The following is a 55,061-nucleotide window of genomic DNA, read 5'->3' as shown; positions in this document are numbered from 1 at the left end:
AGGAAGTTTTTCATGCTGGCAAGAACAGAAACTCTTCCCAGCCCTATGTGTGCTCTAAGATTTGTCCTCCTTAATCCATTTGGGTGGTTCTTTCCCTGGCCTCAGATAATTTCCTCACATGCACTTATCAGTACTCAGATAAAAAACACAAGGAGGGCCCTCTGCAGGTCTATGAAGTTCTCTCTGTGCAACTCCCTCCCTGTACCCTCCCTGAAAACTCAATTACCTCTCTTGACCCCCAAGTCTCAATTTGGGACGGCCGGGCTCCACCTGGGCCACCCACGGGGGGCCATGGCCTGAAAACCCTCTCCAGGCAGTAAGCTGGAGTATTTGAAGGGCTCATCCATCAGTTTTCCATCCCTCAGGGATCACTATTTTCATTGCTTAAAGTCCAATCTTTGAAAACCATTGTTTTACCTATTCTGTCCATTTTTCACTTCTTTCAGGTGAGAAAGTAAATCCAGTCCCTTTTGCTCCCTTGTGGCTAGAAGCAAGTCTAGACTTTTCACTCTGTGTAAATAAATACTCTTTTTTGTCTTTATGTATGTATGTCTTTATTTCTATTGACTTGGTAGAGATGGGGTCCCACTATATTTCCCACACTGGTCTCAAACTCCTGGGCTCAAGTGATCTTTTGCTTCAGCCTCCCAAAGTGCTTGGATTACAGGCATGAGCCACCACATCTGTCTAAAATACTTTTTTGTATTTAAGCCACATTAATTTAGATTTTCTGTCATGTGTAATTTAAAAAAAAACCTGATAAATACAGCCATCCAATCTGAACTATTTCATTTCACTTTATTAAAGTGTCATAAATTATGTCAATTAAACGTGAATATAGGGGTGCCAAGAATCTTTCTTAAATGCCAATATTTCCATAGGAAATAGGAGCAAAGTGCTATCAATAGTTTCACCTACTCAGATGAATTTGTTTCTTGTTGCTTTCCTCATCATAGCTAGCTGAGATCGACCAAACTAAAAATGATAAGTTTAGCTGAGGGGAAAAAAAGAAAAAGTCAAAAATTGGGGGAGGAGGTAGAGTAAGCTTTGGTAGAATCATATACTTGGGTGGGAAGTGGGAAGAGCTGTGTTCCAAGTGAGACTATTAGTGAGAGACATTTCAGCAAAGATCCAGGAAGATGCCAGATCATCAGGATCGAACATGGGAAACCGCCATGCTGTAGCCTGAATATTGGCATTCCCCCCAAAATTCATCTGTTGAAATCCCGACCCCCAAGATGATGGTATCAGGAGGTGGGGTGTTTAGGAGGCGAGTAGGTCATAAGGGTGGAGCTGTCACGAATGGAATTAGTGCCCTCATGAAAGGGACCCCACAGAGCTGCCTCACTCTGCCACCACCTGAGGACATAGCAAGAAGGCATCATCTATGAAGCAGGAAGTGGCCCCTCCCCAGACACTGAATCTGCTAGTGCCTTGTTCTTGAACTTCCCAGCCTCTAGAACTACGAGAAATAAATTTATGTTGCTTATAAGCCACCCAGTTTAATGGTACTTATACCATTAAATTTATAGTAGCTCAGAGAGACTAAGACATGCTATTTTATAGATCAAAATATTAAAATATTGGTAATTTCATATAGTTTCATGAAATGCTGTTTTCACCATTTTGCAATGAGCTGGCCAACCCACTCAAAGCACCTTGCTTCCGGGGTGTACAACACTGGCTGGTATGCACCAGCCATCCTGTGAGTGGATTTGTTTATTCAACCATGATCCTGACATTAGGGATAAGGCAGTCAACAAGCCCGAAGGACTCTAGTGGAGTCCATGGCAATACTAAAGGGAGGGTGGCCAGTAAAGGGCATCTGAACAGAGAGCCGAACATTTAGCAGGAACCAGCCACTCAAAAACCTGGAGCAAAACCCTTCTAGGCAGATGGATTAAAAAATGTTAAGATCCCAAGAAGGGTATGAGCCGGGCATATTTAAGAAATAGAATGGGCCGGGTGTGGTGGCTCACACCTGTAATCCCAGTGCTTTGGGAGGCCGAGGTGGGTGGATCACGAGGTCAGGAGATGGAGACCATCCTGGCCAACACGGTAAAACCCCGTCTCTACTAAAAATACAAAAAATTAGCCAGGCGTGGTGGAGGGTGCCTGTAGTCACAGCTACTCAGGAAGCTGAGGCAGGAGAATCGCTTGAACCCGGGAGGCGAAGGTTGCAGTGAGCCAAGATCGTGCCGCTGCACTCCAGCCTGGGTGACAGAACGAGACTCCGTCTCAAAAAAAAAAAAAAAAAGGTAGACAGAATGAGGATGTGGCTGGAGCAATGTGGAGTCTGACAGGAAGAATCTGAAATGTTGAGATGGGTTTCTGTTTTATTCTAAGTGCTCTCAGATGCCATTAGGAGTGAAGAAGTGACATGATTTGGCCTACCTCTTTAAAAACTAACTCTACCCCCTGCTTCAATAATATATTCATGGACTCATCTAGGAACTTAATCCCCTACTTTTCACTTTCCTATTTAAACACACCCTTACATTTTAGGTTGTCTTAGGCCAGGCCTGGTGGCTCATGCTTGTAATCCTGGCACTTTAGAAGGCCCAGGCAGAAGGATTACTTGAAGTCGGGAGGTCTTTTTTAAAATATATATATATTTAATATATTTTTAAGACTAGTCAAGTGCAGTAGTGCGAAGGAGGGAAGGGAAGAACAAGGACTTTGATCTGTAACTGACCTTGAAAAATCAATTGCGATAACGCACTACTTTTGGACCAACCGAGGCCAGCAATTCAAGAGCAGCTTGGGCAACATAGTGAGACCCTGTCTCTACCAAAAATTAATTTTTAAAAAATTAGCTAGGTCCAGTGGCCTGCACCTGTAGTCCCAGCTACTCAGGAGGCTGAGGCAGGAGGATTGTTTGAGCCCAGGAAGTTGAGGCTACAGTGAGCCAAGATCATGCCACTGCACTCCAGCCTGGGTGACAGAGTGAGATCCTGTCTCAAAAAAAAAAAAGGAAAAAAAAAACTGTCTTAGTGTGAGACATTTTCAAAGCACAACTATGCTCCCAAGGAGTTTCTCTTTCTTCTCTTTCTTCACTAAAGAAAGAAATTTCTGGCATAAATTGTTATTTAACAACCCATCATTAAAAGGCCCACATTGAGAATGGGGTTTTCAAAGATGAGAGATATGGTGTGTCCAACGTTTTTGCGGAGAAGCTGAGAGCTTCAGAGAGGAACATGCAGCTATGTTATCACATTGAACCCTCACGCTCCTTGCTGACTTTTTCCGAGAGAAGGAAACAGCATTATTTTTCCTCCCCAACAAACTTCAGAACCTTGGAGATTGCCCATCTGCTTAGAGAACGTCAAAGACCAGACACTGATGACTTTTCTTCTGTGGGAACACTCAGTACAGACCTTTCTTTCCCATCATCTGCTGTTCTCATCATTTCAAGCCCACTTGATACAAATAGTTTATGCCTCAGGTACAAGGTTGAAGTCAGTAGATAAATTCCTTAATTCCAGACTATAGAAAATACAGAATACAGACAGATCCTCATTTACTTTTTTTTTTTTTTGAGACAGTCTCGCTCTGTTGCCCAGGCTGGAGTGCAGTGACGCCATCTCAGCTCACTGCAACCTCTGTCTCCCGGGTTCAAGTGATTCTCCTGCCTCAGCCTCCTGAGTAACTGGGATTACAGGCCTGCACCACCACATCTGGCTAATTTTTGTATTTTTAGTAGAGACGGGGTATCACCATGTTGGCCAGGCAGCTCTCAAACTCCTGACCTCAGGTAATCTGCCCACCTCGGCCTCCCACTGTGCCGGGCCCTCATTTCCTTTTAAAATGACAGGGCCACCAGGCCTGGTGACTCACACCTGTAATCTCAGCACTGTGGGAGGCCAAAGCAGGTGGATCGCTTGAGTCCAGGAGTTTGAGACTAACCTGGGCAACAAAGTGAGACCCCATCTGTATTTTTGAAAACAGAAAAATTAGCCAGGCATGGTGGCACACGCCTGTGGCCCCAGCTACTCAGGAGGCTGAGGTGGAGGATCCCTTGAGCCCCTGAGTTCAAGTCTGCAATGAGCTATGATCACGCCACTGCACTCCAGCCTGGGCAACAGAGCAAGACCCTGTCTCACACACACACACAAAAGGGCAAATTTTTCTAACATGTACTAGTGTTCTACACACCAAACAGTCTTCTAACTTCCTTAATCCTCACAGAAGTCATGTGGAGGAAATGTTACCATATTCTCATTTTACAGACAAAACAATCAAAGGAAGAGAGCAAGTGTCCGGGGTACACAGCTGGTAAGAGGCAGGGGGTGGGCTGAACCCAAGCGGCCGGCCCCCAGAGCCCGTGTGGATCAGCCCGTGCCCAGGCGGCCGGCTCCCAGAGCCCGTGTGGATCAGCCCGTGCCCAGGCGGCCGGCTCCCAGAGCCCGTGTGGATCAGCCCGTGCCCAGGCGGCCGGCTCCCAGAGCCCGTGTGGTTCAGCCCGTGCCCAGGCGGCCGGCTCCCAAAGCCTCTGTGGCTCAGCCTGTGTGATGCCACCACGCCTGGGCTTTACACCAGAACCTGACAATGGTCATTGAAAACCAGAAAAGTGTGGATCAATCGCCCATAGAAATACAGGCACAAAAATGAACAAAGAGAACAGAAATAAATCAGATAAACACTGTGACCAAGCATGAAACTGAAGCAGGGCTTTTTCTCAGAAATTCAAGAATGACTGATGTTCAGGAATCTGTCAACATTTAAAAGTTACATCAAATAACTAAGGAAGGGAGAACAAATTTCATAGGAAGAGATGCTGAAAAGGCAGTTGATAAAGTTGAGTAACTATTTCTAACAAAGTCTTTCTAAATAAATTTCTTAAAGGTTAAAAATTACCTGTCAAACCCCAAGAATACAGATCATTTAAAACAGCGAATACTGGCCAGGCACAGTGGCTCACATCTGTAATCCCAGCAGTTCGGGAAGCTGGGGCAGGAGGATCGTTTGAGCCTAGGAGTTTGACCCCAGCCTGGGCAACATAGTGAGACCCTATCTCTATCAAATAATTTTTTTAAAAAACAGTAAATACTAATACCTTTTCATTTATTATCAATTAGCAATTTCAGCATACTTAAGAATATGCGAAAATAAAATAATCAGTATAAACATTAGAAATGTGATAATATAATCTCTTTTGCTGTCTATGATTACATACCTTGAAAAAGCAAAATACCTGAAAAATAAACTAATGAACAAAAGAAACAAGAGTATATGAAGGCACTTGGATTAAAGATAAATACAGTCTTTAAATTTTTTCCTGTAAATTAGCAATAACCAGATAACACTTAAAAATGAAGAAAAATTGGCCAGGCACGGTGGCTCATGCCTGTAATCTCAGCACTTCGGGAGGCCGAGGCAGGCAGATCACGAGGTCACGAGATCGAGACCAGCCTGACCAACATGGTGAAACCTCGTCTCTACTAAAAATATGGAAAAATTAGCTGGGCGTGGTGGCATGCACCTGTAGTCCCAGCTACTCGGGAGGCTGAGGCAGAAGAATTGCTTGAGCCCGGGAAGAGGAGGTTGCAGTGAGCCGAGATCGCGCCACTGCACTCCAGCCTGGTAACGAAGTGAGGCTCTGTCTCAAAAAAAAAAAAAAAAAAAAAAAGTTTCACTTGTCAAAATACAGTTTTTTAAGTTAAAATAACAGAATAAGATGAATTTTAAAACATAGTATCTTATTGGAGTATTGGAGGATGTGAAACAAGATCTACACAAATGGAAAAAGATACTGTATCCCTGGATGAGAAAACTAACTGTAGAAGACTGACTCTCCTCTCATTATTCTAAATATTTTTTAAGATTGTAATTGAATCACATTTTCAATTGGATAAAATGGTTTTAATACATACAGTATAAGAAATGTTCCACAGGTGCGGTGGCTTATGCCTGTAATCCCAGAACTTTGGGAGGCCGAGGCAGGTGGATCACTTGAAGTCAGGAGTTTGAGACCAGCCTGGTCAACATGGTGAAACCCTGTCTCTACTAAAAATACGGAAAATGTTGGCCGGGCATGGTGGTGGTGCATGCCTGTAGTCCCAGCTACTTGAGTGGCTGTGGCAGGAGAATCTCTTGACCCTGGAGGTAGAGGCTGCAGTGAGCCAAGACCACACCTCTGCACTCCAGCCTGAGCAACAGAGCAAGACTTGTCTAAAAAAAAAAAAAAAAAAAAAAAAAAAAAAAATTTCAAGAATAGCCAAGGAAATGGTGGGAAATAAAGGGGGATTACACACCAGAGAGGACAACAGAGTCAAAATCCACTCAGAATCCTGGGGATCTAGGGCTGGAGAAATTGATGGTAGCACAGACGCTCAGAATGGAGCCCTGCTGCCTGAGGATTAGCACAGGGCACGGGTGTCACTGCCACAGGGAGAGGTGGGTGGAGGGGCTACTTAATAAATGCTGCTGCAGCAAACATGTCATCAGTATGGGAGAAGGAAAGACAAACCGGACCTGGATCTCTAGACACAGAATAATTTCCAGAAAGAGTAACACTTTCATGCAAACAAATAAAATTAAAATGCCAAAATCATTGACAAGACTATCCATACAACTTAGATTAGAGGAACCTATTCAGGACCAACAGAAATCCAGAAGCCGTGATAAAAAGATAAAAAATATTCAGCCATAATTGTAATTGCACGACAAAAAAAAATGTCAAAAATATCAGTAGACAAATGAAAAATTAAGAAAATATTAGACCAGGTGCAATGGCTCATGCCTGTAATCCCAGCACTTTGGGAGGCTGAGGCGGGTGGATCACCTGAGGTCAGGAGTTCGAGACCAGCCTGGCCAACATGGCGAAACCCCACCTCTACTAAAAAATACAAAAATTAGCTGGGCGTGGTGGTGGGTGCCTGTAATCCCAGCTACTCGGGTGGCTGAGGCAGGAGAATCGCTTGAACCCAGGAGGTGGAGGTTGCAGTGAGCTGAGATCATGCCACTGCACTCCAGCCTGGGTGACAGAACAAGATTCCGTCTCAAAAAAAAAAAAAAAGAAGAAAGAAAGAAAGAAAATATTTGCACAGCATACGAAATGCCAAACATTATCTTACAAATCAATACCAAATAATGACCAAAAGACAAACAACCTAATTTTTTTTTCTTTTTTCTTCTTTCAATTTTAGAGACGGGGTTTCGCCATGTTGCCCAGACTGGTCTCAAACTCCTGGGCTCAAGCTATCCTCCAACCTCAGCCTTCCAAAGTGCTGGGATTATAGGCATGAGCCACCATGCCCGGCCAAAAACCTACTTTTTTAAAGAATCAAAAAATACAAAGAAGAAACATACAAAGTAAAATGGTCTTTATACAAATGAAGGATGCTCCCACTTCCTTGGAGTCAAGGAAGTGCAAATTCAAATAATAATGAAATATCATTTTATACCCAGTAAATCTTCAAAATGTAAAAGAGTGATATTAGCTGGAAGGATGCAAGGAAGAAAGAAGGTGTTCTTAAACAAGCCTAGAAATGTGAGTTATCCATTTGGGAGAGCAACCTGGCAATATCTATTAAATTATTTCCATTCCATCTGGGAATCTATCTTACAGAAATAAAAGCATCAACACATAAGTAAGAATATATATTGCAGAAATATTTGTAGTTAGGAGGAAAGACTAGAAATGGAGTAACTATCAGTTTAACAAACTGTAGTATTTTATAAAGGGCAAATATTATGCTCCCATTACAAAGAATGGGTTTATGGAAATAGAAAGGAATAGATAGATATAGATAGAAAGATAGGTAGATAGATAGATAGACAGACAGACAGACAGACAGACAGACAGATAGGGCCAGGCACGGTGGCTCACATCTGTAATCCCAGCACTTTGGGAGGCCAAGGTGGGTGAATCACCTGAGGTCAAGAGTTGAAGACCAGCCTGGCCAACATGGTGAAACCCTGTCTCTACTAAAAATACAAAAATTAGCCCAACATAGTGGCGGGTGCCTGTAATCCCAGCTACTTGGGAGGCTGAGGCAGGAGAATCACTTGAACCAGGGAGGCAGAGGTTGCAATGAGCAGAGACTGTGCCAGCCTGGGCAACAAGAATGAAACTCTGTCTCAAAAAAAAAAAAAAGATAGACAGACAGACAGACAGATAGATGAGTGACAAAACAAGCATAGTAAAATGTGAATGGTAGGTTCTAGGTGGTGGGTATATGAGAGTTGGGGGGAATTTGTTGACTTGAACAAATTGAAGGTAGTTCTACTATGTATTGCTAAGTAAAAAAAGTTCAGTGTGGGTAAGTAGATCAGTCCCATTTTTTGTAAAACAAACAATGGAAAGACACTACAAAGGCAAATTTAATGAACTTTCATGTATACAAAGAAGTATCGCTTAAAAGGTATAAGAAAAAATGACTCTATATACTTAAAAAAGCATCCCACCAAAAAAAATTTAAAATACCTCAAAATAAGCTTAAGAACGCTGCAAGAACTGAGTGAAGAAAACCCTTCATGTATTAATTTTTTAGTATGAAGAAATAGAAAGAAATATTATATTCTTGGAGAGAGGACTGTATTAGTTAGCTAGGACTGCCATAATAAAGTTCCCCAGACCTTTTGCCTTAAACAACAAAATGTGTAAAATGTATTCTCTCACAGTTCCGGAGCTTGCAGGTTCAAGGCCAAGGAGTCAGCAGGGCGAGTTTCTCCTGGGGGCTCTCCCCTTGGCTTGCAGACGGCCGCCTTCTTGCCTGTGTCCTCATATGGTTTTTTTCTCGGTGTTCGTCCATCCCTGGTATCTCCTTGCATGTCTGACTCTCCTCTCCTTACAAGGACATAAGTCAGATTAGAACAGGATCCACCCTAAGGGCCTCGTTTTAATTTAATCACCTTTTTAAAGACTATCTCCAAACACAATCACATTCTGAGGACCAGGGGTTAAGGCTTCAACACATGAGTTTCAGGGTGTGAAGGCACATAATTCAGCCCTGAACAAGGACTCAATATAATAAAAGTGTCCTTGTCTCTATGTTAATTTATAAATATGAAGTGTTGCTAACACAAATACTATAACTAGATTCTTTTCTTGCATTGGGTTCTGTTTTTTGGAACTAGGTTAAGAGGAAAAATAAACAAGCAAGAGTAATCAGAGTGTATATATATATTTTCATATATATATGAAGAGGATGGATTATGAATTTACAATAATTAAACCCTGTGGCCTTGGCACAAAAATAGATCATTGTAATGCTATCAAAAGCACAGGAACACGCCTCAGTACAAATGAGAATATAACATATGATAAGTTTGACATCTCAGAGAAATTATGGGTAACTCTTCAGTAATGGTGTTGAAACATAGGCATAACTATCTTGAAAAAGAAAATAAGGCCGGGCGCAGTGGCTCAGGCCTGTCATCCCAGCACTTTGGGAGGCCAAAGCGGGTGGATCAGTTGAGGTCAGGAGTTTGAGACCAGCCTGGCCAACATGATGAAACCCCATCTCTACTAAAAATACAAAAATTAGCTGGGCATGGTGGAGTGCACCTGTAACCCCAGCTACTCGGGAGGCTGAAGCACGAGAACCGGGAGGCGGAGGTTGCAGTGAGCCGAGATCACGACACTGCCCTCCAGCCTGGGGGACAGTGCAAGATTCTGTCTCAAAAAAAATTAAAATAAATAAAAATGCAAAAGCGAAAGGCAAATGATGAACTGGGAAAAAATGTTTGCATCTCATTACAAAGGATGTTCTTCATAATAAAGAGCTCCTAGAAATGCATTTTCAAAAAGGAAAGGCAACTAACAAAGAAAATAGAGAAAGGAAGGCTATGAGCATGCAATTTACAAAGAACTAGGAATGGCTGTTACACAAGTGAAGAGGTTAAATCTCACCTGTGATAAGATAAATGCAAATTAAAGCCGCGCGGAATTACATTTTTCACTTATCAGAATGGCAGAGCTCCAAAAGTTTAATAACACAGGCTGGTATCAAAGCTACGGGAGAACGAGAGTGCTCCCACTCTGCTAATGGGAACGTGAACAGCCCAATAGTGCAGGCCGTTAAGCAGCAGCTAGCGACGTTCATCTGTGACCCAACAATTCCACTTCTAGGGGTTGATCCTGCAGATGTATTTGCACATATGCAAAATAACAAGTGTGCAAGAATATATTCACAGTAGTGTTTGTAATAATATGATAACCCACCCAAATGTCCTCAATAGGGGGCTGGTTATTCAATTTTGATGCATCCATCCAGCCTCGATGGTATACAGCTACTTAGAGAGATCTCAATACTTACTGTGAAATTATCTCCAAGATATGCTCTTCTGTGAAAAAGCCAAACGCATATTGTCTAAACGAACTAGCTTTTGTTTGCTTTTATAACTGGTGGAAGAATAAGAGTCTATATTCTTATGTGTTTGAGCATAAACAAATTATGACAGGACATATAGGAAGCCAATACCAGCCAGTGTCTATTGGGGTGAGACCAAGATTGCATGGATGGGGAGAGACTTCCCACCAGTGTGCCTGTCAGCACTTCGTGGGCTGTGGATCATGTGAGTGTCTGAGTGTTCCCTGTTCAAATAATCAAAAGTATTGAAATTCATCTGTGATGGTAAATATTAGATGTCAACTTGTTTGGACTGAAGAGGACTAGATGGCTGGTGAAGTATGGTTCTTGGGTGTGAGGATGTTGCCAGAGGAGATGGACATTTGAGTCGGTGGACTGGGAGAGGAAACGTACCCTCGATGTGGGTGGGCACCATCCAGTGGGCTGCCAGCGCGGCTGGGACAAGGCAGGAGGAAGATGGGATGACCTGGCTTGCTGGGTCTCCCGGCTTCCTTCTTTCTCCTGTGCTGGATGCTTCCTCCCTCTCCTTCTGCCCTTGGACATCAGCCTCCAGGTTCTCCTGCCTTTGGACTCTGGGACTTGCATCTGTGGCTTCTGGAAGGTCTCGAGCCTTCTGCCACAGACAAAAGGTGGCACTGTCGGCTTTCTTGGTTTGAGGCTTTTGGACTCGGACTGAGCCACTACTGGCTTCTCTCTCGCCCAGCTTGCAGACGGCCTATCCTGGGACCTCGTCTTGTGATTGTGTGAGCCAATTTTCCCTAATAAGATCCTTTCATGTATACATACATCCTGTTGGTTCTGTCCCTCTGGAGAACCCTAAGGCACCATCAAATCTGTGCACACACACACACAACACACACAAGCACACACACACACTGTGACAACGGAGAAAGCATGGAAGGATAGACCACCAGGCTGTTACCTGGTGAGAGAAGATGGAAGGAAAATGAAACGACTGTGCTTTTTAAAAGTCCGTGAGAAACCGGTCACATACAATGACTTGTGCCATAACGCACAGAAGCTTGTCTCAAAGTGCGGGACTGTGGATGGCTGTGGTATTTCTATATACTGTCTGAATATTTTTATAATTAACATCCACTCGTGTAATAAAAAAAAATGGTAATTTTCTTTTCCTAGCTGGGCGCAGTGGCTCACGCCTGTAATGCCAGCACTTTGGGAGGCCGAGGCAGGCAGATCACCTGAGGTCAGGAGTTTAACAACAGCCAGTATCATGAAACCCTGTCTCTACAAAAATACAAAAAGAAAGTGGCCAGACATGGTGGCTCTCAGCCTCTCTAGTAGCTGGGATTACAGGTGCCCGCCACCACACCCGGCTAATTTTGTGTGTGTGTGTGTGTGTCTTTAGTGGAGACGGGGTTTCGCCATGTTGGCCAGGCTGGTCTTGAACTCCTGACCTCAGGTGATCTACCCGCCTTGGCCTCCCAAAGTGCTGGGATTATAGGCGGGAGCCACCGTGCCCGGCAAATAATAATAATTTAAGACTTTTAAAATATATGCATATGTTAACATTGTTGATTGACCTAAAAATATCCCTCTTTTCACAGTACCTACAGCAGCGCTGGGCCTAATGGTGTCACAGAGGCTCATAGGTACGGGGTGGACCACATCCTGTGTGTCCTGGCTGTGGGACCTTGGCCGGTTATCAGGATTATCATAAGAATCCAATGAAACACAACAGCTTCTCATTATCCAAATATCCTCATCGAGGTTGCAAGAGGAGGCGAAAGTCATCAACACCCGACGTTATTCACTATTGATCACTTACAAAACGGCCCCTCGACAACTCCCCCTGCCTCATGTTGGCACCTATCATCCAAGTCAGGGAGTCAAAATCCCTGGCCTTGGTCGTCCTGGCCCTCTCTGATGAATGGAATTGGAGTTAAATCAGTTAAAAGAGACATTGCAAATCCTGCAACAGAAGATCACCCAGGGCCAGGTGCGGTGGCACATGCCTGTAATCCCAGCAATTTGGGAGGCCAAGGCAGGTGGATTCCTTCAGCTCAGGAGTTCAAGACCAGCATGGGCCACATGGCGAAATCCCACTTCTACAAAAACTACAGAAATTAGCCAGGTGTGGTGGCAAGCCCCTGTAATCCCAGCTACTTGGGAGGCTGAGGTGGGAGGATGGCTTGAGCCCAGGAGGCGGAGGTTGCAGTGAGGTGAGATTGCGCCACTGCACTCCAGCCTGGGCCTCAGAGTGAGACCTTGCCTCAAAAAAAGGAAAGAAAAAAACAGAAGGTCCCTTGGGAGAATTGTCCAAATGTCCCGAGGACAATCGATGTCCATAAGAGAATATTCTGAGGACAGAAGACAAAGGAAGGGCCTCCAGGAAGCTGATGAAGCCCTGAAGTATTTTCATAGAAATCTGTTCTTATGATTATGCTGTGAAAACCAAGTGCGAATTGAAGAATAAACTATAATTCTACCATACAAATGACGTTCCTCCCAAATGAACGCAGCTCGTTTTTTGCTTTGTTCCAAGAATCAGCATACAATTTCAATTATGAAATCCATAGCATCAAATCCAAAACTTGTCACATTGTCACTATAAGATTCCCATCCTTGTGTTAAGTAGACTCTTTTCAAGTGGCTACTTTTAATACCAATTATCTTCGGATAACAAGGCCTTCCTATGACATACATTAAAGAGCTTTATTAAACTAGAGCACTGTGAGGATTTAATAGGATTAAATATTGGGTGATTTAATCATAGGAGAATCCCGAGCCAGCACAATTTCCATCTTTCTCAACATCTCAGCAGTGATGTTGCCTCCGATGAGCACCGTCGGCCCTGCCCTCCTCAGCCCCTGCAGTAATCCTCGGTTGTAAGACACAAAATTCCAGGTGCCCTCAGCCTTCGAGGCCAGGCTGTTGACTCCACACACTCCCGCCTTTCCTTCTGTGCTGGCCTCATTAAGATGAAGGGCAAGTACTCCCACTATTTCAAATTCAACCCAATTTCTCTGTAATGAAAATAATTTATAAAATTCTGAGGAAGGCATTACAAATTTAACCATAGGTTGATTTCTTTTTTTTTTTTTCTTTTTTTTTTTTTGAGACAGAGTCTCACTTTGTTGCCCAGGCCAAACTGCAGTGGTGCGATCACGGCTCACTGCAGCCTCGACCTCCAGGGCTCAAGCAATCCTCCCACCTCAGCCTCCTAAGTAGCTGGGATTACAGGTGAGTGCCACCATGCCTGGCTAATTTTTGTATTTTTAGTAGAGACATGGTTTCACCATGTTGCCCAGGCTGACAATTTCTATGTTATATAAACATGTTATAAAGCATGCTGAGCCCCCTCTATATTCACACATGTGGACACACATGCATGTACACACACACACACATGCATGCACACACACACACACACGTAAGCACCATTAGAGCAGAGACATGTGTGTCTCATTCACAGGTAAACGGCAAAGTCCAGCTTATAACAAGAACTCCGAAATTCAAATGCCTGTAAACTAGCACCTACACCAAGTGTGAGCAAGCAGGCCCACATTTTCCAGAAGCCGGAGTCCTGGTGATCTGCTGAACTCTGTCCCTCCACACAGGAACGGGCATGGCCAGATCATCTCGTTTCTCGAGAGAAAATGGAAATCCATGCTTTCATGATAATTTTGTTTTAATTTTAGAGACAAGGTCTTGCTTTGTTGCCCAGGCCAGCCTGGAACTCCTGGCCTCAAGAGATTTTCCCAGCTCTGTCTCCCAAAGTGCTGGAATTATAGGTGTGAGTCATTCCTTCTGGTCCTGAAAAGTTTTAAGTTATATACATTTTTTAAAATGACCTTGGCTAAAACAGAATACATTGCTGGTGGGAATGAAAATGGTTATGGCCCCTAAAGGGAAGAAGTTGGCAGTATTTAGCCAAATTGAATATGCCTTTACCCTTTGACCCCAGTCTCACTTCTGCTACAGAGATGTTCTGGCACAACTATATGAAATTATAAGTGCGCAAGACTTTGTATTCATCCGTTCTCATGCTGCTATGAAGAAATACCCAAGACCGGGTAATTTATAAAGAAATGAGGTTTAATTGACTCACAGTTCTGCATGGCTGGGAAGGCCTCAGGAAACTTACAATCATGACGGAAGACACCTCTTCACAGGGCGGCAGGAGAGAGAATGAGTGCCGAGCAAAGGAGGAAATGCCAGACACTTAGAAAACCATCAGATCTTGTGAGACTCACTCATTATCACAAGAACAGCATGGGGTAAACTGCCCTTGTGATTCAATTACGTCTACCTGGTCCGGCCCTTGACCCATAGGAATTATTACAAGTCAAGGTGAGATTTGGGTGGGGACACAGAGCTACACCATATCAACTTTCATTACAAAAGACTGGAAATCACCCACATGTTTTTCAAGAGGGTCTAATTGAACATATCCTGGAATACAATATGATGTGATGTAATACCTATGCTGTTGGAAAAGTGAATTCAAAAGATCCAGGGATTTATTAATATTTTTCCCTTTCAAAAAAAAAATGTTTCCTACCTGTGTCCCCAAAACAGTCAAGTAGCAATGACAAACTGGTAACAGCAAACATCTTGAGCCCCTAGACCCAGGTCTCTGCAGAGCATTTCTCGTTAACAAGAGTCAGGGCTTGCTGGGGAAACTCTGATACTTAGCCTGGAGCCAGAAATATGTACGATCATCCCAGGACATTTTGTCATGACTGAAAGCAAAAACGTTATTAAACAGGAAAAGTGTCATACTGCAGTGATGCCAAAGATAGTGTAATTTGACCATCAAAAAAGAAAATAATGACCAGGCGTGGTGGCTCATGCCTGTAATCCCAGCACTTTGGGAGGCCAAGGAGGCGGGCGGATCACTTGAGGTCAGGAGTTCAAGACCAGCCTGGCCAACATGGTGAAACCCCATCTCCACTAAAAATACAAAAAAATTAGCTGGGTGTGGTGGTGCAAGCCTGTAATTCCAGCTATTCGGGAAGCTGAGGCATGAGAATCGCTTGAGCCCGGGAAATGGAAGTTGCAGTGAGCCGAGACCTCGCCACTGCACTCCAGCCTAGGCAAGAGAGTGAGACTCCATCTCAAAAAAAAAAAAAAAAAAGAAAGAAAGAAAAGAAAAGAAAAAGAAAATAATGACTGCAATATGTGGAACCACACCAAATACATAAAAATCTACGCCCACGTGAGACTGCCAAGGGAAGTACTCATCAGCTGCTTCTGCAAGTGACCAGGGCACCAAATCAGTATCCAGAAAATTGATAAGGAAAACAATCAAGTATTAATTCTGTGTGTTCTACATGAACTGTATTTTAGGATAACCAAATGGTTGATGAAGAAAAGCCATTCTTTTTTTTCTTTTTTTTTTTGAGACAGAGTCTTGCTCTGTCGCCCAGGCTGGAGTGCAGTGGCACAATCTCGGCTCACTGCAAGCTCCGCCTCCCGGGTTCACGCCATTCTCCTGCCTCAGCCTCCCGAGTAGCTGGGACTACAGGCGCCCACCACCACGCCCAGCTAATTTTTTGTATTTTTAGTAGAGACGGGGTTTCACTGTGTTAGCCAGGATGGTCTCGATCTCCTGACCTCGTGATCCGCCCGCCTTTGCCTCCCAAAGTGCTGGGATTACAGGTGTAAGCCACCGCGCCCGGCCGAAGAAAAACCATTCTGCACAAGACAGTCACACCTGACAAATGCAGGTGTAATAGGATAAGCAAAGTAACACATCACAATCATTGACTAATAGATGAAATAGTGGATCTATTAATCATCAATGATTGCAGTCATTGACTGATAGATAAAAAGGTGGATAAAATAGATAAAAGTTTCAATGCTGTGAAACTTTTTCAATGAGTTTTTGTTGCTGTTTGTTTGTTTTGAGACAGGGTCTCACTCTGTCACTCAGGCTGGAGTGCAGTGGTGCAACTATAGCTCACTGCAACCTCTGCCTCCTGGGCTCAGGTGATCCTCCCACCTCAGCCTCCCAAGTAGCTGGGACTATAGGCACACACAACCACACCAAGCTAACTTTTGTATTTTTTGTAGAGACTGGGTCTCACCATGCTGCCCAGGCTGGTCAATGAGTTTTTTTTATTACAGACGTTTTCTTACATACACCAAAGTAGACCTTTTAAAAACTTATTATCACACAAAAAATTAACAATTCCTTAGAATCATCAAATATAGAGTCCTCAAATTTATTTATCTAGCAAATATTTTTTTTCACTGTTAAAATCAAGATCCAAACTAGGTCCAGAGATGGCCTTCAATTCACGAGGCTCTTAAGTCTCTTTTAAACTACAATTTTACAATTCCACCCCTTGGTCTTTGTTGTAGTTTTTCTAGGAAAATCACTGTTCTGTTGAGTTCCACACATTCTGGATTTTGCTGATTTTGTGTAGTGTAATTTAACCTAATCTTTTGCATCCTGTATTCCTATGAAACTGTAGTTTAAAAGCTGGATTCAACGTTTTGGGATGAAATTTTGCAGGTGGCATTTTCAGCACCAGCATCTTGGTAAGAAAGGCACAAAAAGGCAACAGGGCATCTGCAGTTCCTGAAAGCAGAATCCCAACAAGTCAACAAGCTTCTCCGCGGAGGCTAAGAGCAAAGTGGGAGGCTGCTTTGAGGAGTCCAGGGAGCGCTGCAGGTGCCAGGGCGTCTGTACCTCCGAGCAGCTGCTACACACTGAATGTCTCTGTCACCAAGATTCCTATGCTGGAGCCTGAACTCCCAGTGTGGTTGTATTTGGAGTAAGGCAGGAATTAAGGTTCCATAAGGTCTAGGGGGCGGGACTCAAATCCATCATTTATTTTTATTTATTTATTTATTTTTCAAGACAAGGTCTGGCTCTATTGCCCAGGCTGGAGTGCGATGGCGCGATCTCGACTCACTGCAACCTCCGCCTCCCAGGCTCGTGCCATCCTCCCACCTCAGCCTCCCAAGTAGCTGGGACTACAGGCACACACTACCATGCCTGGTTAATTTTTGTATTTTTTTGTAGAGACAGGCTTTTGCCATGTCGCCCAGGCTGGTCTGGAACTTGTGAGCTCAAGTGATCCACCCACATTGGCCTCCCAAAGTGATGGGATTACAGGCATGAGCCACCACCCCCGACCATATTTTTATTTTTAGTAGAGGTGGGGTCTCCCTATGTTACCCAAGCTGGTCTCAACCTCCTGGCCTCAAGTGATCCTCCCACCTCAGCCTCCTGAGTTGCTGGGGTTACAGGTATTATCCACCGTGCCCAACTAAAATCAATCATTAAAAAAAAAAAACTGAAATACTTAACCTACCTAACTTCAAGGCTTAAAATTACATAAATCAAGGCCAAGTGTGGTGGCTCACACCTGTAATCCCAGCACTTTGGGAGGCCAAAAAATACAAAAATTAGCCGGGTGGGGTGGTACACGCCTGTAGTCCCAGCTACGTGGGAGGCTGATGTGGGACGATCATGTGAGCCTGGAAGATCAAGGCTGCAGTGAGCCAAGATTGCGCCACTGCACTCCAGCCTGGGAGACAAAGTGAGGCCCTATCTCAAACAAACAAACAAACAAACAACAACAACAAAACTACATAAATCAAAATACCTTGTCAGAAAGATAGTCACAGAGATCAATGACACAGAATCTGCAAGTTTAGGAACAGACGCTCACATCTTTTGTCAATTGATTCAACAAGATGTCCAGGTAATTTAACACAGAAAGGAAATTCTTTTCAATGAATGGTGCTATATCAACTGGATACTCACGCGGGGAAGAAAAATAACTCTTAACACCTCACGCCATATGCAAGTTTAATCCAAAATATGTCACAGAGGTATGTGTAAAATCCCAAACGATGAGTCTCTAGAACAGGAAGAAAATCTTAGTGATATGGCATAGACCTCAAGAGAAAAAAATTAACTAGACTTCATCAAAAGTAAAATATCTTGCTCTGGCTGGGCACAGTGGCTCACGCCTGTCATCCCAGCCATTTGGGAGGCCAAGGCAGGAGGATCACTTGAGGTTGGGTGTTCGAGACCAGCCTGGCCAACATGGTGAAACCCTGTCTCTACTAAACATACAAAAATTAGCCGGGCATGGTGGTGCTTGCCTGTGGTCCCAGCTACTCGGGAGGCTGAGGCACAAGAATTGCTTGAACCTGGATGGCAGAGATTGCAGTGAGCCGAGATCGTGCCACTGCACCCAGCCTAGGCAACAGAGCAAGACTCGGTCTCAAAAAATAAACAATAAAAATGAAATAGAATAAAATATCTTGCTCTTTGAAATAATCCATTTTTAAAAACAGAAAGGCAAGCCATCCATTGAAGAAAACATTTGCACCACACATGCCAGACAAAGGACTTACATCCAGAACTTACTCTTAAAAGCCAATAATCAGAAAACAAATAACCCACTTTTAAAAAAATAGGCAACAGACATTTCATAGAATAATATTTAAAATAACCAATAAGCACATGAAAAAATGTGCCCCATGCCAGGCGTGGTGGCTCACACCTGTAATCCCAGCACTTTGGGAAGCCAAGGCAGGCAGATCACCTGAGGTCAGGAGTTTGAGACCAGCCTGGCCAACATGGCGAAACCCCAGCTCTACTAAAAATACAAAAATTAGCCAGGCGTTGTGGTGTGCGCCAGTAATCCAGCTACTCGGGAGGTTGAGGCAGCAGAATCACTTGAACCCGGGAGGCGAAGGTTGCAGTGAGCCGAGATCCTACCGCTGAACTCTAGCCCAGGTGACAGAGCAAGACTCGTCTCAAACAAAAAAAAAAAAAGAAAAAAAAGAAGAAGAAGAAGAAGGAAGAAGAAGAAATGTTCCCCTCCATCATCAGGGAAACACAAATGAAAACCACAATGAGACACTGCCACACGCTTGTAAACAACAGGCATTGTCTCACGCACTGCTGGTGGCGGTATAAAATGGGATAAATCCTAGAAAAAATAGGACTTTCTTTCTTGAAACAGTAAACATACACCACCATATGACCCAATCATTTCAGACTTGCTCCAGAGGAAAAAAAATACATGCCCACCTAAGGACTGGTATACAGATATCCTTCACAGCTGTATTTCCAATAGCCAAAAGCTGGAAACAACTGAAATACCCATGAAATGAAGTGGGCGGGCACTTCATGGAGAAAGGAAGGGTGATGTATCCATACGGTGGGATGTTATTCAGCAATTAAAAAGGGAAGCTACTGACACAAGTGATAGCACAGTTGAACCTCAGAAGTACACAGCGTGAAAGAAGCCAAACAGAATCACAGCTGGGCGCGGCGGCTCACGCCTGTAATCCCAGCACTTTGGGAGGCCGAGGCGGGCGGATCGCCTGAGGTCAGGAGTTCAAGACCAGTCTGGGCAACATGGCAAAACCCTGTCTGTACTAAAAATAAAAAATTTAGCCGGTTGTGGTGGTGGGCACCTGTAATCCCAGCTACTCTGGAGGCTGAGGCAGGAGAATGGCTTGAACCTGGGAGGCAGAGGTTGCAGTGAGCCAAGATCATGCCACTGCACTCCAGCCTGGGTGACAGTGAGACTTCGTCTCAAAAATAAATAAATAAAAATAAGAAAGAAAGAAAAGAAGAGAAAAATAGAATATACTGTATAATTCTATTTGTCTGAATTTCTGGAACATGAAAACTAGCGTATAATGACAGAAACCACATCCTGGGGATGAAAAACAGATGAGAAAACACATCCTGGGGATGGGGTGGAGGTAGGGATGGATATAGATGGGCACTAGAAACTTTTGGGGGTCATAGAAATAGCTGCTACCTTGAGTGTAATGGATGTGAAACTCCACATGCACCTCAAAAACAAAGGTTACACCATCAATATCTGTATTTTAGTGTACTTCAATTATACCTCCATAAAGTTGAAATTAAAAATAAATGACAAGATGAAACCAATTCAAAATGAGGAATAAGTATAGAAGATCAGAAAAAAAGATCTAATATAAATCTAATAGGAGTTGCTGAAGAGGAAAACCAAGGCAGTAATACAAAATAATATTAAAACGTATATTTGGGCCTGGCGTGGTGGCTCACACCCGTAATCCCAGCACTTTGAGGGGCCAAGGCAGGTGGATCCCTTCAGGTCAGGAGTTCGAGACCAGACTGGCCAACATAGTGAAACCCCGTCTCTACTGAAAAACAAACACACACACACACACACACACACAAATTAGCCAGGTGTGGTGGTGCGTGCCTGTAATCCCAGCTACTCGGGAGGCCAAGGCAGGAGAATCGCTTGAATCTGGGAGGCGGAGTTTGCAGTGAGCTGAGATCACCCCATTGCACTCCAGCCTGGGGACAGAGTGAGACTCTGTCCCAAAAAAAAAAAGTATATTTTGAGAACTGTTTCCTGAAATCAAAAAAACCTTGAAATTAGGTATTGAAAGGGCACAATATCTAGGAAAATTAATCCCAAATGGCTAAGCCCATGTTGCTTCAGACCATCTAAATGACTGGAGAGACACCAGGGACTGCTGGTTAGCATGGAATATACATCTCCTTGCAGAATAAGGCCGAATGCCTGAGGGGAGAGAGATGCCATGTCACAGCTATGTGTTCTGACAATGTTAATACCGTACATGTACATGTGCCGGGCACTGTGCTGTCAGGTGGGGGCAGGGAAAACAGAATGGCATGGTTCCAGTGTGCACTAAGAGAAACATTAGCCAAACATGCTCTACAGATGTTCCCGTGGAAACAGACAGTACAACTTTCTCCTGTAACCCTCACGGTCAACTATTACATCAGACATATGTCATTGTCACGGTCATCTATTACCATCACGGTCACCTGTTACACCAGACGACATCACTGTCACCATCACCTATCACCATCATGGTCGACTATTACACTAGACACACATCACTATCATGATCACCTATCACTATTACCATCACCTAGTACAGCAGACACACATCACTGTCACAGTCACCCGTCACCCTCACGGTCACCTAGTACGCCAGACACACATCACTGTCACGGTCACCCGTCACCCTCACGGTCACCTAGTACGCCAGACACACATCACTGTCACGGTCACCCGTCACCCTCACGGTCACCTAGTACGCCAGACACACATCACTGTCACGGTCACCCGTCACCCTCACGGTCACCTAGTACGCCAGACACACATCACTGTCACGGTCACCCGTCACCCTCACGGTCACCTAGTACGCCAGACACACATCACTGTCACGGTCACCCGTCACCCTCACGGTCACCTAGTACGCCAGACACACATCACTGTCACGGTCACCCGTCACCCTCACGGTCACCTAGTACGCCAGACACACATCACTGTCACGGTCACCCGTCACCCTCACGGTCACCTAGTACGCCAGACACACATCACTGTCACGGTCACCCGTCACCCTCACGGTCACCTAGTACGCCAGACACACATCACTGTCACGGTCACCCGTCACCCTCACGGTCACCTAGTACGCCAGACACACATCACTGTCACGGTCACCCGTCACCCTCACGGTCACCTAGTACGCCAGACACACATCACTGTCACGGTCACCCGTCACCCTCACGGTCACCTAGTACGCCAGACACACATCACTGTCATGGTCACACCAGATAGCAATACATTTTTTTTCTGATCCTCTGCTATAAATAGGACCAGTAAACTCAGAATAAAGGTTGCAGAGGCTTCTATTATAGTTCAGTAGTTTAATGCAGCAATTTCAATGTGCCTGAATTAGTGGCAGATATTTCAAGATGCAGCTGTATTTAAAGACATTACTTCCCTGGTTCTGTGCACAGAAATGCTGGAGTTATTAACGGTTTGCTCTCTACCCACGTGGCTTATTTCGGAGACTGGCAACTCCATTACTTGTTGCTGAGATGGCTTTAACCTGACCTCAAAAAAAAAGTTTTGTAAGTCACTTCACTTTTAAATTGATCAACATAAAAATCTTGACTTTTATCCATTGATGGGTGTTCTCTATTTTATAACAGACTTATTTATACTAAAATCTTATTCTGTTGTTGCTTTACTTTAAATAGACTTTTTTAGAGCAGTTTTAGGTTCACAGCAAAATTGGGTGCAAAGTATAGAGAATTCTAGCACACCCCCTACTCCCCACATATGCACAGCCTCCCCCATGTCAGCATCCCCCTAGAGTGGTCCATTTGTTACAACAGATGAACCTACAGTGACACACCATTATCGCCCACAGTTCACACTGGGGTTCAGTCTGCTGGTGCACATTTCATGGGTTTTGACAAATGTGAAAAGACATGTATCCCTGTGATAACGTTATACACTGCCCTAAAAACCCTCCGCGTGAAACCCACTCATCCTACCCACACCCTCACTACTGATCTTTATAGTGTCTCCGTGGTTTGGCTTTTCTGGAATGTCATATCGTTGGTATTGCGGCCTTTTCAGGTTATTTCACTTAGTAAAGTGCATTTTTCTCCCATGTCTTTCCATGGCTTGATGGTCGAGTTCTTTTCAGTGCTGAATAATATTCCATTTCTGGATGCACCACAGCTTATCCTTTCACCTGCTGGAGGACATCATGGGTGCTTCCAAGCTTTTTCTACATGGCCTCTAGTAGAATTTTGAAAAGTGTAACTACTTTTTATCGTGAATATCTCTAAACATAACCAGCAGAAAACAGCACCTTCTATTGGAATGGTGAAAATTCAGGACACGGACACCACCAAAGGCTGGCGAGGTTGTGGAGCAACAGCAACGCTCCTTCATCGCTGGTGGGAATGCAAACGGTACAGCCACTTTGGAAGACAGTTTGGCAGTTTCTTACAAAACTAAACAGTATCTTACCATATGATTCCTCCATCCTGTTCCTTGGTATTTACCCAAATGAGCTGAAAGCTTAGGTCCTGACAAAACCTCCACCTGGATGTTTATAGCTGCTTTCTTCATAAATGCCAAAGCTTGGAAGCATTTTGGGAGGTCAAGGTGAGAGAATCACCTGAGGTCAGGAGTTCGAGACCAGCCTGACCAACAGAGTGAAACCCGTCTCTACTAAAAATACAAAAATTAGCTGGGCGTGGTGGCGCCCACCTGTAATCCCAGCTACTCAGGAGGCTGAGGCAGGAGAATCGCTTGAACCTGGGAGGTGGAGGTTGTAGTGAGCTGAGATCATGCCACTGCACTCCAGCCTGGTCGACAGAGCGGGACTCCATCTCAAAAAAATAAAAATAAAAATAAGAAATAAAACAAAATTATACCGGAGAAGTTGGGGTGCAGCTGGCATAAGAGACATTGCTGGTTTGATAAGTGTTTCAGGCACTGAGCTAGGAGCTCAAGACATAAAGGTGAGCTGGCCAAGTTCTTGCCTATATGTAGCTTAGTACAGCCAGTGAAAAGCAACTGGGTGATGTTTGTCAAAAGTCTCTGTGTTCATACAGTCTTTGACCTGCAATTCAGCTCCTCAAAATTCATCCTAGGAAATATGTACACTTCCCAAAAATAGCTGTATATTCAGTGTGATTTCAATCAAAATTCCCAGTGTTTTTTGTGGAATTTTCATGGAAGCATCGAACATAGCCAAAACTCTTCTTAAGAACAGAGAGATAGGACTTGGTTTATCAAATATAAGCACTTACCAAACTACAGTACAATTTTTTTTTTTTGAGACAGAGTTTCTTTCTTGTTGCCCAGCCTGGAGTGCAATGGCACAGTATTGGCTCACTGCAACCTCCGTCTCCTGGGTTCAAGTGATTCTTCTGCCTCAGCCTCCCAAGTAGCTGGGATTACAGGCATGTGCCACCATGCCCGGCTTGTTTTTGTATTTTTAGTAGAGACAGGGTTTCACCACGTTGGCCAGGCTGGTCTCAAACTCCTGACCTCAAGTGATTCACCTACCTTGGCCTCCCAAAGTGCTGGGATTACAGGCGTGAGCCACTGAGCCCAGCCTATAGTAATTATTTAAGACAGTGTGATACTGGCCCAGGAAAAGGCATGCTGACCAATGGAAGAGAACAGGGAGGCCAGCAACACAGTCATATTATGGATGTGAGCATGGGATGGACGGCATGTCAGATCAGCACAGGAGAAGGAACCATTCATTAGCTGGAACTGGAAAAACTGGTCACCCACAAAAAAAAGACAAAATCAAACCCCTATCTACAGCTGGGCATGGTGGCTCACACCTGTAATCCCAGTACTTTGGGAGGCCGGGGTGAGCAGATCACTTGAGCCCAGCCTGACAACATGGTGAAACCCCATCTCTACCAAAAAAAAAAAAAAAAATTAGCCAGGCATGGTGGTGCACACCTGTAGTCCCAGCTACTTGGGAGACTGAGGCAGGAAGATTGCTTGAGACTGCAGGGGCAAGGCTGCAGTGAGCCTTGATCGTGCCACTGCACTCCAGCCTGGGTGACAGAGTGAAATTCTGTCTCAAACAAAAAAAAAAGAAAGAAAGAAAAAGAAAAGAAAAGAAAAAGAAAATCCCTATCTTACACTATATGCAAAAAGCAACTCCTGATGGATCAAGGTTCATCTGTCAAAAACAAAACTTAAAAATTCCTAGTATAAAGTGTAAGTGAAAGGCCGGGCGCAGTGGCCCAGCCTGTAATCCCAGCACTTTGGGAGGCCAAGGTGGGCGGATCACCTGAGTTTGGGAGTTCGAGACCAGCCTTGGCCAACATGGAGAAACCTCGTCTCTACTAAAAATACAAAATTAGCCGGGTGTGGTGGTGCATGCCTGTAATCCCAGCTACTCGGGAGGCTGAGGCAGGAGAATCGCTTGAACCCCGGAGGCAGAGGTTGTGGTGAGCAGAGATCGGGCCATTGCACTCCAGCCTGAGCAACAGAGCAAAACTCCACCACAAAAAATAAAATAAAATGTAAGTGAATATCTTTTCAACTATGGGATAGGAAAGGATATTTTAAACAGAGAAACGTGAACTGAAAGAAGTATCAATAAGTTGAACCATATTAAAATTAACAACTTTTGTGAATCAGGAAGACTTTAAGTGAAAAGAGACATTACAAACTGGGGAACATTTTGCAACATTCCTTTGGTGAGCATGTGTTGTAAATGTCTTCTTGATCCAGCCATTCAAGTCTGTGTATGTGTGTGTGTGTCCAGCCAAGAGAAACTCTTGCACATGTACAACACGAGATGGAAAGGAGAATGTAGTAACACGCTTCTGGAGATCAAAAGCCTGGAGACACTTACTCACCACAGCTGTAGGTTCACCTGTGTCCCCCAAAAGGACATGTTCAAGTCCCAACCCCTTTAATCTCAAAATGTGACTTTATTTGGAAAGAGGGTCATTGTAGATGTAATTGGTTAAGATGAGGCCATACTGGAGAAGTGTGATTCAGTTTTTTTGTTTTGTTTTGTTTTGTTTTGTTTGAGACAGGGTCTTGCTTTGTCACCCAGGCGGGAGTGCAGTGGTGCAATCATGGCTCACTGAAGCCTCGACCTCCAGGGCTCAAGTGATCCTTCCACCTCAGCCTCCTGAGTAGCTGGGACTACAGGTGCAAGTCACCACACCTGGCTAATTTTTTTGTTTTTTGTAGAGAGGAGGTGTTGCCAGGTTGCCTAGGCTGGTCTCAAACTTCTGGCCTCAAGTGATCTGCCTGCCTTGGCCTCCCAAAGAGCTAGGATTACAGGCATGGAGCACCGTGCCAGCATGTGGGTGGGTATTCCTGGTGTTCTTATTAGAAGAGGAGAGGCGACACAGAGACAGACACACAACATAGGGAGAGGGCCCTGTGATGACGGAGGCAGAGGTGGGAGTGATGCGTCTGCCAGCCGAGGGTCAGCAAGGGTTGTCGGCAACACCAGGACCTAAGAGAACACCATGGAACAGTTTCTCGCTGGATCCTTCACAGGGAGCACCGCCCTGCTGACACCCTGATTTCAGACGTGTGGCCTCCAGGAGGCTGAGGAATAAAATTGTTCTAAGCCACCCACTGTGTAGTAATTTATTACGGTGGCCCTAGGAAGCTATTCGCGGGGGTGAAAGGCAGTGGATTGATGCAATTTCTATACTTCAGCCAAAGGAACACACAACAGGAAGACAGAAATGACGCGACACATCTCAGTGATGCAGACTACGCGGATCCACAGTGATGGAGGAGGCGTTCTCAGGAGTACCTAGAGGTGACATCAGTGATGCGGGCTACGCAGATCCACAGTGATGGAGGAGGCGTTCTCAGGAGTACCTAGAGGTGACATCAGTGATGCGGGCTACGCAGATCCACAGTGACGGAGGAGGCGCTCTCGGGAATACCTAGAGGTAAGATCAGTGATGGAGACCACGCAGATCCACAGACGGAGGAGGAGTTCTCAGGATTACCTAGAGGTGAGATCAGTGATGCAGGCTACGCGGATCTGTGGTGATGGAGGAGGTGCTCTCGGGAGTACCTAGAGGTGAGATCAGTGATGGAGACGATGCGGATCCACAGACGGAGGAAGCGTTCTCAGGAGTACCTAGAGGTGAGAAATCCGTATAAAAAGGAAAGCAAGAAAGACAGGTGTGGCAGTGCACACCTGTAGTCCCAGCTACTCGGGACGCTGGAGGATGGCTTGAGCCCAGGAGGTCGAGGCTGCAGTGAGCTACGATCACGACGCCATGGCTCTCCAGCCTGGACGACGGAATCAGACCCCATCTCTAATCAACTGATCTCTAATGTATTCTCATATTTGGGCCTCCTGGGATCTGGACCATTATGTGCTTCTTATTTTTGCAATTTAAGCTTTCAGTTTCCTCCTGTTATGACATTTTCCTTTGGTTAACACTATTTTTCCCCAGATTTTGTTCTTATAAGTCCAAATCCAACACCATCAATCGATATTTTCTGAGCTCCAAATTGGAGCATCACAGAATATGAATATGTAAGAAGGGATAAGAGCATACGCTGACCTTGCACATCTCTGAAAAATTAAGTGTGAATTTTTTAAATAAAAATATATATTTTTTACTTCTAAAAAATTAGAGATGGGGTCTCACTATGTTGCCCAGGCTGGTCTCAAACTCCTGGGTTTAAGTAATCCTCCTGCCTCAGCCTCCCAAAGTGCTGCTGGGATTACAGGCGTGAGCCACTGGGCATGGCCATAAATGTGAATTTATAGAATAAATCGCATGAAGGGAACCATGTAATAAAATGTATGTAATTCAGTATGTGTTAGGACTTCTGCCTCTCGCCCATGTCCAGTGCTGGGGATGCAAAATGGAAGCTCACATGGCGAAAATCAACAAACACACACACACACTGACACGCACAGAGACACACATGCAGACACACACACACCCAGAGACACACACACATTCACACACACACACCCAGAGACACACACACATTCACACACGCACACCCAGAGACACATACACACAGACACACACACAGACATACCCAGAGACACAGACACACACACACCCAGAGACACAGACACACACAGAGAGAGACACACACAGAGACAGATACACAAAGACACATGCACAAAGACACACACACAGACCCACACGCACACACACACACACACCCAGAGAGTTTATTTTAAAAGTTTGGTTTTCCATCTATTCGGAGTTTATAAAGCAGGACACACCCTCATAAGTTTAAAGTAACAAACATGTGGCCAGCACAGTGGCTCACGTCTGTAATCCCAGCACTTTGGGAGGCTGAGGTGGGAGGATTGCTTGAGCCCAGGAGTTCAAGACCAGCCTGGGCAACATGGTGAAACTCCGTCTCTACAAAAAAAATTTAAAATTAGCTGGGTGTGGTGGCACACACCTGTAGTCCCAGCTACTCCAGAGGCTGAGGTGGGAGGATGGCTTGAGGCTGGGAGGTTGAGGCTGCAGTGAGCCGAGATCCCACCACTGCACTCCAGCCTGGGTGACAGAGTGTGGCTCTGACTCAAAAGAGAAAAAAAAAAAAAGTAACAAACACAACAGCCTGAGAAGCACGTGAAAGAAAAAGACCACGGATGGTCTACACATCTGGAAATCAACTTCCCTGCAAGAGTTAAACCCACTCTGCTAAGCGGCATGCAGAGGAGTGGGACTAGACAGCAACACAATCCGACAGGAACCACAGAGGCTGTCACACTCAATGACGGCCTGGCTGCGCTCCGCATCACTAGATAATTATGAACAGGGCTGTAAAACTCACTGACATAGAAAAGCCCGTCACACAAAGTGAAAAATGGTTAGGAACCTGCATGATAGTATAATCTCCTTTTTAGAAAACATTTGAAAGGATAGATGACAAAATGTCAGCAAGTTACCTCTAGTGGGGGGAACTGTGCCGACTGTGTCTGTTTTAATTGCTCCAATCCCCACACTGTCAATACCCAGCATGTATGACTTCTTCCCTTGGTGGGGGAAAAGAAGGTCAGACATGAGGGGAGGGAGGAAGCAAAAAGCAAATGCTTCTCCCCAAGACCTGCAGCTCTGCCCCACCCGGCTCTCCTGCCCACCGGCTTCCAGCTGCGATTCCCTGCAATTCGGTTCCCATCCTTCATGCCTGGGGGGTGGTCACAGTGCTACCACCTTGTCACAGCCACTCGACCACCTGCCTGACCCATAGTTTTGTCACCGGAAACTGACCTTGACCGCGGGTATTGGTGGCTTTAGGCACTGCAGCTCACACCTCACACTTACTACTGGAGAAGCCCCGAATCCTTTTCTCCTGCCTTGTTAAGAAGCCCACTGCGTGGGTGGGGCTGGCACCTGGCATTCGCAGTGGCTACTCACTCAAGGGATGAGTCCGCTGAGGGGTTGGACGACGAGGCTTTGTGGTGGCCACGGTGCAACCCTCCCTTTCCTGGAGCATAGGCTTGGCGGCGGAAAGGCTGGGTGCCCCTGGACCCTGGGCACCCACTCCTTTTGCCAAAATCTTATGACGCTTGAGCCTTCTGTAGCTTCCCACTGTGTTCTAAATACCAAACCTGTAAAGCGGCTTATAAAAAAACCCACACACCTGCTTGAGAGCCTCCACCTGCGCACTCCACCGTCCCTCCTGCTCTCCAGGGGCGCTTCCCCCTGAGGGTCTTTCCTGGACTCCACTGCCCTCCTTCTCAGGCCTCAGACCAGGCCCCTGCGATGCTCCCAAAGCCTCAGCTGTCCGTCCTCGCACTCACTGCGGCGCTCAGCCTCATCCCAAGAACCTGCCTGCCTGTCTCCCCAGGCGAAGGCTTCATGAGCAAAGCCACTGCAGGACCGCACAGTGTATCTCTGAGCACAGCTGACTTGACAGGACTCAACTGTCCACATTACCAAAGACTGAGGTATACGGAATGGTTTCTGTTTTGCTTCTTCAAGGCAGGGAACTGAAAACCAACTAAATCCAAGGTGCCTCTTCCAACGCCTGTAACTAAACTTCAAGCATCACAGCCCCAACACCTGCTGATGGCACCATTTTAACTGAGTTCCATCCCGCAAGCTTCCCGACTGTCCACACTGGCTCTCTCTACTCCTGTACACCAAAGAAACAAGCCAGAATAAATGGATAAAAGACAGTGTATGCGCATGCCTGTCCCAGCTACCCAGGAGGCTGAGGCCTGAGAACCGCTTGAACCCGGGAGGCAGAGGTTGTAGTGAGCGGAGACGGCGCCACTGCACTCCAGCCTGGGAGACAGAGCGAGACTCTAAAAAATAAATGAATAAATAAATAAAATAAATAAATAAAATTAAAAAGATAGTGTAGGCTACAAACCTCAGGAAGGAAATCCCAGCACGACTTCAGAATAGTCAGACCTAATGGTGTATAAAGTTCTCCCGGCTCCTCTCCACCCACCTCCATCAATCCCACGCTATCTCTAACCCCCAAGTTCTCTGTTCCTCGAGGTTCCCATAGAACATTCAATAAACACTAGGGACATGAGAGAGCAGCGACAAGGCCCTCGCCCTCGTGGCAATTAGACTAGGAAGGGAAAGTCGCTATCGCAAATTTGCCATGCTGACTAGGGCTGAAGGCAATCTTGTAATGTCTGTAGTTGGACATCCAACTCAAGGTAAAAACCAGAGTGAACTCTAAAGGAACTAAAGCATTAACTGGTAGGACCGACTTCAGGAGAGGGAAGGGGGAGTTGTGGAAAGCAGCATGCACACAGATCTCAAGATGCACATGTGACCAGAGCCTGCAAGACCTTGTAGGAAATGTGGAGCAGGGGAGATGCATCAGATGTTTTTTGAAGAGGACTCTGACCCCTTAACTAAAGATAAGGTTTCCATGGTTAGGTGCGGTTTCTCCCCACCATGCCCTCGGCTTCAAGGGTAAAAGGTGCTGCAAGGAGTTAGGATAGGTGCTGTCCTAGTACAGGGTCTGCCTCACACAGGGAAAGCTTAGTCTCACGTAATCTTGCTGGGCAGGATAGCCCTGTACAGCCCGTGTGGCAGAAAACATCATACACGATGTCCGTCAGTTTGCTGGCAAGAAAAGCTGAATCCAACCCTCATCCCATTTGCTCAGCAGGTAATTTTTTGTGTTTCTGATCTGTTTTTGCAAAAGAAACCAGAAATTCTCTGTACTTGAGTTCCTTCAGGTGAACAGTTAGCCAGGAAACCAGTCCTCTTTGGAGGCTATTTTGGAGTCTCATCTTTTCTAGACATTTTATGATACAATTTTTAAAAAAATCCCATTCTATGTGGTTTCTTAAAAAAACTGGCTCTCACACAAATTGAAACTACTAATTTACCAGTTTCACATTATATCCACACAAGACCTATGCACTAACTATGCTTTTTCTCAATGACTTTGCTCTAATAAGCTATTACTGGTTTGCAGTAACTTCGTATAAAGCTTTCAAGGCTTCCCCCATTAGACACGAGATTTCAAAAAATGGAGAGCAGACTTTTCCCATTTGTACAATCTGGAGAGAACTGACCCCTTCCCCGCCGCCCCCCTAAAAGATAATAATCTCTGCTAACTCTTCAGTATTTCCTAAAACAAATACTAGAGATGATTCAAAAAATCCAGGCAAAGTAGAAGCAATATATTTTGCAACAATTATTCTTTCAATAAAGGACTTGTAAATTCTCTCCCACACCACGTTAGACAGGTAAGTGACGTCACTTCCAAATTTCAACTGTTACATAGAAGATCCAGAATGTCAACACCACTTGCAATCTCCACAAGGTTACAAACAACACATACACCTTCAATTCAAAATATCTGAATGAAAGGTTTCATCCCAATTATGGGGAAAAAACTTCCCATCTCACAGGCTGGTTAGAAACTGGTTCTGAATACAGCGTAACATACACAGCAATTCAGATCTTAAGAAACTCAACTGTTGCCAGTTAATACAGTAAGTAGAACTTTATTCAGCTTCACCCTTATTTCATTTTTCCATATATTTATTAAGTGATCCTTTCCATACCTTTTAAGGTAAGCAATCATCTCAAGATTATCAGACATCTAAAGAAAACTTTGGTAAACTGGACTTTAGTAATTGTATGAGAAAAAAATAGCTCTTAAGATTCCTAACTGCTACAAGAATAGTGTTGATGGGATCAAACTCCTAATTATCCTAATAGACCTAATTCATTTTTAAATGTGGAAAATACGCAAGATAAATTAAATGCTTAGTTTAAAAAAAAAGGTTCACCAACTGTTCTCCATTACTGAGAAGCCCCCACACTGGCCCACTGTGCATATTCCTAGTATTTCATCCATGTCCTGCTCTGCTGTGCTGCCCTACAAAAAAACCCTCCGGGGGTGGGGGGGACAAAAAAACGGTGTAGTGTGAACTGCTGAAGAACTTAATGTTCAAGACATCTTTAAAGTCTGGGAGTACCTGAAAACTGTGGGTAAACATGGACCATTTTCCTTGCGTATCAACTTCACACTAAGCATCTAACATTCAAACAAAAAAGTGCAAAATTTGTACTTATTTTTAACAGCAAGAATTCCCAACCTCCTGCCATCCACTATGTTCCATCCTGTTTGAAGTTCTACATTAAAACATTACTTTTGCCATAAAAGAAAATATTACCCTTAAAATATCTATTTGATATGTACAAACCACATTATTTTTATTGACAGGTCACAGATTTTGAGCAAGTGCTTCCCTAGGTGACCCTACCTAGCCAATATGAAGGTGGAGCAAACATTGCTTTAGCTTAACTGCACTAATATTTACACCACGTAACCCTTCTAACCAAATAGAATACTGCTGACCTGTCATCATCAGTTTGTGTGACATGGCTCAAATGTACAAAAATAAACATAGGGAGAAATTAACCCAATAGATTTCAAATTAAGTGATAAAAGCAAGGCAATTCAAATATTAACACGGCATAAAACTTCCCTACTTTAGTGGTTTCCAAATGCTATTTATAAACAAGGGATGAGTTCACTTGCTTAGATATTTGAAATACAACTTTATTCTGATTCTAAACGAAAAGGAATGGGAATGACAGTAACAAACAAGATTTCACCACTGAATATTGTGATGTGACTGCAGCAGTCTTATATATGAAACTCAAGGAATCAACTGCGTTCCAAAACAGCTAAATATGCAGGTCCAAACAATGAAGGTATTTTTTAAACTGCCACATTCACTCCGAAGCCCACTCATCTTCAGCATCCCACAGATGAAGCACATGTTCCGCTTAGCTAGATAATAATGAGGTGGCACACACGCTGCACCGCTGACATCACAGGACAGCTGCCTATAAAACTAGACTTCTGACGCTGGGCTCCAGCTTCATTCTCACAGGTCATCATCCTCATCCGGGAGAGCAGTTGTCTGAGCAACCTAGACGAAGAGATGGAAAAACGTTAACACTCCAGATCAAAACTGCCAGGAATAAACAAGCCAAACAGAACAATCTGAACAGCAAAGTGGCCACAATACCTCTAAGTCGTGCTCATACTGTGCTGCCAAAGCTGGGTCCATGACAACTTCTGGTGGGGCGAGAGCAGGCATGGCAACAAATTCCAAGTTAGGGTCTCCAATGAGCTTCCTAGCAAGCCAGAGGAAGGGCTTTTCAAAGTTGTAGTTACTTTTGGCAGAAATGTCGTAGTACTGTTTAAAAGAAAGGTAAAATTACTTTTTAAAATTCATTATTAAGATGACGATTTTTCTAGGACATTGCAAGATAAGAAAATGTTAAGATTCTTGGCAAGGCATGGTGGCTCATGCCTGTAATCCCAGCACTTTCGGGGGCTGAGGTGGGATTGCCTGAGGCCAATAGTACACGATCAGGCCTGGGCAACAGAGCAAGACCCCAACTCCACAAAAAAACAAATTAGGTGGGCATGGTGGTGAGTGCCTGTGAGCCCAGCTACTCAGAAGGCTGAGGTGGGAGGATTGCTTGAGCCCAGGAGTTCAGGGCTACAGTGAGCTATGTTCATGCCACTGCACTCCTGCCTGGGCAACAGAGCAAGACCCTGTCTCGAACAACAAATATATAAATACACACACATTTCAGTTGACCAACCGGGCCAACAGTGAAACCCAATCTCTATCGGGCCAACAGTGAAACCCAATCTCTATCATTCTTTAAAAACAATAGTATAAAAAAGACAAAATTATTTCCGGCCGGGCACGGTGGCTCATGCCTGTAATCCCAGCCCTTTAGGAGGCCAAGGCAAGTGGATCACTTGAGGTCAGGAGTTGGAGATCAGCCTGACCAACATGGTGGAAACCCCGTCTCTACTAAAAAAAAGTACAAAAATTAGCCAGGCGTGGTGGTACACGCCTGTAATCCAGCTACTAGGGGAGCTGAGACAGAACTGCTTGAACCGGGGAGGCGGAGGTCGCAGGGAGCCAAGATTGCGACACTGCACTCCAGCATGGGGGACAGAGGAAGACTCCGTCTTGGGGAAAAAAAAAATCATTTCCACATATAATAGACACTGGTTAATTTCATGGTCTTACATATAATCTCCGCTAAGAGAAATAACTCAGGAAGTTTTAATTTTACACACCTGAAGATTCTTCTTTCGGTGGAAGACAATGGATTTCGCCTTCACTTTCCTGTCCTTAATATCCACTTTGTTGCCACACAACACAATGGGGATGTTTTCACACACTCGTACCAGATCTCTATGCCAGTTAGGCACATTCTTGTAAGTAACTCTCGATGTTACATCAAACATTATGATGGCACACTGGGCTGAAGAAACATTTGTGGGAATTAGTACACTCAGTTTACTGCACAAGTGAAGAATGCTAAGAACCAGAGACTAGGATTCAACTAGTTATAGTCTTAGACCTCAACGAGTCACCTATATCTCTCCCCTCACTTTCAAGGTCTCTGTCAATTCTAAAAATGTTAATACACAATTCCTCCTAAGAGAGATGAGCTGACCCTATCAAATCTCCCTGATATACTTCACCATTAATACTCCCCTCATCCCAAAAAAGTATCTGAAGTAATTAATGCTAAATGAGGTTCTGGATAACCAAGCTGCCATATTCTGAGGGTAGGGCCTGGAAACACATTCTTCAGAAGGTCTTTAAATGGCCGGCTATACTGGAAAACATTATTCCAGATAGGCCAAGCAATGTGGCTCATGTCTGTAATCCCAGCACTTTGAGAGGCTGAGGTGGGTGGATCACCTGAGCTCATGAGTTCCAGACCAGCATGGGCAACATGGTGAATCCCCATCTCTACAAAAAAATACAAAAATTAGTCAGGCATAGTGGCACGTGCCTGTAGTCCCAGCTACTCAGGATGCTGAGGTAAGAGGATGGCTTGAGCTTAGGAGGCGGAAGCTGCACTCCAGGTTGGGCAACAGAGCGAAACCCTGTCTCAAAAAAAAACTAAATAAATAAATAACCCAGATAAAGTCTATATATTCACCTGCAGGAATAACTATGGTACAGTTAGCAAGGCAAAAAACCACAACTTTTTGGTTAAAGGATTCTTTTGGGGTAAATTCTTGTGTTTATTTGTACATGCTCAAGGAAAGCAAAAGGCATGGAATGATTCCAGATAATGTGTTATCGGCAACATGAGGTTCCAAGAGAGATGAGTATTTTTTTGATTCCTCTTTTTGGTACAATGAACATTTTCTTTGCAATTTTTAAATCAAACTATTTGAGAAAAATACTCTGCACAACTTAGTACAAACAATTTAACAAGAAATCAGCTAGTCTTGTATAACACTTGTTAAGATCTCCTATCTCCTCTGGTCTAGTATCTGGTGTTTATTGTTTTCTAATACAGTAAAAACATTCATTGATCACCACACCAAAATACATACATGAACCTAAGTTTCCAAATACTGAAACTGCTGTTAACAGCCTATTGTTGTTTTAAATATGACTTATAAGTCCCAGTGTAAGTCACAGTTTTTTCTAAACCATGCCTAGCATGACACAGCATGCAAATGACACAACTTTAATAAAATTTTCTCTGCCACCAAAATGGTGGTCAACTCCCTGAAGTCCACTTGTCTTTTTTTAACCCAAAAATGACCCTATTTGTTGGAACAGACCTGATTTTCTATAACCTTGAAGAGTGAAGTACACAAAACCTCTCAAAAACTGTTCAGCAAGTTACCAATGCCTACCTTGGATATAATAGCCATCTCTCAGTCCACCGAATTTCTCCTGGCCGGCTGTGTCCCATACATTGAACTTAATAGGTCCTCTGTTGGTGTGGAACACTAGGGGATGAACCTCAACACCCAAGGTGGCTGAAACGGAAACGATGCGATTGAGTGGATGAACTTACCCATTTCTCACGTATTTCCACAAGCAAGGTTTTCCAGCACATACCTACATACTTCTTCTCAAATTCACCAGTCAAATGACGTTTCACGAAGGTCGTTTTTCCAGTACCACCATCACCAACCAATACAAGCTGTTGAAAAACACATTTTGGAAGTAAACCCTAAACACTTCACCTCTCAAGATCCCAGAGTCACGGAACTTTTAACCACTACAGGCTCACTTAAAACAAAGAATGTGGATGCGGGGCCCCATTACAGCCATCGTGGGCCCCAGGAGGAGGGACCCGCGAGTCGCACGCGGTCGGGCTCGGCCGCCTCCCGCCCCGCAGGGTTACCTACTTTGAACTGGACCTGGGGCTCTCCCTGCGCAGCCATCGCGGCGTTCCTGCGGAGGCAGAGGACGGAGGCGAGCGCTCGCGCGGCCCCGCAGCCCATGGCGGCCCCGCTCCCGCGCCCCCAACGCCCCACGTGCCCGCCCCACAAAGGCCTCCCGCCCGCGGCGCCATGGCGGCCAGGCCTGGGAGCGGGAAGGCGGCGGGCGGGGCCGGCATCCGGGGCGGCGGGGCCCGGGGAACGGCGGACGGAGGTGTAGGGATGGGAACGGGACTGGGACCGGGACGGGGATGAGAGCGGAGGATGAAACGGGGGTTGGCGGGGGCTAGCGCCGACCCCACGCCCGTCTCCTGCCCCGGCCCGGCCGGGCCCGCACCACCCACCTACTCAGCCGCCCGCTGCCCCTGGGCCCGCCACCCGCCCCGGCCCTGGCCCCGGCTCCGACTCCTATCCCGCCGCCGCCACCCCTGTCCCCGCCCGGCCCTGCCGGGCCCGCCGGGTCGCGATACCTTCCAGAAGCGTCTCCGCGCCCGTCCGACTGAGGCTGGAAAGATGGCGGAAGCGCAATTCAAACGCCGGAGACGCAGCCGACGCCGGCGCGCGAGCAGGGGCGGGGCCGGCGCGGGGCGGGGTTGCAAGGGGCGGGGCAACGGTGCGGCGCCCGCCCACGTGGCCCGCGCGTGCGCGCACGCACGCAACGCGGTTCGGTTGGCCGCTCGGGCGGGCGCTGCGCTTAGGGTGGGGCGGGAGGCGAGGTGGACCGCGTGGGAGGGCGAGCCGGGAGCGCGTACGCAAGCCGGCCAGTGGGGACCGCGTGCGCCGACGCCCCGGGCGGGCTCCCGGGCGCGCATGCGCTGAAAGCGAGGCGGCGCGCCCCTGAGCGGGAGACGTTGGGCGCGGCCCGACGGTCGCGGCCCTCCCGCCTCCCGGGTGGGAGGCGGTACTCGCTCGGGCAGACGTGGTCAGGCACGCGGCTTCCAGGCGCTGGCCATCTGTCCTTGTCTGTGCCCCGTGGGGTGGGGGTTCTTGAGGTCCTGGGGCTTAGGGTGGCTCGCGTGCGCGCAGGACGGGTGGGTGACAGAACGAATGAATGAATGAATGGGGTCTAGGCCCGTCCTCCAGAGTCAGCCCGCCGTTCTGTCTCTCCAGATCGTAGCCTTCACGCCCCCAGGACCAGGGCCAGTTGGAGAGCGAGGAAGCAGAGAGGGATGCACCCACCCAGAAAAACGGCTACTTATTTTTTTTAAGAGACGGAGTCTCGCTACGTTGCCCAGGCTGGTCTCGAACTCTCAGGCTCGGGCGATCCTCCCGCCTCAGCCTCCCGAGTAGCCGGGACTACAGGCGCGCACCACATCAGGGGTAATTTTTTAAAAATTTTTTTGAGAGACAGAATCTCACTATGTCTCCCAGGCTGGCCTCAGGGGATCCACCCGCCTCGGCCTCCCAAAGCGTCCGGCTTCTCAAAGCGTTTCATAGGTTGGCAGCTTTGGCCGCTGCATGCTACAGACAAAATGATGAAATACTGTTTGCAGTCTGGACGCGTCTACCAGCCCTAGTTACCAACGGGGACGGAATGAGTAAGTGCTCAGCTTCCCAGCCCCCTGTTGGCCTGAAGCTGTAAGAGCCCAAACAAGCTTGAGCTAGAGGGACCCGACTTCCTGGGCGCCCCTGCCGACGTGCAGACAGATAAAGGCCCAAATCAGTGCAGTCAAGCGCCTCAGAAGAGTCCACCATGGGGAGAGAGCCGCAGTGACCGAGGAGTCCTCCCTGCAGTCCTGAGCACACTTGCAGGCGAGTCCGCTAGGAACCCCAGTGACGCAAATTAGGCACAAAGCAGGTGACAACCGGCCTGCTGGGAACGCAAGTCCGAGCTCCCCCAGAACCCTCAGGGGAACGCCAAGCACCTCTCAGACGCTGCTGGCGGGAGAGCAGAATCTAACAGTAAAACGGGAATGCCCATTGCTTGTGACCCCGGATTTCCATTTCTAGGGAGAGGCCCCAGAGTTAAACTCATGCCTCACGCTTGTGCACAACATCTAATACTGTATAACATTTAAAAGGAATGACGGTCATCTGTTTCAACAGGGTTAGATAGATGTCAAAAGAATAGTGTTGAGAAAAGAAGAAAGAGGTGATAACAGCTTTATAAAGTCTAGGCCACCTGTAATCCCAGCACTTTGGGAGTCCGAGGTAGGAGGATCCCTTAAACCCAGGAGTTACAGGCTGCAATGGGCAATGATCTCACCATTGCACTCCAGCCTGGGAGACAGAGCAAGACCCTGTTTTCAAAAATTAATACATAAAACCTAACACTATATGTAACTTTATCTAGAGGGATTATATATATAGTATAATGTCATTTATGTAAATTTTTTACAAATACACATAAAAGCATATTGGCTACTGGATATATGTATTTTTTTTTTTAATTGACTGCAAGGATCTATATACCATATCCTGATGGTTATTGCTTCAAGAAAGGGTAGAAAGGAGTGTGATGGAACTGAGAAGAGGAGTCAAAGAAGACTTTAACTTTACCTGCAATGTTCTATTTCTTTCTTTTTTTTTTTTTTTGAGGCAGAGCCTCACTCTCGCTCAGGCTGGAGTGCAGTGGTGCGATCTCGGCTCACTGCAACTTCCACCTCCCAGGTTCAAGTGATTCTCCTGCCTCAGCCTCCTGAGTAGCTGGGATTACAGGCATGCGCCACCACACCCAGCTATTTTTTTTATTTTTATTTTTATTTTTAGTAGAAACAGGGTTTCATTATATTGGAATAGGTAATCGAGTGGTCACTTTGGCAGCACGTATACCAAAATTGGAATGATACGGAGAAGATTAGCAGGGCCCCCGCGCAAGGATGACAATTTTTTTTCTTCTTCTTTTTTTTTTTTTTTTTTTTTGTTTTTGAGACAGATTCTCGCTCTTGTCACCCAGGAACTGGGGAGAGAGGGCATAGAAGAGTTTAACCTTACCTGCAATGTTCCATTTCTTTTTTAAAAAATGGTAATCAGGGCCGGGCACGGCGGCTCACGCCTGTAATCCCAGCACTTTGGGAGGCCAAGGCGGGCAGATCACGAGGTCAGGAGATCGAGACCATCCTGGCTAAAACGGTGAAACCGCATGTCTACTAAAAATACAAAAAATTAGCCAGGCGTGGTGGCGGGCGCCTGTAGTCCCAGCTACTCGGGAGGCTGAGGCAGGAGAGTGGCGTGAACCCGGGAGGTGGAGCTTACAGTGAGCAGAGATCGCGCCACTGCACTCCAGCCTGGGCGACAGAGCAAAACTCCATCTAATCAGGCTGGGTGCAGTGACTCACGCCTGTAATCCGAGCACTTTGGGAGGCCGAGGCAGATGGATCACTTGAGCCCAGGAGTTTAGGACCAGCCTGGGCAACATGGCGAAACCCATGTCTCTAAAAAAAAACAAGAAAGAAAATTAATTTAAAAAATGGTAATCAAAGCAAGGTGACAATATATTAACCATTTGTATAATTCTGGGTGATGAGAACATCAGTGTTTATACCTTTTGGCGTTTTTTCCCCTACAAGAATCCAGTCGAGGATTGCATGTTACACTTTTAACTTGTTTTTCAGGCCTCCTTAGTCTCTAGTTTTTTTTTTAGAGACAGGGTCTCTGTCACACAGGCTGGAGCATAGTGGCCCAATCATAGCTTACTGCAGCTTGGAACTCCTGGGCTCAAGTGATCCTCCCACCTCAGCCTGCTTAGTAGCTGGGACTACAGGCATGTGCCACCAGGCCCAGCTAATTTTTTATTTATTTTATTGTAGCAATGGGGTCTCACTATGTTGCCCCAGCTGATCTCACCTATATACCTATATGTGATTTTATAAAGACGTAATTAGGTGTGTGTGTATATATATGACTTTTTTTCTCTGAAATGTTTGAGGTAAGTGGCAAACAGGATGCCCTTTGATGTGCATTTCTTAAAACCAAGGACATTCTGTTACATAACCACTGTACACTTATCAAAATCAGGCAGTTAACATTGCTCTAATTTGATTATCTAATCTCGACCCTTAACTGTCAGATGTCTCACTAATGCCATTTGTCTGGTTTAGGATCCAGTCCGGGATTGCATGGAACGTTTGCTTGTCAGCCTCCTTACTCTATTTCCATCTACAAGTCCTTCAGCCTTTCTTTATCTTTCATGACCTTGACACTTTTTGCAGAGTTTTTTTTTTTTTTTTTTTTTTTTTGAGACAGAGTCTCGCTCTGTTGCCAGGCTGGAGTGCACTGGCATGATCTTGGCTCACTGCAATCTCCACCTCCCGAGTTCTGGCGATTCTCCTGCTTCAGCCTCCTGAGTAGCTGGGACTACAGGCGCACGCCACCATACCCACCTAATTTTTGTATTTTTAGTAGAGACGGGGTTTCACGATGTACCATGTTGGTCAGGATGGTCTCGGTCTCTTGACCTCGTGATCTGCCTGCCTCAGCCTCCCAGAGCGCTGGGATTACAGGCATGAGCCACCGCGCCCGGCTGAGTATTTTTTTTCCCCCAAGACAGAGTCGTGCTCTGTCGCCCAGGTTGGAGTGCAGTGGTGCGATCTCAGCTCACTGCAACCTCTGCCTCCCGGGTTCAAGTGATTCTCCTGCTTCAGCCTCCTGCGTAGCTGGGATTACAGGTGCCTGCTACCACACCTGGCTAATTTTTGTATTTTTTGTAGAGATGGGTTTTCACCATGTTAGCCAGGCTGGTCTCAAACTCCTGACCTCAGGGGATCCACCCACCTGGGCCCCCTAAAGTGCTGGGATTACAGGCGTGAGCCACCACGCCTGGCCTTGCAGAGTATTTTAGAGGCCAGGTATTTTGTAGACTGTCCTTTCATTTGGATTTAACTGATACTTCCTCATGATTAGATACAGGTTATGCAGTTTGGGTAGGAAAACCACAAAAGTGATGTTGTGTCCTTCTTAGTGTCTCAGATCAGGAGGCACAGGGTGGATTTTGTTTTGTAGTGACAGGGTATTTCTCTGTCACCAGGGTTGGAGTGCAGTGGCGAGATCATGACTCACTGCAACCTTGAGCTCCTGGGGTCAAATGATCCACCCACCTCAGCCCCCCGAGTAGCTGGGAATACAGGCATGCACCACCACACCCAGCAATTTATTTTCTTTTTTGTAGAGATGGGGTCTTGCTACATTGCCCAGGCTTATCTCAAACTTCTGGCCACGAACAATTTTCCTGCCTTAACTTCTCAAAGTATTGAGATAACAGGCATGAGCCACTGCATGTGACCCACAGTGATCTTTTAAAACCATATCAGAGGCCGGGTGTGGTGGCTCACACCTGTAATCCCAGCACTTTGGGAGGCCGAGGTTGGCGGATCATGAGGTCAGGAGATCAAGACCATCCTGGCTAACACGGTGAAACCCCGTCTCTACTAAAAATACAAAAAATTAGCCGGGCATGGTGGTGGGCGACTGTAGTCCCAGCTACTCGGGAGGCTGAGGCAGGAGAATGGCGTGAACCCGGGAGGCGAAGCTTGCAGTGAGCCGAGATTGCGCCACTACACTCCAGCCTGGGTGACAGAGCGAGACTCCGTCAAAAAAAAAAAATCAGATCATCCTCCTCCACTGGTAAAACCTGCAGTAGTTTTCTATCTGTCTCACTTAGATCCATGAAATCTGTAGCCAGGGAGGTACTATGGGCTCTAGCTCATGCCTACCTCTCCCACCTCGTCTCCTGCCTCTCTCCCTGTAACCTCACAAGACTTTCTGTATCTTACCCCAGCCAAATTTATTCCTGCCACAGGGCCTTTGCACTTACTGGTCCCTCTGTTTAAAAGTATCTTCCCTTGGCTGGGCATGGTGGCTCATGCCTGTAATGCCAGCACTTTGGGAGGCCAAGGCGGGCAGATCACTTGAGGTTAGGAGTCCAAACCAGCCTGGCCAATATGGTGAAACCCCGTCTCTACTAAAAATACAAAAATTAGCCAGGTGTAGTGGCACATGCCTGTAATCCCAGCTACTTGGGAGGCTGAGGCAGGAGAATCATTTCAGCCTGAGAGTTGGAGGCTGCAGTGAGCCATAATCGAGCCACTGCCCTCCAGCCTGGGCAACAGAGCAAGACCCTGTCTCAAATAAACAAATAAACAAGATGCTCTTCTCCACGTATCTTAGCCTGGCTGGCTCCTTCTCACCTTTCAGTCGCCTGACCACCCCCAGGCTTTCTCCACTTCAGCACCCATTTTCTTTTCTTCAGAGCACATTATTGAGAACATATTGCTTAATTATTTACATGCTCATTTTTCAATCTTTCTTTCCTTCACTAAAATAAGTGGCATACCATGTCATGACATTCAAAGTATCTAGCGCAGAGCCTGTCACATAATGTATGCTTAAACAATATTTATTGAAATATTGAATAAATTACTCTTTTTTTGTTTTGTTTTTTAGAGACACAGTCTTGCTCTGTTGCCCGGGCTGGAGTACAGTGGCATGATCATAGCTCACTGCAGCCTCGAACTCCTGGGCTCAAATGAACCTCTTGTCTTAGCTTCCCAAGTAGCTCGGATTACAGGTGTGTGCCTCCTAGGTGAATGAATGACTCTTGACCCCTTCTGAATACAGAAAGAGGAATGAGACACAGCAGCATTATATTCTAATGAAAATAATAGGCCAGGCATGGTGGCTCACGCCTGTAATCCTAGCACTTTGGGAGGCTGAGGCAGGTGGACTACCTGAGGCCAGAGGTTCGAGACCAGCCTGGCCAAAATGGTGAAACCCCATCTCTACCAAAAATACAAAAAATTAGCCAGGCGTGGTGGCGGGTGCCTGTAATCCCAGTTACTCGGGAGGCTGAGGCAGGAGAATTGCTTGAACCCATGAGACACCCGGGAGGCGGAGGTTGCAGTGAGCTGAGATTGAGCCACTGCACTCCAGCCTCGCGACAGAGCAAGACTCTATCAAAAAAAAAAAAAAAACAAATAATAAATATGCAGGCCTGTTGAATGTTAATAATGGTACTTCATGTTAAAGACTAATCTTTGCATACACTGCACTCCAGCCTGGGTGACAGAGCGTGACCCTGACTCAAAATTTTTTTTTAATTTAAAAATAAAGGCTGGACACAGTGGCTTATGCCTGTAATCCCAGCACTTTGGGAGGCTGAGGTGGGAGGATCACTTGAATCCAGGAGGTCAAGACCAGCTTGGGCAACATAGTGAGACCTCGTCTCTATAATTTTTTAAGGTTTTTTTTTTGAGATGGAGTCTCGTTCTGTTGCCCAGGCTGGAGTGCAATAGTGCGATCTGGGCTCACTGCAAGCCCCGCCTCCCAGGTTCACGCCATTCTCCTGCCTCAGCCTCCCGTGTAGCTGGGACTACAGGTGCCCACCACCACGTCCGGCTAATTTTTTTGTATTTTTAGTAGAGACAGGGTTTCACCGTGTTAGCCAGGATGGTCTCGATCTCCTGACCTCATGATCTGCCTGCCTCAGCCTCCCAAAGTGCTGGGATTACAGGTGTGAGCCACTTTGCCCGGCCCTTAAGGTTTTAATAAAATGTTTAAAAAGAATTGTTTAAAATCTTTTAAAATTTTATTTTATCTTTTTTTTTTTTTAGACAGAGTCTCACTCTGTCACCCAGGCTGGTGTATAGTGGCATGATCTCAGCTCACTGCAACCTCTGCCTCCTGGGTTCAAGCGATTCTCCTGCCTCAGCCTCTGGAATAGTTAGGACTACAGGCATGTGCCACCATGCCTGGCTAATTTTTGTATTTTTAGTAGAGATGGGGTTTCACCATGTTGGCCAGGCTGGTCTTGAACTCCTGACCTCAGGTGATCCACCCGCCTCGGCCTACCAAAGTGCTGGGATTACAGGCATGAGTCACCGTGTCCAGCCTGTAATTATTTTAATTTAAAAAATAAAAAAAAAATTTTAAATAAATATTTAAAAAATAAAAAATAAAGATGAAAATAGTGCTGACTGTACTCTTTGGTGGCCCATACGAAACAGAACCTTCAAGGGCGTCATCTGACCTGTGCTGGGGTGAGTAACAACGTGCTTTCCATCTGAACTCATTGACAGCGTTTTAAGATTGGATGGTTTTATGTCTGGAAGTTCTTTGATCCCCCTCCATTGAAAAGGTTGATTCTAATTAATGTCTCCTTGAGTGTGGGCTGGACTTAGCAACTTATTTACAACAAGTGGAATATGTCATAATTGACAGTGTGTTACTTTGGAAACTAGGTCACAGAGGCTCTGTGGCTAGAATCACTCACTCTGTGGGGACCTGGTCACCGTATTGTGAGGACAAACACAGCCCTATGGACAGGTTCTTGTGACAAAAATCTGAAGTCCACTGCAAAGAGCCCATATAAACCCGCCAGCCAGCCAGGCGCGGTGGCTCATCCCTGTAATCCCAGCACTTTGGGAGGCCAAAGCAGGAGAATTACTTGAACCTAGGAGTTTGAGTCCAGCCAGGGCAACATAGTGAGGCCCTGTCTCTACAAAAAATAAAAATAAAAAAATTTAGCTAAGCGTGATGGTCTGCGCCTGTAGTCCCAGCTACTCAGGAGTATTGCTTGGGCCCGGGACATCGAGGCTGCGGTGAGCTATGATCCTGCCACTGCCCTCCAGCCTGAGCAACAGAGAGAGACCTGGTCTCAAAAACACAAAGCAAAACACTGGAAAACCTGCCAGCCACATGAGCGCGCCATCCTGAAATAAAATCTTCCAGCACTGGTCCAGCCTTCAGGTGACTGCAGCCTTAGCTGACATCTTACCTGCAAATTTCATGAGACCTGGATCCAGTTAAGTCACATAGAAACTGTGTGAGATAAAAAGGGTTGATTGTTGTTTCAAGCCATTAACTTTGTTAATGTACTTTGTTAATGTACTGAGTACTTTGTTACACAGTAATAGATAACTAATATGAAAGAAAAGGATATTTCACATAAAATCCAGGTATCTGGATTCCTTTGAAAATCATAATAAGATTGGGAGGCATTGAGCCTCCTTTCTTGTGTGGCTACAACCTTCTGGAGGTATATAGCCACTGCCCCCTACAGACGGGGCAAATGCTGCCAGCTGCCATTGCCCCTAGCCCGCCATTCCCTGTTAAATCTCAGACGCAGGCCTCAAGCCATTTGCCCGTTGTCATCTGGTGCTCAGCCTGTTCTGCGTGTTTGCTTATCTGCCTGAGCCCTGAATTGTTTGAGTTGCGAAACTCTACTGAGTCTAAGAGGGATGAAAAATGCACAGATGTATTAGTTCACCCACCTAATATTTATTGAGCATCTGCTGTGTACCAGGCACTCTCCAGGGACTGGGACATTCAGTAAAACAGACAGAAAACGAACCTGAGAATTAAGTAACATCTATGAAATAGTGATAATTACTAAGGTGAAAAATAAAGTAGTTAAAGAAAATACAGGCCGGTCTCACAACTGTAATCCCAGCACTTTGGGAAGCTCAGGTGGGTGGATCACTTGAGGCCAGGAGTTCATGACCAGCCTGGGCTGGTGAAACTCCATCTTTACAGTATATACAAAAATTAGCTGGGCGTGGTGGTGTGTACCTGTAGTCCCGATTACTCGGGAGGCTGAGACAGGAAAGCTGCTTGAGCCTGCAAGGCAGAGGTTGCAGTGAGCTGAGATCCCGCCACTGCACTCTAGCCTGGGTGACAGAGAGTGAGACTCTGTGTAAAAAAGAACATACAGGTGGCTCACCCCTGTAATCCCAGCACTTTGGGAGGCCAAGGCGGGTGGATAATCTGAGGTCAGGAGTTCAAGACCAGCCTGGCCAACATGGTGGAACCCCATCTCTTCTAAAAATACAAAAATTACTCAGGTGTGGTGGCGAGCACCTGTAATCCCAGCTACTCAGGAGGCTGAGGCAGGAGAATTGCTTGAATCCAGGAGGCAGAGGTTGCAGTGAGCCGAGATTGCACCACTGCACTCCAGCCTGGGCAACAGAGGGAGACTCCATCTCAAAACAAACAAACAAACAAACAAAAAACATACAGAAGGTCGAAAGAAGGAGGTGGTTGTGCAGGTCAGGTGCCCAAGAGACCTTCCCTAAGATGGTAATGTTTTGAGAAGGTGAAGGAAGGAGCCATGCAGATATTTGGAGGAAGAGAATTTCAGCAAAAGGGAGGGGCAAGTGCAAAGGCCCCAAGGTGGGAGACTGCCTGGAGCTGTCCTGGGACAGCAAGGAACCCAGCTGGCTGAGGCAGGTGAGCACACGAGAGAAGGAGGAAGGCTCAGCCAGGTGCAGAGAAGCGAACATGCTGGCTTTGTTATTGTGGAAGCTCGGGGTTAGGGTGAGGGCAAGGAGCCTCTGCTGTGGTCTGAATGTTTCCTCCCCCAAAACTCATCTGTTCTGATCCTAACCCTGAAGGTGATGGTACTAGGAGGTGGGGCCTTTGAAAGGTGATTAGGTCAAGAGGGTGGGGCCCTCACGAATAGGATTAGTGCCTTTAACAAAGGGACCCCAGGGAGCTCCCTCACCAATTCCGCCACCTGAGTTCAAGACCAGCCTGGGCAACATGCAAAACTTTGCCAATGAATGAATGTTAAAAATTCTTAATTTTGGCTGGGCACAGTGGCTCACGCCTGTAATCCCAGCACTTTGGGAGGCTGCAGTGGGCAGATCACAAGGTCAAGAGATCGAGACCATCTTGGCCAACATGGTAAAAACCCGTCTCTACTAAAAATACAAAAATTAGCTGGGTGAGGTGGTGCATGGCTGTGGTCCTAGCTACTCGGGAGGCTGAGGCAGGGGAATCACTTGAACCCGGGAGGTGAAGGTTGTAGTTAGCCGAGATTACACCACTGCACTCCAGCCTGGGTGACAGAGCAAGACTCTGTCTCAAAAAAAAAAAAAAAATTCTTAATTTTGTGCATGGCACAATATAATTTACAACTTTGTGTGTTTTCATTGCTAGTACTTTTATTTCTGTATATGTTGTTGTTAAATGAACTCTATTATTCACTTATTGGGTGTATTTTTCTGGGTTCTTTGACTATTTCCACATATCGCTGTTTTTGGTAATCTTTTAAAGTATATTTAACAATACATTTATGAATTATATAATCTATAATTCACTTTTTTCAATTTATCAAATCCAATGGAGACTATAGCAGTGAAAAGTCTATGAACAAGAAGGCACCATCTTTGAACAAGACAGTGGGTCCTCAGCAGACACCCTATGTGCTGGTGCCTTGATCTTGGACTTCCCAGCCTCCAGAACTATGAGAAAGGAGTTTCTATTGTTTATAAGCCACTCAGTGTATGGTATTCTGTTATAACAGCCTAAACGGAATAAGACAACTGCCCCCGTTAGGGCCAACAATAATGTCTTTTTTATTTTTTATTTTGAGATGGAATATCGCTTTGTTATCCAGGCCGGTGTGCAGTGGCACAATCTCAGTTCACTGCAACCTCCCCATCCTGGGTTCAAGCGATTTACTTGCCTCAGCCTCCTGAGTAGCTGGGATTACAGGTATCCTACCATGCTTGGCTAATTTTTGTATTTTTAGTAGAGATGGGGTTTCACCATGTTTGCCAGGCTGATCTCGAACTCCTAACCTCAGGTAATTCGACCTCCTCAGCCTCCCAAAGTGCTGGGATTACAGGCGTGAGCCATGGCACCCAGCCAGTAACGTCTTTCATTCAGTGTTACTTGTCAGTTTAGGAGAATCTAGTCTAATTAAGGAGGACAGAAAAAAATGTAGGAAAACATAAGAATATAACAGAACTTCTCAAAGGTTGAGAGATGCCTGGGACACTTCACAGACATAGAGTTTCAAAATGTACCTATTACATTTTCCACTATATAGTTAAATTTTCAGTATCATTTTTAGGGTTTCAAAAATTGTGGACCATTTTGAATTCTTGCTTTTATTGACTCTTCTAAGACATACCAACACCCAGTGCAACATAACTGTGCTATTCATAAGATAATTATAGGGTACCATCATCTTCCCAGGGCTGCCATAACAGAACACCACACACCGGTAATTTACAATAACAGAAATTTATTCTTTCACAGTTCAGGAGGGTAGAAGCCTGAAATTGAGGTGTGGGCAGGGCCGTGGCCCTCTGGCGTCTTGAGGGGAGACTCCGTCCCGTGCCTTTCTCTTAGCCTCTGGCGTTGCGGGCAACCCTTGGTTCTCCTTGGCTTATAGACATATCACTCCAGTCACATGGCAGTCTTTTCCCTGAGTGTCTCCCTGTCGCCTGTGAATGTGAGGCGTCTGTGTCTCTGTGTATCTCTGTCTCTGTCTTTCCTTAGAAGGACTCCAGTCACCAGATTAGGGCCCACCCTGATGACCTCATCTTAATTACCTCTGTAAAGACCCTATTTCCAAAACAGGCCACATTCATGGGTACAGGGGAGAAGAACTTCAACACATCTTTGAGAGACACAATTCAACCCACAGCACAGGTTTTAGAAATATGTGTATACTGGCCAGGCACATGGTGGCTCACGCCTGTAATCCCAGCACTTTGGGAGGCCGAGGCGGGTGGATCACTTGAGGTCAGGAGTTCGAGACCATCCTGGCCAACATGGTGAAACCCCATCTGTACTAAAATATAAAACTTAGCTGGGTGTGATGGTGCGCGCCTGTAATCCCAGCTACTCGCGAGGCTGAGTCGGGAGAATTGCTTGAGCATGGGAGGCAGAGGTTGCAGTGACCCAAGCTTGCACCACTGCACTCCAGCCTGGGCGACAGAGTGAGACCCCACCTCAAAAAAATAAAAATAAATAAATAAACACATGTATATTGGCCGGGCACAGTGGATCACACTTGTAATCACAGCAGTTTGGGAGGCCTAGGTGGGCAGACCACCTGAGGTCAGGAGTTTGAGACCAGCCTGGCCAACATGGTGAAACTCCATCTCTACTAAAAATACAAAAATTAGCCAGATGTTGTGGCATGTTCCTGTAGTCCCAGCTACTCAGGAGGTTGAGGCAAGAGAATCGTTTGAACCCGGGAGGAGGAGGTTGCAGTGAGCCGAGATCGTGCCCCTGCACTCTGGCGTGGGTGATAGAGGGAGACTCCACCTCAAAAAACAAAACAAAATGAAATACATATATGTGTATTTACATACACATGTAAATATATTATATTTGCTTATATATAAATTCAGAATATACTTTGGTAGAATAGTTCAGAACCAGGGCACGAGTTGAAGGCTAGCCGGGTGGCCGCTTTCCCCTGTGGGTCCCCGCAGTATGTTTCAGGAGCCTGGTACATGACCTCACCTGGGTGGAGGTGGGGCAGCCGCAGCACTGCTGGCTCATCTGATATGACTCTCTGCCGTACACAAGAGTCACTGCATTGCTGAAGCCCAAGTTATTCAGACCTTCCACTACCAATAGACCTTCAGGCTTTTCTAGCTCGCTTTCCCACGAAAACAATGCAGCAGTTAATAGCCTTAAACATATGTGTTTGCACACTGGGGCTTTTATTTTATGGATCTTTAGATTCCTAAAAGGGAATTGCTAGGCCAAAGAGGTGTGTATTTTTTTTTGTAAGATGTAGTCTTGCTCTGTCACCCAGGCTAGAGTGCAGTGGTGCAATCTTGGCTCACTGCAACCTCTGCCTCCTGGGTTCAAGCAATTCTCCTGCCTCAGCCTCCCAAGTAGCTGGGATTACAGGCACCCACCACCATGCCTGGCTAATCTTTTTGTATTTTTAATAGAGATGGGGTTTTGCCATGTTGGCCAGGCTGGTCTTGAACTCCTGACCTCAAGTGATCCTCTTGCCTTGGCCTCCCAAAGTGCTGGGATTACAGGCGTGAGCCACAATGCCTGGCCTTTTTTTCTTTTTTTTTTAATAGAGATCGGGTCTCACTATGTTGCCCAGGCGTCCCTGAAACTCCTGGGATCAGGGGATCCTCCCACCTCAGACTCCTGAGTAGCTAGAACTACAGGCATGAGTCACCATGCCCAACTGAAAGTGTGTGTTTTCTATTTCTGTTTTCACTAGAAGTTGGGAAAATGGTGCCACACCGTGGTTTCAATTTTTAAATTCTATTTAAAATAAATAGAAAATATTTGATTGGTTAATGTGGAAAGTCCCTGGGTGTGGGGCTCACGCGTGTAATCCCAGTACTTTGGGAGGCCAAGGTGGGAGGATCACTTGAGCCCAGGAGTTCGAGACCAGCCTCTATAAATAAGTAAGTAAATAAATAAACAAGTTAAACAAAAGTCAAGATGTGTGAAGAATTTCATGCTGTTTCCTTCTCATTCACATAAACTGATACATGAAATAATTCTCTGAAAACTGTGGTAGCGAATAATGGCCACAAGGAGGTCCCTGCCCTGGTCGCTGGAAAGTGTCAATGTCCCCTTCCATGGCGAGAGAGAATTTGTATTTGCATGAAAGGTACAGATTTTCAGATGGGGAGATGATCGTGGATTGTGCAACTCTACTCTGTCTAATCAGTTGACTCCTCAAAAGTGGAGCCTGTTTCTGATGGTGGTCAGAGAAAAAGATGCATGGAGAAGGGTCAGAGTGGTGCCACGTTGCTGGCGCTGAAGACGGAGGATGGGTCAGGAGCTAGGACATGTGGGTACCTCTGGAGGCCAGGAAAGGCGAGGAAATGGATTCTTCCTGGGAGCTGGCAGAAAGCAGCCCCCATCACTCCACGGATGCCCGCACCTGATGTCTGACCCCCGCAACTGCAAGATGGCAAATCTGTGTTGCTTTAGGCCACTAACTTTACAGCAATTTCTGACAGCAGGCATATGAACCTGTTACAGCAAGTGACATCGTATTTTGAAAGCTATTTCCAGATAACATATTTGGCCTCATCTTTAAAAAGGATAGCTTATTTCTTTTTTTGAGATGGAGTCTTACTTTGTTGCCCAGGCTGGAGTGCAATGGTGCAATCTCTGCTCACTGCAACCTCTGCCACTTGGGTTCAAGCAATTCTCCTGCCTCAGCCTCCCGAGTAGCTGGGATTACAGGCACCTGCCACCACACCCGGCTAATTTTTGTATTTTTAGTAGAGATGGGGTTTCACCATCTTGGCCAGGCTGGTCTTGAACTCCTGACCTCGTGATCCACCCGCCTTGGCCTCCCAAAGTGCTGGGATTACAGGTGTGAGCCACTGCGCCCGGCCTAGGATAGCTTATTTCTAAACTTAAACTTTGCATAATTGTTAGAAATAAATTTTTGGTGCTGCAAAAGAAATAGCACTCGAGCATAAATTTTCTCAGCAAGGCAATTTACTACTATAGAAGGGTGTGTCTCATGGATGGAGCAATGGTGAAAGCACACCTGGACAAGGGAGGGGAAGGAGTTCTTATCCCTGACACAGGTAGCCCCTACTGCTGTGTGGTTCTCCTATTGGCTAGGGTTGGACTGCACAGTCTAAGCTAATTCTGATTGACTATTTTAAAGAGAGCAGGGGTACGAGTCGGAGTGGCAGGGGAGTAGTTTGGTGAGAAGGATGGTTACAGAACAGGTGACTCAGGATGACTAAGAACAGAGCAGGTCACCAAGGATGACTAAGGTCAGAGCAGGGGACAAGGGTGACTAAGGTCAGAGCAGGTGATAGAGGCTAGGAGGGGGTTGTTTATTGAAACTAGGGGCAAGCAGATGAAGAGAACGAGGAAGTTAAACTTTAAAATGAAGAACAAAGAACGAGGGAGCTGAACATATGGATACATTGGTTCTTTGGAGAGGATCTCAGAACTCATTGTACTAAACAATGCACAGGCTAAAACCTTTAAAGAGGAATTTATTATATTCTACAATAATGATAAACAAGGCAATTGGATTTTCAGATATCATTAAAGCTTCATACCCACTTAAATTTACATTCCGTATCCAGGATGAGCAGAAGACACAATGAATTCTAAGCCAGCCTTGAACTTACAAGCAGAAGAAACACTGCTGTGGTTGACTGATATTGTCAATTATTTAGGACTGTAAATGGGGGAATGGGGATGAATTTTAAATTTTCCCTATTATTTCGTAAGTCCAGAAAAATGCAATACTTTGAAATCACAGAATTTTGTTTATTTATTTTTAACTGAAAACATTTTTGTAGACACAGGGGTTTCTCCATGTTGCCAAGGCTGGTCTTGAGCTCCTGTCCTCAAGAGATCCTTCCAATTCAGACTCCAAAGTGCTGGGATTGCAGGCACGAGCCGCTACTCTCAGCCAGGATTTTAAAATAGGAACCTTGCTGGGTTTGTATCCAAATTGCTGCTGAACAAAAGCCTCCTCCTAGGGGTGACAGGAGACTGAATGGGTTAGAATGCTGTATAGAGAAACTGCCTTTGCAGAATTATAAACAACGAGAGAAACCTAACATGACGGACTCCATCTTGCTTCTAACCTCACAGGCTAAATATTTTTTATTTCTTATTCTAGCACAGAGGCCATGATAACTATGAAAGGGATTTAGTTTATGAAACTTGGAGGCAAGGGAAACTGACACCCTCTTGTCTGGAGATTGAAGCCTCATTCATGAGGCAAAGTTAAAAATTATGGTAGTGGCTTGGACTTTGCTAAAGAATAGGCACAGTTGGCTGGGTGTGGTGGCTCACGCCTGTAATCCCAGCACTTTGGGAGGCCGAGGCGGGTAGATCATGAGGTCAGGAGCTCGAGACCATCCTGGCTAACACGGTGAAACCCCGTCTCTACTAAAAATACAAAACATTAGCTGGGTGTGGTGGCAGTCGCCTGTAGTCCCAGCTACTCGGGAGGCTGAGGCAGGAGAATGGTGTGAACCTGGGAGGCGGAGCTTGCAGTGAGCTGAGATCACACCACTGCACTCCAGACTGGGAGAGAGAGCGAGACTTTGTCTCAAAAAAAAAAAAAAAAAGAGTAGGCAGAGTTAAAGGATGACCTCCGACTGCTTGACGTCTTTTCCTAGAAGTTGCTGACTGCCCCAGTCACATAACTGGGGGCGGGGGGGTGGTGTGTCACAAAATTTGTAACTTCCCCAACTACTCCTATAGATAACAGCACTATTGTGAATCCTAAAGAACTGGTCTTTGAGGCCGGATGCGGTGGCTCATGCCTGTAATTCCAGCACTTTGGGAGGCTGAGGCAGAAGGATCTCTTGAGTTCAGGAGTTTGAGACCAGCCTGGGCAACAGAGTGAGATCCCCATCTCTACAAACAACAAAATTAGCCAGGTGTAGTGGCATGCGCCTGTAGTCCCAGCTACTTGGGAGGCTGATGGGGGAGGACCACTTGAGCCCAGGAGGTAGAGACTGCAGTGAGCCATGATTGCACCACTGCACTCCAGCCTGGGTAACAGAGTGAGAACATATCTTTAAAAAAAAGAAAAGAAAAGAAAAAGAAAAAAGACAGCCAGGTGCAGTGGCTCACGCCTGTAATCCCAGCACTTTGGGAGGCTGAGGTGGGCAGATCACCTGAGGTCAGGAGTTTGAGACTAGCCTGGCCAACACGGTGAAACCCCGTCTCTACTAAAAATACAAAAAATTAGCTGGGTGTGATGGTGGGTGCCTATAATTCCAGCTACTTGGGAGGCTGAGACAGGAGAATTGTTTGAACCCAGGTGGCAGAGGTTGCAGTGAGCCGAGATCATGCCACTGCACTCCAGCCTGGGCCACAGACCGAGACTCTGTCTCAAAAAAAAAAAAAAAAAGAGAATTGGTCTTTGAGATTGTTTTCAGATTTTGCATTTTGGTAGACCAAGAGATGCCACCTAGTCCTGAGAATCCCCTTCCCCTCCTGGGAACGGACTCACCTGTGCAAACACACTCCTGGGATTTCATACCCAGCCAGTCAGTTGTTCCAGTTCCCCAGACCCCTGCCTGTCAAAGTATCTTTTAAAAATCTGAGCCTCCAAGTCGCAGGGAGAGGAGCTTGAGAAGTTTCTCCCAGTTCCCCTTGTGTGGCTGGCCCTCTGATGATTAACTCGTTCTTTGCTGTGGCACCTGCTGTTCTCATTGGCTCCTCCAGGACAGCAGGCAAGAAGAATCCGACAGCCTGCGATACCCACACAGGGTGAGCGCTTATTAAATTAAGCCACGAATGTGATCGGAACCAAAGTATTCACTCTGCAAATGAAGGCTGTGAAGTTCACAAACTTGTAATTTGCCATAACTCACCCACCACATTTACTCACCCATTTACTTTTGAATGGATAAACGTAGTAAGCAAATTTTGCAGTGTAACCTTTTTCTTTATTCATTCAGTCAACAAATATTAAAAACCTCATGTGTGTCGGGTGTGGTGGCTCACACCTGTAATCCCAGCACTTTGGGAGGCTGTGTGTGGCTCACCTGAAGTCAGGAGTTCAAGACCAGCCTGGGCAACATGGCGGAACCGTGTCTCTACTAAAAATACAAAAATCAGCCTGTGTGGTGGTGGGCACCTGTAATCCCAGCTACTCAGGAGGCTGAAGCAGGAGAAACACTTGAACTTGGGAGGCGGAGGTTGCAGTGAGCCAAGATCGTGCACCACTGCACTCCAGTCTGGGTGACAGAGTGATACTTTGTCAAAAACAAACAAACAAAAAACAAACAAACAAAAACCAGAAAACAAAAAACAGACAAACAAAAAACCTTAAGTGTGCCGGGCACCATTCTAGGTATGGAAGATAATTTGTGAACGAAGCAGACAAAAATCCCTGCCCGTAGGTTTTTGAGGAGGAAGGCAGGTAAGAAACAGCAGACGTCCATGTGTTGAGCAGAGCCTGAGGAGGCTGCAGGTGCAGCGGGAAAAGCGCACAGGGGAGGGGATGGCGAGGGTCTCCCAGGTGGGCAATAACGTGCCTTCGGTCTTCCTCTGGGTTCCCAAAACAGGGCTTCTGAAATCCTTGGAA

The 55,061-nt window shown here is 45.8% G+C and overlaps 1 protein-coding gene and 1 non-coding gene across 4 annotated transcripts; one reads left to right on the top strand and one right to left on the bottom strand.

The window, feature by feature from the left end:
* Positions 1-31,226: 31,226 nt before the first annotated feature.
* Positions 31,227-36,904, bottom strand: RAN (RAN, member RAS oncogene family). 3 transcript variants are annotated; one of them, XM_034934858.3, is made up of 7 exons: positions 36,784-36,887; positions 36,281-36,326; positions 35,988-36,072; positions 35,780-35,905; positions 34,190-34,377; positions 33,114-33,284; positions 31,227-33,014 (listed from the first exon to the last, which is right to left on the bottom strand). In XM_034934858.3, the coding sequence occupies exons 2-7, from the start codon at positions 36,314-36,316 to the stop codon at positions 32,970-32,972; spliced, it is 651 nt and encodes a 216-aa protein (XP_034790749.1). In that variant the 5' UTR covers positions 36,317-36,326; positions 36,784-36,887; the 3' UTR covers positions 31,227-32,969. The 3 variants fall into 3 exon arrangements, with proteins under 3 accessions (XP_034790749.1, XP_063449297.1, XP_063449299.1); XM_063593227.1 differs by having other exon boundaries at positions 31,227-33,284; positions 36,784-36,904; XM_063593229.1 differs by lacking the exon at positions 36,281-36,326 and having other exon boundaries at positions 36,784-36,891.
* A 2,156-nt stretch (positions 36,905-39,060) lies between these two features.
* LOC112436740 (U6 spliceosomal RNA) lies at positions 39,061-39,167 on the top strand. Its single transcript, XR_003025445.2, has one exon. It is a non-coding gene; the product is annotated as a U6 spliceosomal RNA (small nuclear RNA).
* The last annotated feature ends 15,894 nt before the right edge of the window (positions 39,168-55,061 follow it).

The sequence above is a fragment of the Pan paniscus genome, chromosome 10, assembly GCF_029289425.2.
Source record: "Pan paniscus chromosome 10, NHGRI_mPanPan1-v2.0_pri, whole genome shotgun sequence".
Lineage (NCBI taxonomy): Eukaryota > Metazoa > Chordata > Mammalia > Primates > Hominidae > Pan > Pan paniscus.
This window is presented reverse-complemented; position numbering and strand designations above follow the sequence as displayed.

Coding starts and splice junctions, on each gene's coding strand:
- RAN (XM_063593227.1), bottom strand. CDS start 36,316: ATGGCTGCGCAGGGAGAGCCCCAGGTCCAGTTCAAA. Junction 35,906..35,987: donor ATTTGAGAAGAAGTATGTAG/GTATGTGCTGGA, acceptor TTTCCGTTTCAG/CCACCTTGGGTGTTGAGGTT. Junction 34,378..35,779: donor AGATGGCTATTATATCCAAG/GTAGGCATTGGT, acceptor ATGTTTCTTCAG/CCCAGTGTGCCATCATAATG.